The 72,089-nt window shown below is 43.1% G+C and overlaps 1 protein-coding gene across 2 annotated transcripts; it reads right to left on the minus strand.

Annotated features, from left to right (window-relative positions):
- Positions 1–8,473: 8,473 nt before the first annotated feature.
- On the minus strand, positions 8,474–29,929 carry tspo (translocator protein). 2 transcript variants are annotated; one of them, XM_068057658.1, is made up of 5 exons: positions 29,830–29,889; positions 23,772–23,900; positions 13,156–13,378; positions 12,023–12,161; positions 8,474–8,812 (listed from the first exon to the last, which is right to left on the minus strand). In XM_068057658.1, exons 3-5 carry the CDS (start codon positions 13,335–13,337, stop codon positions 8,639–8,641), a joined length of 495 nt encoding a protein of 164 aa, XP_067913759.1. In that variant the 5' UTR covers positions 13,338–13,378; positions 23,772–23,900; positions 29,830–29,889; the 3' UTR covers positions 8,474–8,638. The 2 variants fall into 2 exon arrangements, with proteins under 2 accessions (XP_067913759.1, XP_067913758.1); XM_068057657.1 differs by lacking the exon at positions 23,772–23,900 and having other exon boundaries at positions 29,830–29,929.
- Positions 29,930–72,089: the final 42,160 nt, after the last annotated feature.

The raw sequence follows: 72,089 nt of genomic DNA on the forward strand, positions 1-72,089 counted from the left end.
TTTTATTTGTGGATGTGTAAAGTGATTCTGTTTCATTACAATGTGCATGTTGTTGCATAAACACAGACGTGTGTTTCAATTCTTTGATGGCAAAGAGGGAAGTGGGCAAGTGACGCAATGGTCGATGAACTTGAACACTGCAACCACTGGGGAAATGTGATTGGCAAAAGATGAAGGCGTTATGGCAGCTGCCAGGATAGAATGCACACTCATGAATAAAGCCCTGGTTATTGTCATAGACCAGCTGAACGTTTAGGTAGTGAAATCCCTTCCTATTGAGGAATATCACTGGCTGTTCACTCGATGCCTTGATGGCCACATGGATGCAGTCAATGATGCCCTGCAGGAATCCAGCAATGGAGGAGGGTCCCACTGTCCTCTGTGCCTGCGAGGTCCCATCTGTTTGGAAGTCTATGTACTCCCCTACTGCCGCAAACAAGGTAACCTTATGCAATGGTGTGCTGCAACTTCAGAAATACCACAAAGTCTGTTGCCGATCCTTGGAAAAAGCCAGAGGTGAAGAAGTTCAAAGCCACAGTGATTTTCATGGCTACTGGCAGAGTATGGCCACCAGTCCTACGAACTCTGAGGTCTTCCTCAACGAGGGCAGAAATGTCAGAAACCATCTGCCTAGATAGCTGCAGTCTCCTGCGGCACTGATTCTCTGGCATATCGAGGTAGCTTCTTCTTTCCTGGTACACTCTATGCTGAGGTCATCATCTTCATTGCCTTCCTGCCCCTCATTCCTCTCCTCTGCACTCCTCATACTCAGTGGTCTGCATCTGCTGTTGAGGTTGGTGATCTTCATTGCTACTCGACCCTATCTCCGAGTAGCTTAACCCAATGTCCAGCGTTGCCTTGCTTGCATCAGCTGCACTGGAACTGCTTCTTGGACCCCACCCCCCCTTATGGCCCTGTGATACCTGCAGGCTCATGACTGCCACCAAACTGTCACAGTACTCAGGGACGAGTTGCTCAGATAACTTTGCTCACCCGATGGCACCTGTGTGCTAATGGATGAGTGCCTCTCAGCCTTCCACCCTTTTATGAACCCACGACTGGCTCCCTGCTGCGTTATCACCTCCTCCTATTAGTTGTGATTGAGATCCAGCGTGGTTCCAGTGCCTCACTTTAAAAATTACAGATTGGTCCTTAACAAGCAGAAGACTAGCTCGTTAACATCCTTAGTTGCTCATTCGGCATATTCGGGAGTGTTGCCGGGTCCCGTGTCCTGACCTCGGTTGCAATTTGGAATCGCGTCAAGAAGCCGACACGATGCTGGGTCTTTGAAAATCTGGCCCTCCATTTAGCCCAGTTATTCAGACTGTCCTGATTCAGGTCTACTGCAGTGTCCTGGTCTGGCTTCCTAAGGATTTTCTTCGAATTTTGAAGCTTGGGAAAACTAAAAATCAGATAACATTGATGCTTGTAATTACTCTGCTGAGAAAGAACCATAGAAAATGTACAGCACAGAAAGAGGCCATTCAGCCCATCGTGTCTGCGCGGGCTAAAAAAACTAGCCGCCCAATCTAATCTCACCTTCCAGCACCTGGTCCGTAGCCTTGCCAATTACAGCACTTCAGGTGTAGATCCAGGTATCTTTTAAATGAGTTGAGGGTATCTGCCTCCATCACTGATCCGGGCAATGAATTCCAGACACCCCACTATCCTCTGGGTAAAAAAGTTTTTCCTCATGTCCCCTCTAATTCTTCTACCAATCAAACTTAAATCTGTGCCCCCTGGTAATTGACCTCTCTGCTAGGGGAAACAGGTCCTTCCTATCTACTCTATCTAGGCCCCTCATAATTTTGTACACCTCAATTAAATCATCCTTCAGCCTCCTCGGTTCTAAGGAAAACAACCCTAGCCAATCCAATCTTTTCTCATAGCTGAAACTTTCAAGCCCTGGCAACGTTCTTGTAAATCCGCTCTGTACTCTCTCCAGAGCAATCATGTCCTTTCTGTAATGTTTAGTTTAGAGATACAGCACTGAAACAGGCCCTTCGGCCCACCAAGTCTGTGCTGACCATCAACCACCCATTTATACTAATCCTACACTAATTCCATATTCCTACCACATTCCCCTACCACCTACCTATACTAGGGGCAATTTATAATGGCCAATTAACCTATCAACCAGCAAGTCTTTGGAATGTGGGAGGAAACCAGAGCACCCGGAGGAAACCCACGCAGACACAGGGAGAACTTGCAAACTCCACACAGGCAGTACCCAGAATTGAACCCAGGTCGCTGGAGCTGTGAGGCTGCGGTGCGAACCACTGCGCCACTGTGCCGCCATGTGGTGACCAGAACTGTACGCAATATTCCAGCTCTGGCCTAACCAGTGTTTTATACAGTTCCAGCCTTACATCCCTGCTTTTGTATTCCAATACTCGGCCAATAAAGGAAAACATTCCATATGCCTTCTTCACCACTCTATCTACCTGTCCTGCCGCCTTCAGGGACCTGTGGACATGCACTGCAAGGTCTCTCACTTCTTCTGCCCCTCTCAGTATCCTTCCGTTTATTGTGTATTTCCTTGCTTTGTTTGCTCTCCCCAGTTGTGATCAGATTAATAATGCAGGGTAACACTATGAGGATTGTCTGCTGCTGGAATGCACAAAGACCATGGGGTAGAAACTCGTCTTTGGCGACAGTGCAAATGGGTGGTATCGAGAGGATGTCTGTTATTTACCCCGCCCAATATTCAGTTCCTTTGACTTCAAAGAAGCTGAATATTGGATGAGGCATAGAACAGACAGCCCATGTGATACCTTGCCGTTTGTGCTACCTCCAAAGGCAAATTTCTACATCCACGCATGCTTTCATTCATCGATCAGCATTGTTAAGCACCTCTGGTGGTACTTCTCCAGTGCTTTGAGGTAGAGCACGGCTACCAGACCCAAACCCAACGGGACCCGACGACATGTGTTGGGTTCGGGTCGGATCGGGTCGGGTCGCACTTCCGGGTCCGGCATTAGGGCTCGGGTCGGGTCGGGCCGGGTTGGACACACTCTATCACCACCTCCGCTAAGTGGCTCCAATGTTAATGTACTTCTTGGACTAGAAAGGTTGCTTAGTTACAGTTTTTAAAAACTTGTGCAGATAAGTAACAAAGTGAAAAACGGAAGGTAGGTTAACTGATGGTCAGGTCGGGTCGCATTGGGCGCAGGAAAAAATGAAAGGACTTGGGTCAGGTCGGGCTCGGGTTGGGTTTCATTTGCAGAACAAAATCGACCTTTACTTTGAGGTGCCTGCTGTAGGTTGCCCAAGTCTCTGAAGCATATAGGAGCGCAGGGATCACTGCTGCCCAGTAAACCGTGTTCTTAGTCTCAGGTTTGAGATCCTGATCCTCAAAGACAGCCAAAGGCTGAGCTGGCACAAGGGAGGTGATGATGATCCTCATCGTCTATGTCTGCCTTTGCTGAGAGGAGCCTTCCATGATAGGGAAAATAGTCCACATTTCCCAGGATCTTACCACTGATCTTGATTGATGGGGGGGAGGTGCTATGAATAGTCTGGTTCAGCCTGTACAATGGCCTGAAATGGCTAGCAATTCTGGCGGAGGCCAAAAATGATGGCTTTGGTCGTCCTACTGTTAAGCTGGAGGACATTGTGAATGTGGGGCAAGCTTCTGACCATAGAGGCAATGAAGGGGACAAGAGAGTTGGTGGAGAGGTTGAAATGGGTATTATCACTCTACATGTTGAAACTAGTCCTATGTCTGCAATGATGTCACCAAATTGCCAGCAGTAGTTGAGGAAGAGATGAGGTCAAGGATAGATTTTTGGGGAACTGTGGAAATAGTGTAAGGGCAAAAACAGCAAGATAAGTAAGGGAAGAACTAAACAGGGGCAGTCCCACCAAGCTGGATAATGAAGGAGAAGCATTGGCGAGGATAGCGGGTAAGGTCATGTCAAACGTTGGAGAGAGGTTGAGGAGGGATAATGCAGTCACAGTCACAGAGCATGTCATTCTTGACTTTGGTTAGTGCTGTCTCGGTGTTATGGGAGTGGCAGAAACCTGATCAGAGAGGAATGAAACCAAATCAAATAAAAATTGATTTTTCTTGGGCCGTGAAGTTGATTGATGTTAGACAGGACGTTATCGGTACTGTGTAACGAGAGATTTTTTTTGCACAAGGCTTTTTCCTGCAAATAGATGGTCTTGAAGTAAAATCATTGCAACAGATAACAAAGATTGCATTGAAATACCGGGGTAACTTTTTCATTCAAGGCTTCTATGGTGGATGAGGGAATCGAGCTCAGGCATCAGTGCAGTCCTCCTGATTCTCTGTGTCCAATTCTCCTCTCTTACTTGACTGTGGTTTTATGCCAAGGATAATTTCCTTCAGCCGCATCTGCTGTTTTGAGATAAGGAGTATGTTCCTTGGTGTAAATACATTAACTGACTTTATTTTAACAACCCTATCTCTGCACTTGTGTAATTGCCATGGTTTAGAAATAGAGAGGGCAGAGACACCAAGATTACGACACTGCCGTGTTGGTTGCTACAGACTGTTAACCAATTTGTGTGCAGGTTGGAGAGCTTGATTAGCTGTTTTCTGTTTGGTTATGCATGCATTTTGGAGGTCTCTTTGTTATGGTGCCAAAAACGGAATGTAGCCCATACCATTCATATCAGAATATTTGAGTAATGTGAGAAGTGAAATTAATAAATTGATAAGTGTATAATAGATGGAAAACTCTTACCAAATGCTCTGGGTTAAAAATTTATCTGCCCTGTTTTATGGGCACAGGGGTTAAATACACAACTTTCCCGTACTGGTTCTGTTGGAGGAGAGCGGCCCCCATTTTACCTGATGGTAGTGTGGGACCCTCGGTGCTGGCATCCTCTTTGCACTGCCTATTGCCTCTGTGCTCAGCAGGGGACCAATCAGTATTGTGCTAAGAGCATGTGGTGCAGTCAGCCTGCTCTTCTTAAAGGTAGTCTGTCCCTCTTAAAGGGAAGCTGCACTGATCTGTAGCTGGAACTTAAAAAAATGGACAATGGAACACCACAGCAGAAAGAGGGTTCCAGGGTGGATGGCACTAGAGTCATTATTAGTAGAGGTGGTCAAGCGGAGAGATACCATGGGTCCACGGAAGGGGGGGCAGGAGAGCCTCAAGGATCACCCTCAGTAGGGAGTGGGAGTAGGTGGCCAGGGAGGTCAACTCCCAAAGTATGGACCCAAGGACCTGGCAGCAATGCCATAAGAAGTCTAATGACCTCACGTGGGTGGTCAAGGTCAGTGAATGCATCTTCACATGATATCTCCTACCTACCACACCACCAGCCTCTCATGCTACTCAATGCAGCACACCCCCACCACTCACCCAGCAGCACTCTCTGGCACACCTAACATCCAGCTTCTCCACCTCACCCTCACACACCTACCAATGGTCCTAGCCTCACACCAACCTCTTGCTGCCTCCATATACTTCCAGCTATTCAGCTATGGAAGGCACATCACCTAAACATGGTATTAGACAACCACTGACATTCTGCCTCTGCCTTGCACACAACAGAAGGGGGCACAGCAGAACCAGCAGGGGACAAGGACGCCTGCATTTCCTGAGCCCTACGAGATGGTTCTCAGTATCATGAAGCCAGCTGCAGTGGAGCCGATAGTTTCAGTGTCGCTGAGAACATTGAGGACGACAGAATGTTCCAGCCTTATGACCCTTCTCAACTTTCAGCTCCTGCTTACCAGCATTGCACCGTCTGAATTGAGCAAGCTGTTGATGGCGTGACCATGGCCCTCTTGCTTCTCACCTCACCCCCTTCTCCCACACTGATTTTCCCCTCCTGATTTGCTGGTTTCAGACACTCAGGATATGCTGCTTCCCCAGCCATAGAAGCCCAAGGAGGAAGGGAGAGAGCAACAGTACAGCACTGATGAAGAGGCCCCATCACTTAATCTGATGCTTGTAGCCACCAGCACAGACTCTGGCACTGCACGTACCTTGGAGGCCAGTATAGAATTGGGATCAGCACCTAGTGAGCCACTGGGCACGAGTGGGATGCAGCCAGGGCAGTGGTTGGCCACTTACTGGACGGCAAGGTTGCAGACGACTTCTGCTATAGGGTTACTCAGTTGAGGGTCTTGATGGTGCAGCTTACTGGAAAGAGCTGATGGGCATGCACATCGAGATGCTGGGTGCATTGACTGGCTTGCCCTACAGTCTCCAGTCACTGTCAAGGACCATGGAGGATCCGGCTCCAATTTGGCAGAGGGCATTGTGCAGAGCTTGCTCTCTCCACAGCCTCTGCTCCATCTCCCTGTCATGCTGCAGATCCAGAGCACTGCCACTGCTGCCCCCATACTTGTTGTGGACAAGTCACCTACTCCTCTGCCCTCCTTGTGAGGATACAGGAACACACAACATTTTAAAAATACTCCAGAGTACTTCCAGGCACTTTACAATAGCAGAAGCTCTTAAAAATTACTTTACTTGCAGTGTGGGTACTTGGCCCTATAAGGAATGCTAATACAGGGCCCAATTTGCAGCTTAATGCTTGCTATTTGCAGAGTATTGCACAGATGTGTTGCACAGACCTGTGTGGTCCAAATTTGGTATCCTAGCATCATATCAGCCTGTTAGGCTGTGTGACGTCAGATAGCGTCATTTTACAACCCTCCAGTGCATGTTGGGGTGCCCTCACATGCCCCAGCAAAACAGGGCTAAGGAGATGAATTTCTAGTCAGCCATGGCTCAGAGGCATTAAACCAAAACCCCATCTGCCGACTCAGGTGGATGTAAATGATCCTATGGCAATATTCTGAAGAGTAGGCAAACTCTCCTGATGTCCTGGACAACATTTATCCCTCAATCACCAATACTAAAATATTATCTGATGAGTATTACATTGCTGTATGTGGGAGTTTGCTGTGCGCAAATTGGCTGTCATGTTTGCTACATTACAACAGTGACTACACTTCAAGAAAGTTCTTCATTGACTATAAAGTCCTTTGGGACGTCCTGAGGTTATGAAAGGCAGTATATAAGTTCAAGTCTTTTTTTACGGTCAAGTTAATCTGCAAGCACAAAATTCAGCTCCTGTGCCTGTAGGAAAATCAGGTTCTCATGTACCTTCATTTTGTGTTTAAGGAGTGCAATGATTTTATCTCCAGTACAAAATAAAAGAAACCTTTTTACTGACGAGTTTAAAAAAAATCAACATCTATTTATCTGACTTCTGCATGCAGTAGTATTGTACGATATACCTATACATTGTTACCAAGTCCTCTTTATTTTTGGAATGAATTTATCTGTGAAGCTAATCAGCAATAATGTCAAGGAAATAAAAGGAACATGAGTATTATATTTAGGTAGTGGTGGAATTACAGACATGTATTGAGTTGGGGCATGTTCATGAAAGACTGACACATACTAGTCCAAATCAAATTTGGGAAGGAGTACACCATTAAATCGGCATGAAGCCAGCAGACAGCAACACTCAAAATCCAGGTGTATGCGAATGTATTCAATCATTCACTCGAGAATTAAATTGGCACAATCTTTTGAACACATGGATTGCTTCGCCATCATATTGAGGTCTAACAGTTGTGATGGAGTCCTCGTGTGCAGAGTACAGGTGGGGGCCTGTATGACAAATGTCATCATGCTAATAGGACTGCAAAAGGACTTGAGATCCATCCTTGTTGCATCTGATAGTTAACGTGTAACCTTTAAGATATGCATATCAACCATGATTTGACTGTTAGGTCTTAACTTATAATATGTTCCGAAGAAGGGTCACTGATCTGAAACGTTAACTCTGCTTCTCTCTCCACAGATGCTGCCAGACCTGCTGAGTATTTCCAGCATTTCTTGTTTTTATTTCAGATTTCCAGCATCCGCAGTATTTTGCTTTTATTTTAGGTCTTAATTTATGTTGGATTTGGTTTGAGTGTTAAAGTAAAATTTATAAAAGTGAAATTTTGACTTTTTGTTTTTTGTTTCCTAAATTAGGATCAATTGGTGGATTCGATTCTTTTGGTTTGTTGGTGGTATCCACAGTGATCATAACAGTACAAAGGGAAGCAGTAACTTTCTACTGAATTGAAGGTTGCCCTACATTAATAAACATCAAATGAATAGTTAAATACAACTAGAATATCTAAAGCTTCCCCCTGATAGTTAGATCAAAGTCGGAGCCTCAGCTCTTCCAACATTACTGTCCAGGCATCAATATCACTCATCCCTCTCACTGATCATCTGCCAACGTTGCTTGTTCAAACAATTACTGCATTCCTGTTGCAGTTTTGGGGGGTGTGGGGACTGGTCTGATTGATGTAAGATAACAGTAAAAGGAATAAAAGATTATATAGGCAGTTAGTAGAGGCAAAATCATTAGGGATGCTCAGGAAACTGCAGTGAGAGTGTTAGAATATTAGAGCGACAAGCTTCACATGGGCCATGTGGCTTTTTCTTACATGCGCACACATACTAACCTGGGAAAAAATACATTTGTTTTAAATCTGTATTTTATTAATAAGCAATAACAAGTAAAATAAAACAAGTACAGCAAGACATTTCACCACCCACCCACCCAACCTCCTCGAGCTCTCCTTTATAAAGATGTCAGGTTGCGTTGAAAGGATGGTGGGTATTCCATCCATTGGAGCTCTTTCTTACTCCTCTTTCTTATCTGGGTTGTGCCTCCAGATACAATAGTTAAGATATGAGGCAAGAGTCAGCCAAGCAAGGTACGGCACCATAAGTAGTGTGGCCATCTTGTTGATAGGGTACCAGGATACCATCGTAGCTACCACAGTGCCATATAGAGAGAGAATATTGACCAAAGCCTAAGAAATCAAAGAAGAAAGAGTAAGATGATGGACTCAGACAATTACAATCAAACATTTACTTTATGAAACTCCTGTAACCTGATCACAACGCACTGGGCCAGGCAAAGTCCAGCACTCACACCAGAAAGGCTTGGACATTGGACACTAATGCTTTCTGATATCCAGATTTGATCCCAACTTCTTCCAGTCCAATATCTTCCCTTGTATTTGATGACAGTGCATCCACCCAACAACTGTTAAGGATCAATGAAAACAAGATAATTTACCAAACCCTTGCTCACTGATTCAGAATGTCAACACTGATGTAGCTGGGACAAAGATCTGACCTACCCCCGACTGAGCAAACCTGGGTCAGGAAAGAAAACAAATCCACCGCTGAATGAAAGTGAATCCACACACTTGTAGAAGTGGAAGATTAAAACCCTTGACAGAAACTAGACCCTTCATGAGACTCTAATGCCACTAATCACTAGATCATGAGATAAACTAGCAGAAACCTGTGACTATGATTTGGACAAACCTTGTTGCCTTATCCACAGGTCTGGTAATAAGTGGCAGCATTTAGCCAGAGATCCCAGAGCTTCAAAAACATCATCCAAATCAGTGAACATTACATTAGAATTTAAAAAAAATCAAAACCAGAACTTGAGCAGGATTTAATTTCCATTCTCTGGTTTGATGTAAAATATAACCAGCAGAGGCAGGAGAAAACATGGAATATTAATTGTTAAAATTAAATAATGTAAAATAGAGTGGATGAGGGAATAAGGAAGCAAGAGGACAAACAGGAAGGATTGCTTTTGTATTTTTAAGTTTTAAAAACCTCTAAAATAGTCCGTTTACAAAATGGAAATCAGGATTATATTAAAGTCAAGCGATTCAGGAGAAAGACTTAACCCTCTCAGGGACAGTTGTTATTCTGTCATGGCTCTCAGTACCAGATTTCTTTTGAAGTGTTGCCAAGTACCATAGCATTTTTACTGAAAACTTCAAATCCATCTGCTGCCGTCCACAGAAAAGATTTGGAAACATTAATTATTTTTAAATGTTGGGTTTTTACAGCAAAATGTATTCATACAAGTTTATTTTTAAGATTGAGTAACTGGTGGTTAAGATATGAATGAACTAACTTTGATGTAGTTTCCCCAAAGACTCTAAATAATAAGCAATTTGTTAGCAATCAATTAATACTACACACCCATTGCAATGGGAAGCGCCTGGCCTCTGAACGCTGGAGCGACTGTCTTTCAGACAATATTTAAGACAAAATGCTAGACTTGTAACATTCAAAAGTGTTATGTGTATTTGAATCCTGTAACTCATTTTGGAAGATTGCAGGTCTAAACTCCACACCAGGCTGACATTCCGATGCAGTATTGAGACAGTGCTCCATTATCAGATGGATATCCTGTCCTTATGATTCCCATGGCACAAGTGAATGAAATTCTGCCACTGTCTTGGCCAATATTCCTCCTCCTACTAATAGCGTCACAAGTAGGTAAACTGGTCAATCATTTCACTGTCATTTTGCCGTGTGCAAAACAGTTTGTCACATTAGCCTACATACACTAAATTTCAGAGTAATTCATTCTATGTGAAGCATCTTAACATGTTTCTGAGAGACATGATAAGGCACTATATAAATGGAGGAAACATTACAGCTGTAACTGTAAACAGAACTCTGGTTAGGGCTTTAGTTCTGAGCACCGCACCTTGGGAAGGACATACTTGGCCTTGATGGGGGAGCAGTGCAGATTAACCGCAATACCAAGGCAAGGTTAAATTCTGACGACAGGTTGCATAGACAGGCTTGTATTCCCTATGGAAGATTAAGGGATGATCTAATTGAGGTGTTTAAGATGATTAAAGCATTTTACAGGATAAATAGGGAGAGAGAAACTATTTCCTCTGGTGGGGGATTCCAGAATAAGGGGCATAACCTTAAAATTAGAGCTAAGCATTTAGGGGTGTTGTCAGAAGGCACTTCTTCACACAAATATGGATCTCTTGCCCCAGAAAGCTGCTGAAGCTAGAGATCAATCGAAATTTTCAAAACTAAGATTAATTGATTTTGCTAGGCAAGGGTATTAAGGGTTACAAAACCAAGATGGAATTAGAATTAGAATTAGAATATTACAGCGCAGTACAGGCCCTTCGGCCCTCGATGTTGCGCCGATCATCTGACCTACACTATTCCATTTACATCCATATGTCTATCCAATGACCACTTAAATGCCCTTAAAGTTGGCGAGTCTACTACTGTTGCAGGCAGGGCGTTCCACGCCCCTACTACTCTCTGCGTAAAGAAACTACCTCTGACATCTGTCCTATATCTTTCACCCCTCAACTTAAAGCTATGTCCCCTCGTGTTTGCCATCCTCATCCGAGGAAAAAGACTGGAGTTCAGATACAGGTCAGCCACCTACAAGGCACAAGTCAGGACTGCGATGGAATACTCTTCACTTGCCTAGATAAGCACAATTCCAACAGCACTCAAGAATCTTTAACACTATCCAGGACAAAGCAGCCTGCTTGATTGACACCCCATCCACCACCGATGCAACGTGGCTGAAACGTGTACCATCTACAAGATGCACTGCAGCAACCCATCAAGGCTTCTTCAACATAACCTCCTAAACGCATGACCTTAATAACCTAGAAGGACAAGGGCAGCAGGCGCCTGGGAGCATCACCACCTGCAAGTCACACATCATCCTGACTTGAAAATATAATCACTGTTCCTTCATTTGTCACTGTATCAAAATCCTGGAAACTCCTACCCAACAGTGCTGCGGGAGTACTTTCACTACAAAGAATGCAGTGGTTCAAGAAGCTGGTCCACCACCACTTTCTCAAGGGCAATTAGGGATGGGCAATAAATGCTGGCCTTGCCAGAGATGCTCACATCCCATGAATGAATAAATAAAAAGAGCTCCAGGGACTTGCCAAAAAATCAAAAAGCAGCATATCTGCTGAGGGCTGTATTTGATGGGGACAATGGCCACCAGAGACCCTTGGGTCACCTTGCAGCACTACTGGACTAGAAGCTGGTTGCAGTGTAGCAGTGACAATGGAATGGGAATAGGTCATCTGTCAGAGGATAATGTGCAGCATAGGGGACCTAAAAATAAAGTAAGGGAAGAATACAATATAATTCTATAGAAGAAAAATAATGGGAGCAATCTAAAGGAAGGCATTAATGCTTACCAATTTTAATCTGTGCGCCCCAAAGAATATTGGAGTCCATGTCCAATTCAAAATCAACTGAGTCCCATACAGACCAAGTGGGACAAGTGCTTCACTTGTGAAACCGCCTAGGTCTCTCCACACCAGATAGGAGGCATAACTGCGAAAACACAAACAATTTATCAGCATGATGCAGAGGCACTTCAGTGAAAAAGCAACATATTTCAGAGATCAATGCGCTGATTAACCCTTCCATTTAAGGACCTGCAGCTAGAATTTCATTTAAAACTATTAGTGTGTTTATAACAGTAAAATTAAGCAATCCTGCTTTCCTAATGCAGCTCCTTGCTTGGAGCTTGGGAGTGCTGAATTTACCCTACACAGTGATAATTGCTTTCATTGTACCATAATTACTTTTACAAGCTGCACTTTTTAAAACTCAACATCAGTCTGAGTAAGGGCTAGTGGCTTGTATGTGAATTAATAATAATTCACCACTAATCCCTGTCCCCCCCCCCCCCTTCCCCCACACCCCGTGGAAAGGTCCAGGATCCTCAACTGGCACTTGTCCTTAGCACAATCCCACACAAACTCCTCACACATCCCCCTTGTTATGACCCCAGCTCAGCTCATCTCTCTCTTCTGCCTCATTCAAAGTTTTCTCTGCCCTATTATGATCTCACATGGTCTGCTCCCCACCATGACCCCACGTTCTCTTTCCCATCCCCGTCCCCATATCTGCCAGTTCAGATTTTGGGTTGACCAACATTGGCAATATGGGAATTATACATTCAGTGTTGCAACCATAGCTGTGATATCCGATATTAAATAAACACAATGATACGATGGTGTAAATGAGACTCCAGGATCAGCTACAGTAAATCTGAAGCATATCATATACGTCCCATTTAGATCACTTGCCTCTGTCACTCGGCACTGTACTGGTAAGATTAAAACTGTGCTACACTGAACAGTGTCAGTTTACCAACGTTACCCCACAGAGTGATAGGACACAGGCTCCCGTGTCCTAAGATCATGTCACTGAAACCACAGAGATTTCAAAGCAGAGTCTCAATAACTCCTATGCCAATGTTGTGCAGAATGTTTCACATGGCCTTCCTCATTATAATGGATTTTAACAGAACCGTACTCACCCCATTCCTGTGTATAAAGTGGTCCACACTACAGGGAACATCTTATTTGGTGGCCGCCACGATGGTTTCTTCAGGTTTTCGAACCATGTAGGCACTTGTGACCTTGTCAAGTACCAGCCCAAGAATCCTCCAACATGGGGCAATGTGGCAAATCCAGCAATCTGAGCCCACACAGGTGCCATGCTCTCCAAAATCACCAAAGACAACAAATGTTTCCTGTTTCCTAAGAAAAGGTAATGACTATAAAAGTAAATTTGAATGGTGTGTTTCACTGCACTTCTCAACATAATTACTGAATTCTACTAACACACCTAATTCAAGGGAAGTAACAAATGGCAACGGCTAATGTGGTTTATCATGCAGGACCCCACCTGCCAAGAATGAGGCATATTAATTTTGCCACATGGACATTAAATTTCAAATTGTTGTTGGGAAGAAGAAAAGGCCTGATACAAGGGGTTGCCAGGCCCCTGGCTGGAAAGACATTTTTACATATTAGCAGACAGTGTTGGAACAAAGGAGCTATCCCCTGCTCCAATACAATAAACAGAACAGACCTGGTCAAACCAGTCGGTCACATGACCACCCTGCTGGCCAACTTGAGGAATTTTAAATTGTAGAGACAGTGTTTGAACTGGTAGATTGAAAAGACCTCCTCTCCTCCTGTCTTCTCCCATCTCTTTCTCACAGAACTCCAAAAACTGACTGACGACACGTGAACCCCAAAAGAGAAAAGTCTGCTACAGTGAACAAGGTTTAAGAAGAATACTGGTCCCCAACAAAAAGCAAGAACTACCTACAATCAAGGACTATACAGTGAGCTCGAAGAACCGTAACAGAAACTCTTCAGATATTGCCTCAAACTTCGCCACTTTATTTCTTCTGCTCTTTTCTGTCTCTATTTGCATGTGTGTATCGCATATGCATGCTAGCATGGGCGAGTCGTGTATCTGTAGGTGTCAACCAAATTAGAATTTAAGTGTAAGTTTAATAAAATTGCACCTTTCTTCTTTAAAGCTAAGAAAGCCGGTTTGTGCTTGTTTCTTTGCCTTGTAATTGGAAAGCCGTGAACAAGGATTCACTAAGGGGGAGCTAAAAACACAGTGTATTGAAAAATAAAACCTTGTTACGTTAAGACCAGGTGAAGACTGAAAGGGATCCCTAGACCTCTTTCTCATCTGGTTGTAACAGGTTGCATTCAATATTGGAATTAGGGTTGTCCAACTTTTTCACATGAGGGGCCACATTACAATTTTTGTCTTACATAGGGGGCCAGTGTGACCATTTTGGAAAGTTAAAGGCATTAAAATTTTATTTTACTATTTATCAAAACAACAACAATGTGCATTTTTGTGAAGAAATTTTAAATGAGAAGATAAATTTATGTTGAGATGCCTGGCATTGTTTTGCTTGCACAAATACTCAATGTTTGCCTGCACACTTGTTGTAGTGATGTGGAGTATCCGAAGAGATGTTGTTATGACCAAGGTGGGAGGAGTGCAGGAGTCTTTTCTACTTCCACTTCTCCAAAGGTCACAACATAAATTTAAATATTTACTCAGTTACCGATATGGTCAATCATAAGCTGTACTCTTTATCACAGAATAAAATACACCAACAAGGTTCCTTTAATAAGCAAAATTATCAGTTTATTATACAACAAGACATAACCAGCAATGAAGCAAAGCATTAATACACAGAGTGATATATGAAACTTCCCTTTTACCTTAGACACACACACACACACACACACACACATACAGGTTAACTGAAAAAATAGAGGAGATTTTCTCCTTACAGCTCTGCTACAAAAAAAGACAAAAAGGAATACTTTGGCCAAACACTTGCTAATTCTTGAAGAAAAAAAGAAAAGATATGGAAAGATGTCAGTTGTCCTTTTTTGGTTTGGGGTCCCAACTACACATTGACAGCTGTCACTGGGATCTTTTTTGAATAGTTTTTTTTCAGGCGACTGATCAGAAGATCAGTTTGGCAGACTTTCCAGGAGAAATGTGGCAAAGGAGTTTCTGGCAGGCCTTTCACGAGGAATGCAGCATCAATTTCTCTATTCCATACACTCGCTTCCAAGAGCTTCTCAAAAAGAATGAAAAGCTGGCAGGCTTTTCAAAGAATTGGAAAAGGCTGAGCTGGAGCTTTGCCCTTGGAAGGTTGATTTAAAACTCCTTTCAAAATACTCCACAACCCCACTGGCCGTCCAAAGCAAAACCAAAATAATATCTCAAAAGTCAAGCCTTCTGACCCCTATAAATCTTGACCTGTAACTTCTCTGTAAACATCTCCCCAAAGACAAACCCCCCCCCCCCCCCCTGCTGGGTATTAACAGGTGACTTCCAGTAAATGTTGTTTTCAAACAACACCTCTCAGTGCCCTTTCAATGGCCCCAGTGAAAAAACATCCATAGAATCCTTTTCAGTTTTCCCAAATAAAACAATGTCGATAATTCTAAAATAGTTGAGTCCTCAATTCTTAACAAAAATATAGAAGCACCGTCATAACACCTCTATCCTTGGAGGAATGAAACACCATTTTCAAATGCATTTTATTACGAAGAGTGGGGAAAATATTTTAAAACTCATTTTCACACTCATACTCATTCACTCTTTACCTGTGGCTATTACAGTTCTGCTTTGTACCATCTTTGCACTGAGATAACACAAAGCAAAGTTAAATCCTAGACAAAGCATCTGCAATCACATTATTTTTTCCTGCAATGTGGATTATTTTTAAGTGATAAGGTTGCAATAGTAAACTCCATCAGAATAGTCTGGCATTCTGTTTTTTGAATTTTTTCACAAAGGATAGATGGCTATGATCAGTACATACCAGTGTCTCTCTAGTCGTGGCAGGCATAGACCTCAAAATGCTTAAGACCTAGTAATAAACCCAGGGTTTCTTTTTCTACTGTTAAATATCTCTTTTGGTGTCTATTTAGCTTTTTGGAAAAATATCCCACTGGATTTTCTACGCCCGATTTATCGTTTTGTAATAGAACTGCACTGATCCCCCCAGGTCATGAGCAGGGCTTAGTAAAGTTTGGAGCAGCCAACACTGGTTCATTAATCAAAATAGCTATCAACCTCTCAAAAGATCGCTTGGGACTCCCCTGACCACTTGACCTTTTTTAATAGCAAATCTGTCAGTGGAGCAGCTATAGTACTAAACTTTAGTACAAACATGCAGTACAGTGGCGCAGTGGTTAGCACCGCAGCCTCATAGCTGCAGCGACCCGGGTTCAATTCTGGGTACTGCCTGTGTGGAGTTTGCAAGTTCTCCCTGTGTCTGCGTGGGTTTCCTCCGGGTGCTCCGGTTTCCTCCCACAGCCAAAAAGACTTGCAGGTTGATAGGTAAATTGCCCATTATAAATTGCCACCAGTATAGGTAGGTGGTAGGGGAATATAGGGACAGGTGGGGATGTGGTAGGAATATGGGATTAGTGTAGGATTAGTATAATATTTTCCACTTTATATTTCTTCTGCTGTTTTCTGTCTCTATTTGCATGTGTGTGCATGCTAGCATGGGCGAGTCGTGTATCCATTGGCTTTAACCGATTTAGAGTTTAAGTTTAATAAATTTCAACTTTTCTTCTTTAAACCTAAGAAAGCCTGTTTGTGCTGGTTCCTTTGCCTGATAATTGGTAAGAATTGAACAAGGATTCACCAAGGGGAAGCTAAAAACACGGTGTGTTTAAAAATAAAACCCTGTTACGGTAAGACCAGGTGAAGGCTGAAAGCGAATCCTAGACTTCTTTCTCACCTGGTCGTAACACAGCACATCAAGATAAACCACACAGTTAGGAACACTGGCTACCACTTGGTTCATTAGTCTCTGAAAAGTGGCTGGCATTTTTTTAGCCCAAATGGCGTCATTTGGCATTGGAAAAGACCATCTGGTGTGACAAAGGTTGATATTTATTTAGCCTGAGGCATTAAGGAACCTGCCTGTATCCCTTTAACAAATCTATTTTTGTAAGAAACGTGGCACTGCCCATTCTGTCAATACAGTCTTCCAAGCAAGGAATTGGTTCGGAGTCTGCCTTTGTTACTGCATTAACCTTTCTGTAGTCTATGCAGAATCTAGTTGAACTATCAGGATTAGGCTAAACACCACTGGGGAACTCCAGCTGCTTTGACTGGGTTCAATTAGGAGGTTTTCCAGAATGGTCTACACTGAGTGTGAAGAAGGGAGTTTGGTAAGTGAGCGGAATTTAAGGGTTCATCTCTCAAGACTACTTTTTGTCTTGTTTACATTGAGCAATAATCGAAATTCCTGTTTCAGTTAGGAGGTAAGTTAGATTTCTTGCAGTTTTAAACACGAGTATATCAACATTCTGAGAGTAGCTGTAGCTAGTTAATTAGGTGCTAGCTTAAACTGGTTTCTGAGCTCTAGCAGAGCTGACACAGCATTGTATAAGATTAAAATAAAAGGCCTATAAAGTTGCCAGAAATAGTAGCAAATCTGAGGATTGGGAGGATTTTAGAATACAACAAAGGAGGTTGAAGAAACTGTTAAAGAAAGGGAGAATAGAATATGAATGTAAAGAGTCATAGAGAGATACAGGACTGAAACAGGCCCTTCGGCCCACCGAGTCTGTGCCGACCATCAACCACCCATTTATATAAATCCTACATTAATCCCATATTCCCCACCACAGCCCCTCCTACATTAATCCCATATTCCCTACCATTCTCCTACCTACACTAGGGGCAATTTACAATGGCCAATTTACCTATCAACCTGCAAGTCTTTGGTGGTGGGAGGAAACCGGAGCACCCGGCGGAAACCCATGCGGTCACAGGGAGAACTTGCAAACTCCCCACAGGCAATACCCAGAACCGAACCCGGGTCGCTGGGGCTGAGAGGCTGCGGTGCTAACCACTGCGCCACCCAAAAAATGTTAAAAAACGGATTGTATAAACATGTATAGGTGTGTAAAAAGGAAATGTTTGGCCAAGACAAATGTGGGTCCATTGCAGGCAGTCAGGAAAATTTATAAAGTGGAATAGAGAAATGGCAGATAAGCTAAATGATTACATTGTGCCTGTCTTCACTGAGGAAGATACAAGAAATCTCCCAGAATTAGAGATCTAAGGGATTAGGCAGAATGAGGAATTGATGGAAATTCGTATTAGTAAGAAGGTTGTATTGGAGAAATTAATGGGGCTGAAGGTTGATAAGTCCCCAGGACCTGATATTCTACATCTCAGAAAGTTGAAAAAGAGGTAGCTATGGAGATAGTGGATGCATTGGTGATCATCTTCCAAAATTCTATAGATTCTGGAACGGTTCTTACAGATTGGAAGGTAGCAAATGCCACCCCACTATTTAAGAAGGGAGGGAGAGAGAAAACAGGGAATTACAGACCTGTTAGCCTTACATCAGTCATTGGGAAAATGCTAGAATCTATTCGAAAGGATGTGATAAATGGACACTTGGATAATAATGATCTGATAGTCAACATGGGTTTTTTGAGGATGTTACTAACAGAATTGATAAAGGGGAGTCGGTGGACGTGGTATACTTGGGTTTTCAGAAGACGTTTGATAAAATGCCCCACAGGAGGTTGGTTAGCAAAATTAAAGCATATGGAATAGGAGGTAATATACTGGCATAGATTAAGGATTGGTTCACAGGCAGAAAGCAGAGAGTAGGAATAAATGGGACATTCTCGCGCTGGCAGGCTGTGACGTGTGGGGTACTGCAGGGATCAGCCTGAGCCCCAGCTGTTCACAATATATATCAATGATTTGGATGTGGGGACCAAATGTAATGACACAAAACTAGGTGGGAATGTGTTATGTGAGGAAGATGCAAAGCGGCTTCAAGGGGATTTGGACAGACTTAGTGAGTGGGCAAGAAAGTGGCAGATGGAATATAATGTGGAAAAATGTGAGGTTATCTACTTTGGTAGAAGGAACAGATATGCAGAGTATTCCTTAAATGGTAAGAGATTAGAATGTGTAGATGTACAAAGAGACCTGGGTGTCCTGGTCAATATGTCACTGAAAGCTAACATGCAGGTGCTGCAAGCAATTAAGGAGGCTAATGCTATGTTAGCCTTTATCGCAAGAGGATTTGATTACAGGAGTAGTGATGTCTTGCTTCAGAGCCTTGGTTAGACCGCACCTGGAGTACTGTATGCTGTTTTGGTCCCCTTACCTTAGGAGGGATATTATTGCCATAGAGGGAGTGAACAAAGAACAAAGAACAGTACAGCACAGGAATAGGCCATTCAGCCCTCCAAGCCTGCGCAGATCTCGATGCCTGCCTAAACTAAAACCTTCTGCACTTCCGGGGACCGTATCCCTCTATTCCCATCCTATTTACGTATTTGTCAAGATGCCTCTTAAACGTCATTATCGTACCTGCTTCCACCACCTCCCCCAGCAGCAAGTTCCAGGCACTCACCACCCTCTGTGTAAAGAACTTGCCTCGCACATCCCCTCTAAACTTTGCCCCTCTCACCTTAAACCTATGTCCCCTAATAACTGACTCTTCCACCCTGGGAAAAAGCTTCTGACTATCCACTCTGTCCATGCTGCTCATAAGTTTGTAAACCTCTATCATGTCGCCCCTCCACCTCCGTCGTTCCAGTGAAAACAATCCAAGTTTATCCAACCTCTCCTCATGGCTAATGCCCTCCAGACCAGGCAACATCCTGGTAAACCTCTTCTGTACCCTCTCCAACGCCTCCACGTCCTTCTGGTAGTGTGGCGACCAGAGTTGCACGCAATATTCTAAGTGTGGCCTAACTAAAGTTATGTACAGCTGCAACATGACTTGCCAATTTGTATACTCTATGCCCCGACCGATGAAGGTAAGCATGCCGTATGCCTTCTTGACTACTTTATCCACCTGCGTTGCCACTTTTAGTGACCTGTGGACCTGTACGCCCAGATCTCTCTGCCTGTCAATACTCCGAAGAATTCTGCCATTTACTGTATACGTCCCATGTGCATTAGATCTTCCAAAATGCATTACCTCACATTTGTCCAGATTAAACTCCATCTGCCATTTCTCCGCCCAAGTCCCCAACCGATCTATATCCTGCTGTATCCTCTGACAATCCTCATCACTATCCGCAACTCCACCAACCTTTGTGTCGTCCGCAAACTTACTAATCAGACCAGCTACATTTTCCTCCAAATCATTTATATATACTGCAAACAGCAAAGGTCCCAGCACTGATCCCTGCGGAACACCACTAGTCACAGCCCTCCATTCAGAAAAGCACCCTTCCACTGATACCCTCTGTCTTCTATGACCGAGCCAGTTCTGTATCCATCTTGCCAGCTCACCTCTGATCCCGTGTGACTTCACCTTTTGTACCAGTCTGCCATGCGGGACCTTGTCAAAGGCTTTACTGAAGTCCATATAGATAACATCCACTGCCCTTCCTTCATCAATCATCTTCGTCACTTCCTCAAAAAACTCAATCAAGTTAGAGAGACACGACCTCCCCTTCACAAAACCATGCTGTCTCTCGCTAATAAGTTCGTTTGTTTCCAAATGGGAGTAAATCCTGTCCCGAAGAATCCTCTCTAATAATTTCCCTACCACTGATGTAAGGCTCACCGGCCTATAATTTCCTGGATTATCCTTGCTACCCTTCTTAAACAAAGGAACAATATTGGCTATTCTCCAGTCCTCTGGGACCTCACCTGTAGCCAATGAGGATGCAAAGATTTCTGTCAAGGCCCCAGCAATTTCTTCCCTTACCTCCCTCAGTATTCTGGGGTAGATCCCATCAGGCCCTGGGGACTTATCTACCTTAATGCTTTGCAAGACGCCCAACACCTCCTCCTTTTTGATAACGACATGACCGAGATTATCTACACTCCCTTCCCTAGGCTCATCATCCACCAAGTCCTTCTCTTTGGTGAATACTGATGCAAAGTACTCATTTAGTACCTCGCCCATTTCCTCTGGCTCCACACATAGATTCCCTTCTCTGTCCTTGAGTGGGCCAACCCATTCCCTGGTTATCCTCTTGCTCTTTATATACGTATAAAAAGCCTTGGGATTCTCCTTAATCCTATTTGCCAATGACTTTTCATGACCCCTTTTAGCCCTCCTGACTCCTTGCTTAAGTTCCTTCCTACTGTCTTTATATTCCTCAAGGGCTTCGTCTGTTCCTGGCCTTCCAGCCCTTATGAATGCTTACTTTTTCCTTTTGACTAGGTTCACAATATCCCGCATTATCCAAGGTTCCCTAAACTTGCCAAACTTATCCTTCTTCCTCAGAGGAACATGCTGGTCCTGGATTGTAATCAACTGACGTTTGAAAGACTCCCACGTCAGATGTTGATTTACCCTCAAACAGCCGCCCCCAATCTAAATTCTTCAGTTCCTGCCTGATATTGTTATAATTAGCCTTCCCCCAATTTAGCACCTTCACCCGAGCACTACTCTTATCCTTATCCACAAGTACCTTAAAACTTATGGAATTATGGTCACTGTTCCCGAAATGCTCCCCTACTGAAACTTCGACCACCTGGCCGGGCTCATTCCCCAATACCAGGTCCAGTACGGCCCCATCACTAGTTGGACTATCTACATATTGTTTCAAGAGGCCCTCCTGGCTGCTCCTTACAAATTCTGCCCCATCCAAGCCCCTAGCACTAAGTGAATCCCAGTCAATATAGGGGAAGTTAAAATCACCCACCACTACAATCCTGTTACCTTTACATCTTTCCAAAATCTGTCGACATATCTGCTCCTCTACCTCCCGCTGGCTGTTGGGAGGCCTGTAGTAAACCCCCAACATCGTGACTGCACCCTTCCTATTCCTGAGCTCCACCCATATTGCCTCGCTGCATGACCCCTCCGAGGTGTCCTCCTGCAGTACAGCTGTGATATTCTCCTTAACCAGTAATGCAACTCCCCCACCCCTTTTACATCCCCCTCTATCCCGCCTGAAGCTTCTAAACCCTGGAACATTTAGCTGCCAATCCTGTCCTTCCCTCAACCAAGTCTCTGTAATAACAACATCATAGTTCCAAGTACTAATCCAAGCTCTAAGTTCATCTGCCTTACCTGTTATACTTCTCGCATTGAAACAAATGCACTTCAGACCACCAGTCTCGCTGTGCTCAGTAACATCTCCCTGCCTGCTCTTCCTCTTAGTCTTACTGGCCTTATTTACTAGTTCCCCCTCATTTATTTCACTTGCTGTCCTACTGCTCTGGTTCCCACCCCCCCTGCCACACTAGTTTAAACCCTCCCGAGTGACACTAGCAAACCTCACAGCCAGGATATTTGTGCCCCTCCAGTTTAGATGCAACCCGTCCTTCTTGTACAGGTCCCACCTGTCCCTGAAGAGATCCCAATGATCCAGATTTCTGAAACCCTCCCTTCTACACCAGCTGTTCAGCCACGTGTTTAGCTGTACGATCTTCCTATTTCTAGCCTCACTGGCACGTGGCACAGGGAGTAATCCCGAGATTACAATCCTAGAGGTCCTGTCTTTTAACTTTCTACCTAACTCCCTAAACTCCCCCTGCAGGACCTCGTCACTCTTCCTGCCTATGTCGTTGGTACCGATGTGCACCTCAACCTCTGGCTGTTCACCCTCCCCCTTCAGAATGCCCGCTGTCCGTTCAGAGACATCCTTGACCCTGGCACCAGGGAGGCAACATACCATCCTGAAGTCTCTTTCATGTCCACAGAAGTGCCTATCTGTGCCCCTGACTATAGAGTCCCCTATAACTATTGCTCTTCTGCGCTTTGTCCCTCCCTGAACAACAGTGCCAGCCATGGTGCCACTGCTCTGGCTGCTGCTGTTGTTTTCCCCTGATAGGCCATCCCCCCCAGTATCCAAAACGGTATACTTGTTAGAGAGGGGGATAGCCAGAGGGGATTCCTGCACTGACTGCCTGCCCCTTCTAGCGGTCACCCATCTATCTGCCTGCACCTTGGGTGTAACCACTTCTCTAAAACTCCTGTCTATGACACTTTCTGCCACTTGCATGCTCCTAAGTGCATCCTGTTGCCGCTCCAACCGATCCATGTGGTCTGTGAGGAGCTGCAATTGGGTACACTTCCTGCAGATGTAGTCGTCCGGAGCGTTGGAAGCGTCACAGACCTCCCACATCTCACAGGTGAAGCACTTTACCCCTCTGACTGACATTTCTAGCACTAATTAATAAATTAATTTAAAATAAATACTTATTAAATCCTTACTAAATTATGTTACAATTAACTATATGGTCCCTAGTGCTAGATTTCTACTATAAATATTAAATGCTAACTAAATACAGTAATCTCCTCCCTTTGGTTTAGTTACTCTACTGATTAATTAGTTAATTAGGGTTTTAATCAATTTTTATCAATGCTTTATTTTCAAATTCAGTACAAATTCCCTACCAGCCAAACAGGTCACAGCTTTCCTGTGACGTCACTTTTTCAGTTTTTTTTTAACCAGAGGTACGTTTTTTATATTTACCGGTCCGGAACTCCGCCCTCTGAGTCTTCTCCGTGGATGAAGGCCGCGAATCCCCGAGGTACATTTTTTATACTTACAGGTCCGGAACTCCGCCCTCCGAGTCTTCCCCCTGGATGAAGGCCGCGAATCCCCGAGTTAAGTTTTTTATACTTACAGGTCTCGAACTCCGCCCTGCGAGTCTTCTCCGTGGATCCGTGGAGTGCAACGAAGGTTCACCAGACTTATTCCCAGGATGGCGGGACTGTCCTGTGAAGCGAGACTGAGGAAACTGGGCCTGTATTCTCTAGAGTTTCGAAGAATGAGAGGTGATCTCATTGAAATCTACAAAATACTTAAAGGGATAGACAGGGTAGATGCAGCTAAGATGTTTCCCCTGGTTGGGGAGTCTAGAACCAGGGGACACAATTTCAAAATAAGGGGGAAGCCACTTAGGACAAAGATGAGGAGACATTTCTTTACTCAGAAGGTCATGAATCTTTGGAATTCTCTACCCCAGAGTAAAGGCCTGCTATCTGACCCGTACCCGATGGGCCCGACGACATGTCGGGTTTGGGTTGGGTCGGGCCGATCTTCTGGGTCCGGCTTTCAGGCTCGGGTCGGGTCGGGCCAGGCCAGGTCCAGGTCAGGCCAGGTCGGACACATACAGCAGGAATTTCAGGCAAGTGTTAAAAGTAAAAAACTTAACTGAGCTGGGAGTCCGGGACGTCAAAGAAGGAAATTCTGAGTCTGCGCAGTGAGTGAGTGAGCGTCACTATGACATCATCATGCTCATGCTGCAGCTTCCTGAAGATTAGGAGTCGCAAGGTAAGTAAAGGGAACATTCCAGTGGTCGGGTTGGGTCGGGTGCGGGAAAAATTAGAAGGATTCGGGCCGGTTCGGGCTCAGGTCCGACGTGGTCCTGCTGGGTTCGGGTCGGTTTTTTTTCCCTAACCTGAGCAGGCCTTTACCCCAGAGGGCTGTGGAAGCTCAGTCATTGAGTATGTTTAAAGCAGAGATTGACAGATTTCTAAATACCAATGACATAAGAGGATATGAGGAAAGTGTGGGAAAAAGGCATTGGAATGGATGATCGGTCATGATTGTACTGAATGGCGGGGCAGGCTCAATGGGCTGAATGGCCTACTCCTGCTCCTATGTTCCTGAATATTGGATTTCTGCTTTTACTTGCGCCTGTTTCTCTGAACTTAAGCGATAAGGAAACTTTATATAGGAAAGGATTCCCCTACATGCACATCATGTATGGCTAAGGTTGTACATCCTGGTTTGTCCCTACAGACTCTTTTAAATGCTGTGAGTAGCCTTGTTCGGTCTTCTCATTGTTCTTCATCTAAATACGAAAGCATTGTGTCCAATCTCCCTAACAATTCAGTATTAGCTAACCAGATGGTAGGAGGTTCAATTTGAGAATTGTCTAGGCCTCCTTCTGCCTCATCTTCACTATCCCTTTCATCCACTGTCCCTACTATCTGACACCTCCTCCTGGCGATGATATTGTTTCAACATATTGATATGCCATAGCCGATTCTTTTTCCGGCAATCTGGGGTGTCAATCAAATAATTTATTTTACCAATTCTTTTGATCACTTTATATGGACCACTGAACTGTGCTTTCACCCTGTAAAAGCAGTAAAACCTCATCCCCTGGTTGAAATGTTCGGGTCTTGGCATGCTTATCTACCCATTTCTTCATGGTTGTTTGGGAAGCTTTAAGGTGTTCCTGAGCCACTTTGCAGGCTCTCATGAGCCATTCCTGGAACACGGATACATAATCTAACACAAAGGATTCGTCCCTCTATTCTAAAAACCTTTCTTTAATTAATTTTAGAGAGCCTCTTATCTCATGTCCATAAAGTAATTCAAAAGGACTAAAACCGGTAAACTCATTAGGTGAATCCCTAGTGGCAAACAAAAGAAATTCTAGCCCTTTATCCCAATCATGGGGATATTCATGACAGTATGTCCTGATCATTGCTTTGAGGGTCTGATGGTACCTTTCTAAAGCCCCTTGTGTCTCTGGGTGATATGCTGAAGACTTTAACTGTGTTATACCCAAATTACCCATAACTTCCTGAAACATTTTAGACATAAAATTGGAACTTTGATCCAACTGAATCTTGATTGGTAATCCATATCTAGTGAAGAACTAGGTTAACTTCTCTACCACTACCTTAGCAGAAATTGTTCTCAAGGGAATGGCCTCTGGGAATTGAGTAGCCATATCCATGATACTGAGTATATATTGATGTTCCGCTTTTGTTCTCGATAAAGGTCATACACAGTCTACCAATGCCCTACTAAATGGTTCCCCAAAAACTAGTATGGGAATTTGAGGTGCCAATTTTATGGCAGGTTGCAGTTTTCCCACAATCTGGCACATATGGCACATGTTATAAAACTGCACCACGTCCTTGGAAAGACCTGGCCAGTAAAAATGTTGATTTATACTTGATTTAGTCTTCCAGATCCCCACATGTCCCACTATAGGAATTTCACGGGCTATCCTTAATATTGCCAGGGTAGGGCAGTACCTCTAACTGGTGAACAACCATCTATTCTTCACCCTCAGGTTGTGAGGAGGTCGCCACTTCCTCATCAGAATCTCATTTTTAATATCATAGCCTTTTGGAAGTCCCTTTGCCTCAGCTTCTGTTAAAGCCGATTGTGCCATTTTATTTAACTCTGACTGGCTTGCTGAGTCTCAATCAGAGAAGATTTATTGAACATTTCCTTCGGATTATCCAATATCCAAAGAAAATTTCAGATATTTGACTATCTGACTGCGGTGCCAATTTTACCTCTGACAAAGGAACTTGTTTAGCCATTGTTTGGGTCATTACACATGAAGGAAAAATTCCTGGAGAACCTTTTCCTGCAACTGCTCTGTCTCTTTGACTTCACTCAGTTTTTCCGTGAATACTGGAGAAACTACTACCTTCGCTCTGGCCAAATCATTCCCCAGGAGTAGGTCAATTCCGTCTACAGGCAAAGTATGGACAACTCCTACAGTTACCGTTCCAGACATCAGGTCACACTCTAGGTGCACCTGATACAAAGGTATGGGTAGATACTCCCCACCAATACCATTCACTAAAACCCTGGCATTCAGTGCATCTCTGGAGGAAAAGCTATGCCTTTCCCCAGAAAAAGAGTTTAGGTGGCTCCTGTATCCCTATAGGTTTACCTGCCTCACTTGAGGGATAAAGAGTTACCTTTCCTATTGACAAGAAAACCCTATAGCTCTCAGGTATCTTATTCATGTCACCGCACTCACAGCAGTTTTTGCACTTGGCCGTCCAGTTGCAGTCAGAGCTACAGCCTGATCTGTCGTACTCTCGGTCAGGGCCCCTTTCTCTGCATTGGCCTGGCGTACCCCAATAAGTCCCACGTGTTTACCCCACAACTTCGAGCATTCTACACGAATGTGTCCCACCTTGTGACAATCGTAACACTTAGGCTTGCGGACCTCACTTCTACCCCCAGCATCTTCCTTTCTGGCCTGATAAGGAGATTCCAGGGCATTCCCAACTGTCCCTTCTTGTCCCTGGCTACTTGCCTTCCTTTCACCCTCCCACCTTCTATCCTTCTCAGGTTTGTGGGGGTGACAGACAAAGGCTTTGGGCTTGTAAACAAGCTCGTAATCATCAGTGATTTCTGCTGCCTGTCTGGCTGTTGAAACTTTCTGATTCTCTACATGGGTTCTTACTGACGGAGGGAGGGATATTTTTAAATCTTCCAGGAGAATTATTTCCCTAAGGTTTTCATACGTGGCCTCTACCTTTAGTGCCCGCATCCAACGATCAAAATTAATTTGCTTTACCCTCTTAAATTCTATACAAGACTTCCCAGGCTGTCTCCAGAGGTTCCAAAGTTTCTGCCTGGATGCTTCAGGGACCAACTCATAAGCAGCAAGAATAGCCTTTTTTGCCATCTCATAATCTGCAGAAGCCTCCTCAGAAAGCATGGCATGAACTTCATGAGCTCTGCCCATCAACCTGCTCTGCATAAGCCGTGTCCAGCTTTTCTTCGGCCACTTCATCTGTCTGTCTATATTTTCAAAAGAAATGAAAATGCCTCTATGTCCCTTTCCTCAAATTTCGGGAGGGCTTGTACAAATTTAAATACCTCTCCACGGGGTCCTGGGCTGGAGACAGGTCTTTCCCCATCTGACTTTTCATCGGGGTCAAGGGCATCCTTTTTCTTCTCTAGTTCCAACCTTCCAATCTGTTATTCCCTTTCTCTCTCCCTTTCCTCTTTTCTCTTGTCCTTTGTCTCTCCTGCCACTCTGCTTGCTCCCTTTGAAATGCTCTCTCTTTTGCCCTTTCTTCAAGTTCAAGCTGCTTCATCTGCAACTGAATTTTAGCTAATTTAACCACACTACCATCTGATTTGCCTTCTTCTTCTTGCAATTGCAAATGGTGTGCTAGTGGGGTTGGTTAGCTCAGTTGGCTGGATGACTGGAGTGTGGTGCAGAATAATGCCAATAGTGCAGGTGCAATCGGCTGCTATTGTTCTTGGGGCTTGCCTTCTCATCTTGCCCCCATAGTGATATGGTGGCATAAGCTATGATTAGCAACACTTAGAAAACAAGGACGCAACATAGAGAGAGAGAGTATATCCTGCCATAGGTTTAAATGGAACAGTTTATTTAAAGTAATATTTTGCACACAACACAAAGATATCCAATCGGCCCAGGTAGAACCTAGTCTTAGCTGTGCAATAAATAAGGTAAAAGGTATGGTCTCCTTGTACCTTGCTCTAGAGAATAATTAAAACTAAGAAAGATCTTGCACTTACATAGCACCTTTCACATCCTCAGGACATAGCAAAGCCCTTCACTGCCTCTGAGGTACTTTTGAATTGTTGTCACTGTTGTAATGTAGGGAAACACAGCAGCCAATTTGTGCAAAGCAAGCTCCCACAAATAGTATGAGATAATTATCAGATAATCTTGTTCAGCAATGTTGGTTAAGGGATAAATATTTTCCAGGAGAACTCTACTGCTCTTCTTCAAATAGTATCATGAGATCGTCTACATTCAACTGAGAGCAGAAGAGGCCCAAGTTTAATATCTCAACTGAAAGATAACACCTCCAGCAACACCGCCTCGGTACTGCGCTGAAGTGTTTGCCGAGATTTTTGTCCTCAAGTTTCTAGAATGGGACTTGCACCTATAACGTTAGAGATCAGAGGACAGAGTGCTATCACTGAACCCATTCTAAGTCTCCCCTATCAAAGCCTGCCATAATCTTAAAGACCTCTACCAGCTCAACCTCAGTCCTTTTGTTTTCTAAAAAGAGAAAGTAGAGCCCCAGCCTGTTCAATCTTTCCTGATAAGTATAACCTCTGAGTTCTTACACCAAAGCAGGCCATTCTACCCAACTGGTCCATGTTGGTGTCTTCCACAAGGACATAAATCCATGTATCAAAAAAACAAAATGTTGCAGATGCTGTGAATTCTGAAAAAGCAGAGGAAACGCTGGGAACATTCAGCAGGTCAGACAGCCTCAGTGGGTGAAGAACAAACCCATACAGATAGGACCCTTTTCTTCATCTGATGCCTGCTCTTCAGGGTTACACAAGTGTGCGATACGGCACTGTCCAGGGGTGGAGTTTCCTCGGGCAGTATCCATGGGAATTTCTCAATCCGATCGGTGTTAAGTTTAGCCTCAGCTCCCTGTCCGTTTATATAAGGCGGCCTTTAATGACCTTGATGAGTGAATCACTCCCAAGTTCAGCAGCCAGTGCTGTCATTGTGAAGTGGCGGACTGCCTGGAGTACTGTGTCTTCCCTCCCCACACACGATCCTAAATCCATAATATGTTACAACATATTGTAATGTTATTATAACTTGTGTGCAATACAATTAACGCTGACACTATGGTCTGGAGAGCGGTATGGGCACCAGGAGTTGGGAATTCCGGACTATAACTCTCTGTTTGGAAACGCGTGGATTTAACTCAGTGAGGAGAGCTGGAATTCCCACTGAGAGTGTTGGTGGGGAGCGGTAATGAAAGGGCTCAGCACCCAGTATATGGGGGGAATCCCTCTCTGTATAACCCCCTCCAGCTCACAGACTGTCCGTCCTCTCAATGTCATTCAGCAATGAACTGACCCCAGGCTCCCAAAGTAGCAGCTCAATGTTCGGCGCTGCTAACTGCACAGTTTTAACTCCTGCATATATTAGAGTTCCCACACCGAACTGGCTTTCTTACCTCCAATGAAGGCTTGAGTTTTGCCGCGTGCAGCCGACAAAGGAAACACTAAACCAGGAATAAGACGGCAAAGGATTTCCGGTAAATAGCCAATATTTCTCAGGCGGAGTCGCCGCCCACTGAGTTCCGATCAGCTGCTGATTTAACACGGCCGGAGCTGGGGGTCTGCTCAGTGACTTGGAACTGGGAGTGTGTCTATCAGACACCAACAACTCAGTCCTTGAGGTGCTAACGAACGATTTCGGGGTGAACATGTTATTAAAATACATTTATCAATTTGCTACACACCTTAGCAGAAAGGTCAGTGATGAGGGGGCATAGATTTAAAGTGATTGGTAGAAAAATTAGAGGGGAGATGAGGAAAATCTTTTTCACCCAGAGGGTGGCTATGGTCTGGAACTCACTTCCTGAAAGGGTAGTTGAGGCAGAGACCCTCAACTCATTCAAAGGGAGTTTGGATATGCACCTCAAGTTGCTGTAAACTGCAGGGCTACAGACCAAATGCTGGAAGGTGGGATTAGAATAGGTGGATTGTTTTTCAGCCGGCACAGACACGATGGGCCAAGTGGCCTCTTTCTGTGCCTTAAACTTTCTATGATTCTACATTGACCAGAGCTCCAGTGGACACATCTCCAAACCCACTCACATAACCAACAGATGAAGGGTCATTTATGCTTGCTGGGACCTTGCTATTGGCCAATAGGCGACCGCATCTGCCTTCATAACTGTGACTACTGTTCAATAAGTTGGTTGTTGAGCTTTTCAATGTCCTGAGGTGGTGAGGTTCTGTACAATGACAAGCTCATTATTCCATCTGTCCAATTGGCAGCTCTTTAATTTGCTTCACTGGTGTTGCTGTCATCCAGTTCAGGGATGACCGTGTTCTCAAGCTGAGCCATGAAGAGGGAGCCTTCAGACAAGAAGTTGATACCAATATGTAAATAAAACATATTCATTTGCTGTGTATAGATATCAATCAGCTAAACATAAAATGCAAATTTTATTAGCTGTTTCCTCCAGACGTTTTAACATGATACAACTTCTCAATAAATTTGCATATTTCAATTAAAATAGGAAGGTTAATTATATGAGGTTTCACAGCTGGGGCCTCTCACACAGGCAGTGCATTGCGGAAAATCACAAGGCTGGCCATCATTTTCTATCCTCTGAAATTAATAGACGGAAAGTCACAGGCAGTCACGGTGACATGACGTTTCTCAAAAATTGCCTAGCCAATATTTATCCCTCAGTCAATATCACAAAAACAGATTATCTGGTCATTAAGCCATTGCTGTTTGTGGGAGCTTACTGTGCACAAATTGACTGCCAAGTTAAAGCACCCTGACCAGATGAGATGCGTCCAAGGATACTGAGGGAAATGAGAATGGAAATTGTGGAGACACAGGCCATAATTTTTCAGTCTTCCTTCGACTCAGGGGTGGGGTCAGAAGACTGGAGAATTGCAAATGTAATACCCTTGTTCAAAAAAGGATGTAAAGATAAGTTCAGCAACTACAAGCGGCATTTGATACAGTGCCACACAACAGACTTGTGTGCAAACTTATAGCTAATGGAATAAAAGGGATGGTAGCAACATGGATACGAAATTGGCTGAGTGACAGGAAACAGAGAGCAGTGGTTAATGGATTTTTTCAGGCTGGAGGAAGGTTTGTAGTAGAGTTTGCCAGAGGTCAGTGTTGGGACCCTTGCTCTTCCTGATATATATTAATGACCTAGTCCTTAGTGTATTGGGCACAATTTCAAAATTGTGGATGATACAAAACTTGGAAGCATTGTGAACTGTGAGGAGGATAGTGTAGGACTTCAAAAGGACCTAGACAAGTTGCTGGAATGGGTGGACAAGTTGCAGATGAATTTCAATGTGGAGAAATGTGAAGTGATTCATTTTGGCAGGAAGAACATGGAGTGACAATATAAAATAAAGGGGTACAATTTTAAAGGGGGTGCAGGAGCAAAGGAACCTGGGGGTATATTTGCATAAGTCATTGAAGGTGGTAGGACAGGTTGAGAGTGCAGTTCATAAAGCATACAGTACCCTAGACTTTATTAATAGGGGCATAGAGTACAAGAGCAAGGAGGTTATGTTGAACTTGTATAAGACACTAGTTCGGCCTCAGCTGCAGTATTGCAACCAGTTCTGGGCACAACACATTAGGGAAGATGTGAAGGCATCGGAGAGAGTGCAGAAAAGATTCACGAGAATAGTTCCAGGGAGGAGGAACTCCAGTTATGAAGACAGATTGGAGAAGAAGGGACTGTTTTCCTTGGAGGAGAGAAGGTTGAGAGGAGATTTGGTAGAAGTATTCAAAATCATGAGGGGTCTGGACAGAGTGGATAGAGAGAAACTGTTCCCACTTGTGAAAGGATCGAGAACGAAAAGGCACAGATTTAAAATGATTGGTAAAATAAGCAAAAGTAACATGTGGAAAAACATTTTCACGCAGCGAGTGTTTAAGATCTGGAATGCACTGTCTGAGAGTGTGGTGAAGGCAAGTTCAATTGAGGCTTTCAAAAGGGAATTAGATTGTTGTCTGAAGAGGAAGAATGTGCAGGATTACGAAGAGAAGACAGGGGAATGGCATTGGGTGAATTGCTCATTCGGAGAATCAGTGTGGACACAATGGGCCAAATGGCCTCCTTCTGCACTGTAACAATTCTGTGATTCTGTGATGTTTCCTACGTGACAACTGTGAGTACACTTCAAAAGTACTTCATTAGCTGTAAAGCACTTTGAGACATCCGGTAGTTGTGAAAGGCGCTGTATAAATATTTTTCTTTCTAATTGTCTTAATGGGAACATACTCATCTCCAAGTCACAAGGTCCTGTTCGCATCCCACACCAGCATTTGAGCACATAATCCAAATATGGCACTTTCAGTGCCGTACCAAGGGAGTGCTGCATTGTTAGAGGAGTCATCCTTCAAATAAAATGTTAAATCGAGGCTCATCTGTCTGTTCTAATGCACATAAAAGATCTAATGGCTCTATTCAAGTACAAGTACAGATGTTCACCTAGTATCCTTGTCTACCATCAACACTGCTAAAAACAGATCAACTAGTCTTCATCCCATTAATGTTTATGAGATCACAAATTGGAGACCACATAAATAACAGTAGCTTCCTCAACCAGAAGTAATTCATTGGGTGTGAACTTCATTCGAATTCCCTCCACGTGTGATAAGGTGCTGTTTAAATGGCCATTGTTCCTTTATTTATATTATACATTGCTTGGCTGAAATGCATAAGCATAATTCTGCCTTTATACTGTAGGTCAGTGACATAGAGTTATAGAGTCATTACAGCACAGAAGAAGGTCATTCGGCCCATAACATCCATGCTGGCTCTCCGCAGAACAATCCAATTAGTCCTATTCCTCCCAGTCCCTATCCATATCCATAGTTCTGCAAGTGCCCATCCAATTTCCTTTTGAAATCATTCATCATACCCACTTCCAGCACCCTCATAGGCAGCGAGTTCTAGGTCATTACCACTAAAATTAAAAAAGTTCTTCCTCACATCCCCCTGCATCTTTTGACCAAAACCATAGATCTGTGTCCCCTAGTCTTTGTACCATCAATTAATGGGAAAGTGCTTTGTCAAACACTTTCTTAAAATTCATATAGACAACATCTATTGCATTCCCTTCATCAACCTCCTCTGTTACTTCATCAAAAAATTCAATTATATTAGCCAAGCATGATCTGCCTTTTACAAATCCGTGCTGACCATCCTTAATTTAACTCAAACCTCTCCAAGTGCTGTTGATTATTTTCCTCTGATTATTGCTTCTAAAACCTTACCCACCACTGATGTTAAACTGACCAGCCTGGAGTTACGAGGGATGTCCTTACACCCTTTCTTGAATAAAGTCATCACATTTGCCATTCTCCAATCCTCTGGTACCTCCCCGTATTTAGGGAAGATTGGAAAATTATGGAAAGCTGTTCTTCTATCTCCACTCCAACTTCCTTTAGCAACCTGGGATGTAAGCCATCCAGACCAGGGTGACTTATCCACTTTAAGCACAGCCGGCCTTTCAAATACATCCTGCCTATCAGTTTTCACTCCACCCATTACCTCTACCATCTCCACTTCTATTGTTATTTGGTTAACATCCACCTCCTTAGTAAACACCGATACAAAATACTCATTAAGTATTCTAGCTTTGCCCTGCGCCTCTAAGCATATATCACTTCCTTTGTCCCTAATAGGCCTCAACCCTCTTACTACCTGCTTACTATTTACATGCTGGTAGAACATTTTTGGGTTCCCTTTTATGTTAACAGCCATTCTATTCTCATATTCTCTCTTTGCAGTCTCATTTTCCTCTTCACTTCCCCTCTCAACTTATTGTATTTGGTCTAAATCTTGCTTGAAGAATTCACCTGAAATGCATCATACACCCACATTTTCTTGTTTCATCATATTCTCTATCTCCCTCGTCATCCAAGGAGCCCTGAGTCTGGTTCCCCTGCCTTTTGCCCTTATTGGAACGTACCTAGCCTGTACCTGAAACATCTCCTCCTTGAAGGTCATCCATTATTCTGTAACAGTTTTTCCTGTTAGTCTTTGGTTCCATTTTACCCTGGCTAGATCCCTTCTCATCCCATTGAAGTTAGCCCTCATCCAATTGTTATGACCAGGTGAGAAAGGTGTCTAGGGGTCTGTTACTATCTTCACCTGGTCTTATTGTAACAGGGTTTAATTTTAAACACACGGTGTTTTGTGCTCCCCCTTTGTGAATCCTTGTTCGCAACTTTCCAATTGTAAGGCAAAGAAATGAGCACAAACAGGCTTTCTTTGGTTTAAAGAAGAAAGATTAAATCTTAAACTTAAACGCTAATATGGTTCACACCTACGGATATATGATGCGCCCATGCTAGCATGCACACGCGGTATACACATGCAGATAGGAACAGAAAAGTGAAGAGGAAAATATAATAGAGAGGGATTTGAGGCAATATCTTGTTACAGTGCTTTGAGCTCACTGTAGTCCTTTTGTAAGTAGTCTTGCTTTTTGTTGGGGTCCTGTAGTCTTCTTAAAACCTTGTTCACGTCGGAAACTTTTCTCTCTTTGAGATTCACGTGTTTTCCCAAGATTCTGTTCCATGGGAAGGAGATGGAAGCAGACAGACAGGAGAGGCTGTAATTCTTGCTTCAGTTCCAGGAGAGATCTTAACTCCACGAGCACATGGCTTTGACTGAGTTCAAATCCTTTGTTGGAAGTTCAAATTCAAAAAAAATCCCAGCCAGCAGCTAGTCATGGAACTAGAACTGGTTTGACCACTTTTTCTGTGCATTGGGGAAGCAACGACTGGGTCCTTTTTGTTCCAACTCTGCTAGTTACTATACAAAAATGTCTTTCCAGTCAGGGGCTTGCATGTTCATGGGGTGAAATAATGGGTGCCTCAGTCTTGGTAGGTGGGAGGTTTGCCTTACACAATTTAGAAGTTCAACTTTAGATTGTTCATTGCTGTTCTCCATTACTAACCTAAGCCTTATGATACAATGATCACTCTTACCCAAGTGCTCCCACACAGACACTTGGTCCACCTCATTCCCCAGCACCATATCCAGCAATGCCTCCTTCCTAGTTGGGCTGAGAACATAATGGTTAAGGAAGTTCTCCTGAACACATTTCAGAAATTCCTCCCCCTCCTTACCCTTTACTCTAACATTATCCCAATCGATATTTGGGTAATTAATGTCCCCCAATATCACCACTCTATAGCTCTTGCACATCTCTGTGATTTCCCTGCAGCTTTGCTCCTCTATCTCTCTCTCACTCTTTGGAGACCTACAGAAGACCCCCAGTAGCGTTAGTATACCCTTTTTGCTTCCAACTCCAACCAAATGGATTCTCTCCTTGCCCCTCAAGGACATCATTTCTTTCCAACGTTACAATTTCTTCTCTAATCAGTACTGCCAACTCACCTCCCTTTTTCCCTTAAAATAAAAGCAAAATATTGCAGATGTTGGAAATCTGAAATGAAAACAGCAAGTGCTGGAAATACTCAGCAGGTCTGGCAGCATCTGTGGAGACCTTTCATCAGAATCAGTATCAGCTGCTTTAAGGCCTGCATTTTGACTCTTTGCTGTTCCCTCCTGTACAGTCCCTTGCCCATTGGTGCCATGGTCTGGACTGCAGTCCTTCAAAGTGTCGTCACTCTGAGCGGTCTCTAAAACTGACATTGGCACACACCCTGAAGACTCCTGTACCTCCTACTTCTTTCTACTCTTCTGGCTGGCCACCTATCTATTATCCTGAACTCTTACTGCCTGTGGGGTGACCACTTCTTGGAATGTACGATCCAAGAAACTCTCAGCCTCCCTGATGCTTTGCAGTGACTCCAGCTGCCCCTCAAGCTCGGAAATCCTGAGCTCAAGCAGCTGGACACACTTCCTACACACATGAAGTGTCCTGAAGTTCCCACATGGTGCAGGAAATGCAAGGAACAGGTCTTAGCTGCCCATCCATGATCTAAAATAATCTCTATTCACTCTTTTAGAATCTAGTTGTATAAACTGTTAATTTTAATTAATGCCTCTAGACCTGCTCTTAATACTAATTCATTTACTGTTATACTTACCCCAATTGAAATTTTATTAATTATTTTAACTAGCTAAGCTGTTAATTTAATACAGTATTTTATAGTTCCCAGTCCTAATTTAAGCCACTGCCCCAGTTTAGAGAAAATAAACTTAAAACTCACCAACCAATCACCTGCCTGCTGTCCTGTAACTTCACTCCTTGCATTTTTGGAACACAGTGTGGAAGTTTCATCGCTGCTGCTGCCTCCAATCAGGTCCACTCCTCCTCGGCTCTGATTTCATCCTGCACAATGGGGGCATAGATCAGTTTGGAAATCCCAAAGGACTTGGCCTAGTAATGATGGATGTCAGCTGAAATGTAAAAGCATTCACTGTAAAGCCTCACCAATAAAGCTTTGTTAAACTTTAGTACCATGCTATACCTCCACTCACATCTACATTATTAATAGCTGGAGTTCTTTACAGTCATATCCTAACTCACATCAAGTCTTGTTCATTTATCACCCCTGTGGAAGTTGACCTACAATTGGCTCCTAGTCCAGCAATGCCTCGATTTTAAAATTCTCATCCTTGTTTTCAAATCCCTTCTTATCTCTGTAACCTGCTTCAGCCCTACAGTCCTCCAAGATCTCTGCACACCTCCAATTCTGGCCTCTTGCATATCCTTGATTTTCATCGTTTTACCATTGACAGCCATGCCTTCAGCCTGCTAGCTCAGGTCTGGAATTCCCTCGCTAAACTTCTCTGCTTCTCTACCTTCCTCTCCTCTTTTAAGACATTTCTTAAAACCTACCTCTTAGACCAAGCTTTTGATCACCTCTCCCAATATCTGCTTATGTGTTCTGTGTCAAATTTCATTTGATAAGGTTTTTGGGAAATATCTTGAGACATTTTACTGTATGAAATATGCTATATAAATGCAAGCTGTTGTTAAGACAGGCAATGGGTCCCCAGTTAACAGAGGTTCAGGAATAGAATCCATTCCCAACAGCATTATTATGCAAGGAAGTTATAGGAACAGGACACCCTATGTGCACCGTTGTGAGGAAACATCTATCACTGCAGTATAAAAATGGCATGAGAATGCAGTATAAGATGTAAACACAAATGAGCTATGTCTTTCAAGGTCAGGAAGAAGAAACATAATTACATGAGTATTAAATCTATCCTGCAAGGGTAGAACAAATGATGATGATGGCTAGTCCTTCACAGACAAAGATCAAGGGAAGATTCCGCTCAATGGGTGCTGGTGTCTAAATAGTCCAATTCTAGATCTGCAGGCACTTGTGCATTTGGAGCAAAGGAACTCTTGACCTGGGGGACCCTGGGCAGAAGCAGCTTCCTTCCGTTTTCTACTTTTCTCTCCGACAGCTTTGTGTCTTAAGGACTCAAATCTGTGCGTAACATTCCTGATTTTTGACCACCTGTCAGCAGCTTCCTGCTCCCATGTCTGTCGTTCGATGTCAGCCAAGGAGAGCTATTTCTTCAACTGGTCCTTGAAATGTTTTTGCGGAGCATCTTGATTCCACTTCCTGAGGCACAGTTCTCCATACAGCACTGCTTTTGGCATTCTGGCATCCTCCATGCGTGACACATGCCCTGTCCAGCACAGCTGTCATTGTCGGAGAATGCTCTGAATGCTGGGTAAATTCGCTCTTCTAAGAATTTCAATATTTGTAATGTAGTCCTGCCATTTGATATTCATGATGGAGCACAAGCAGTGCTGATGGAAGCATTCAAGTAGCTTAATTTATTTACTGTACAGGACCCAAGATTCTGAGCCATGCAAGAGGGTAGTGATAACAGCTGTGCACACCTGGATTTTCATGGAAATGTGCAAGGTGCAATTTTTCCAGACTCGTTTTACATTATCTAACATGATAAATTTTTTAAAATAGCATAGTGTTGCATATTTATATAAAATTAAACAAATATATTTTGCAAAGTTATAACCAGATATGTTACTATTTAATCACATTCAAAAATTTATAACTTGATTACATAATATGCAAATAAGCGTTGTATTCTTCCGATTAAATATAGTGATGTATTATTTAAAAATATTAGACTGCAATATTTGAAATTTCAATATTAAACAATTGTAGAAAATTATATTACTAAAATGTATTTATAATTTTTTTTTATTCATTCATGGGATGTGGGGGTCGCTGGCCAGGCCAGCATTTATTGCCCATCCCTAATTGTCCTTGGGAAGGTGGTGGTGAGCTGCCTTCTTGAACTGCTGCAGTCCATTTGGGGTAGGTATACCCACAGTGCTGTTAGGAAGGGAGTTCCAGGATTTTGACCCAGCAACAGTGGAGGAACGGCGATATAGTTCCAAGTTAGGATGGTGTGTGACTTGGAGGGGAACTTGCAAGTGGTGGTGTTCCCATGCATTTGCTGCCCTTGTCCTTCTAGTTGGTAGAGGACGCGTGTTTCGAAGGTGCTGTCTAAGGAGCCTTAGTGCATTGCTGCAGTGCATCTTGTAGAAGGTACACACTGCTGCCACTGTGCATTTGTGGTGGTGAAGGGAGTGAATGTTTGTTGACGGGGTGCCAATCAAGCGGGCTGCTTTGTTCTGGATGGTGTCGAGCTTCTTGAGTGTTGTTGGAGCTGCACCCATCCAGGCAAGTGGAGAGTATTCCATCACATTGCTGACTTGTGCCTTGTCGATGGTGGACAGGCTTTGGGGAGTCAGGAGGTGAGTTACTCGCCGCAGGATTCCTAGCCTCTGACCTGCTCTTGTAGCCATGGTATTTATATGGCTACTCCAGTTCAGTTTCTGGTCAATGGTAGCCCCTAGGATGTTGATAGTGGGGGATTCAGTGATGATAATGCCGTTGAGTGTCAAGGGGAGATGGTTAGATTCTCTCTTGTTGGAGATGGTCATTGCCTGGCACTTGTGTGGCGCAAATGTTACTTGCCACTTATCAGCCCAAGCCTGGATATTGTCCAGGTCTTGCTGCATTTCTACACAGACTGCTTCAGTACTGAGGTGTCACGAATGGTGCTGAACATTGTGCAATCATCAGCGAACATCCCCACTTATGACCTTATGATTGAAGGAAGATCATTGATGAAGCAGCTGAAGATGGTTGGGCCTAGGACACTACCCTGAGGATCTCCTGCAGTGATGTCCTGGAGCTCAGATGATTGACCTCCAACAACCACAACCATCTTCCTTGTGCTAGGTATGACTCCAACCAGCGGAGGGTTTCCCCCTGATTCCCATTGACCTCAGTTTTGCTAGGGCTCCTTGATGCCATACTCGGTCAAATGCTGCCTTGATGTCAAGGGCAGTCACTCTCACCTCACCTCTTGAGTTCAGCTCTTTTGTCCATGTTTGAACCAAGGCTGTAATGAGGTCAGGAGCTGAGTGGCCCTGGCGGAACCCAAACTGAACGTCACTGAGCAGGTTATTGCTGAGCAAGTGCCGCTTGATGGCACTGTTGATGATACCTTCCATCACTTTACTGATGATTGAGAGTAGGCTGATGGGGCGGTAATTGGCCGGGTTGAACTTGTCCTGCTTTTTGTGTACAGGACATACCTGGGCAATTTTCCACATTGCAGGGTAGATGCCAGTGTTGTAGCTGTACTGGAACAGCTTGGCTAGGGGCGCGGCAAGTTCTGGAGCACAGGTCTTCAGTACTATTGCTGGAATATTGTCAGGACCCATAGCCTTTGCAGTATCCGGTGCCTTCAGTCGTTTCTTGATATCACGCAGAGTGAATCGAATTGGCTGAAGTCTGGCATCTGTGATGCTGGGGACTTCAGGAGGAGGCCGAGATGGATCATCAACTCGGCATTTCTGGCTGAGGATTGTTGCAAATGCTTCAGCCTTATCTTTTGCACTGATGTGCTGGGCTCCCCCATCATTGAGGATGGGGATATTTGTGGAGCCACCTCCTCCAGTTAGTTGTTTAATTGTCCACCACCATTCACGGCTGGATGTGGCAGGACTGCAAAGCTTAGATCTGATCCGTTGGTTATGGGATCGCTTAGCTCTGTCTATCACATGCTGCTTACGCAGTATGGCACGCAGACGGTCCTGTGTTGTAGCTTCACCAGGTTGACACCTCATTTTGAGGTATGCCTGGTGCTGCTCCTGGCATGCCCTCCTGCACTCTTCATTGAACCAGGCTTGGTCTCCTGGCTTGATGGTAAGGGTAGAGTGGGGGATATGCCGGGCCATGAGGTTACAGATTGTGGTTGAGTACAATTCTGATGCTGCTGATGGCCCACAGCGCCTCATGGATGCCCAGTTTTGCATTGCTAGATCTGTTCGAAATCTATCCCATTTAGCACGGTGGTAGTGCCACACAACACGATGGAGGGTATCCTCAGTGTGAAGGCGGGACTTCGTCTCCGCAAGGGCTGTGCGGTGGTCACTCCTACCAATACTATCATGGACAGATGCATCTGCAGCAGGCAGATTGGTGAGGACGAGGTCAAGTATGTTTTCCCCTCTTGGTTCCCTCACCACCTGCCGCAGACCCAGTCTAGCAGATATGTCCTTTAGGACTCAGTCAGCTCGGTCAGTAGTGATGCTACAGAGCCACTCTTGGTGAAGGACATTGAAGTCCCCCACCAAGAGTACATTTTGTGCCCTCGCCATCTTCAGTGTTTCCTCCAAGTGCTGTTCAACATGGAGGAGTACTGACTCATCAGCTGAGGGAGGGTGGTAGGTGGTAATCAGCAGGAGATTTCCTTGTCCATGTTTTGACCTGATGCCAAGAGACTTCATGGGGTCCAGAGTCGATGTTGAGGACTCCCAGGGGAACTCCCTCCCTACTGTATACCACTGTGCCACCACCTCTGGTGGGTCTGTCCTGCTGGTGGGACAGGACATACCCGGGGATGGTGATGGCAGTGTCTGGGACATTGTCTGTCAGGTATGATTCCGTGGGGATGACTGTGTCAGGCTATTACTTGACTAGTCTGTGGGACAGCTCTCCCAACTTTGGCACAAGCCCCCAGATGTTAGTAAGGAGGACTTTGCAGGGTCGACAGGGTTGGGTTTGCCCTTGTCATTTCCGGTGCCTCGGTCCGTCTGGTTTCATTCCTTTTTATTAACTTCGTAGCAGTTAGATACAACTGAGAGGCTTGCTAGGCCATTTCAGAGGGCATGTAAGAGTCAACCACATTGCTGTGGGTATGGAGTCACATGTAGGCCAGACCAGGTAAGGACAGCAGATTTCCTTCCTTAAAAGACATTCGTGAACGAGATGGGTTTTTACAACAATCGACAGTGGTTTCATGGCCATCATTAGACTAGCTTTTAATTCCAGATTTATTAATTGAATTCAAATTCCACCTTCTGCTGTGGTGGGATTTGAACCCATGTCCCCAGAGCAATACCCTGGGTCTGTGGGTTAGTAGTCCAGTGACAATACCACTATGCCACCACCTCCCCACAATTTCTCATGATTGAATCCTCATGAAGGCGTAAATTCCTACATTGAGCAATCATAAGTAATAGATATGTGATACTTTCAGTTTTCTATTTTCTTGGGTGGAAGTGGTATGCAATCCACTTTAAGGATGTAAGAATAGTATCACCAGGTGGAGTGGTTTGAGAATGAGCCTGTGTTCTCCAATGACATAGTCTGTGGGGATGTGAACAATCCGCCCTGCCTTACAGGCGTGATGTTATATTTTCCATTACAAAGAATGGGACTATCATAAAACTGCTCGCAGGCTATTTAACTGTGGGGCTCCACAGCTCAGCCTGATCCTGTTCCACTCAACCTCTGCACTCACCCTGCGTTGCTGGATAGTAACCAGAATCAGGAATTCTTGTTCATTTTACCCTCCGCCAGGCCAAGGGATCTGAGGACAGTTGATGGGAACTTAATTGGTCCCCCAGCTGAATCAACAAACTCAACACAAACCAGGAATTGAACATCGGACTTTCAGGGTTGTATGGCTCAGTGTCACACTATGTGGTACATCTATCCATGAAACCTTTGGCGAATCGTTATTTTATTTGAAGTCAGTGCGATATTACAGCTTTAACTAAGCATCACCTGAAAATGCTCCCAGAACTTGTTCCCAAAGTGACATTAAGCGTCTCTTCCACTTTTAAACACTAGGTGGCAGTACCAACCCATTAGCAGGGCGACCACAATACTTGCCAAACATTGCATAACATTTAAATAGAATTTCCTCCCTCTTTCACATCCCTGTCAAACCATTTGAAACAGGTTTTAGTCTATTCACCATTTAATTGTTACCTGTTGATGACTGCAATTGTAATTTTATTAATGGCTTTAAAATTCTCATCCTTGTTTTCAAATCTCTCCATGTCTTTGCTGCTCCCTATGGCTGTAATCTCCATCCCGACAACGCTCCAAAGATCTCGTTCCTTTCAGTCTAGCTTCTTACGGATCCATGATTTTCATCAATCGCAGCCTTCTCCTTCAGCTTCCTCGGCCGTAGGTTCTGGAATTCCCTCCCTAAACCTCTCCAACTCGCTACCTCTCTCTTATTCCTTAAGCCGCCCTTAAAATCTACCCCTTTGACCAAGCTTTTGATCCTCTCTCCTAATATCACCTTATGTGGCTCGAGGTCAAATTTTGTTTGATAACGGGGCATTTTGATATGTTAGAGATGGTAATATATGTATGTATGTGCTGTTGTAGATAGTATAAGTGTTTTGTTGCACTAAAACCTTGTGAAATTTTCTTACAGGAACTTTAAGTACTTTTTTAAAAAATGACTGCACTGTCAATCTGTTTCTTTAATCTATTAGAGAACGATGTTCCCTAATTTTCAGTAACTTCCTGGCTCTTCATAGAGCTTACAAGGTTCATAAAATGATACATGAGCTTTGAATTTAAAATTTATATTGATTAATTAGGAATTAATTGATACCATTCATTCACACTAATTAGGTCTCACCAGGGGTCAGCAACGTGTCCATACACAGACTCCAGTGTCCGTAGTAAAACATTTTGGGGTCTGTGACTGGTAATTTCAGGGATGAGAAATTTCCCATTAGTTTCTTCTTCCAGACCAGTCCAACTTTTTAAAAAAAAATCACAGCCGTCAGTTTCACATTTGCTGGGAGCAACAACAGCAGCAACCTCAGGACAAGTTTGGGGTTTTCTGGCGGGTTCCAGTTTTTATTTAAAAAGCCCGCCGAAAACCCTGAGCTTGTCCTGAGTTTGGAAGCCACTGTCCCATCTCCCAGCACCTGTGAAATTGATGGCTGTGAATTTTTTTTAAAACTGACCAATCACAAAGCAGCTCTGGGAAGAGTTCCCGCTCTTTGCAACTGTCAGAGAGAGAGAGGGGGGGCAGAGAAAGGGACAGGGGGAGAGATGGAGAGGGGGGAGAGAGAAGGCAGAGAGAAAGAGAAAGGGAAGACAGGGAGGGACTGAGAGAGGGACATAAAGAGAGAGGGGAGAGAGAGAGGTGGACAGAGAGAGGGGACTGAGAGAGAGCGAGGGGTAGAGAGAGGGGGGGAGAGGCGGGGACAGGGAGAGAGAGGGGGACACAAAGAGGGACAGAGTGAGAGAGTGGGGAAAGAGATGGGGAAACAGAGAGAGAGAGAGAGGGGCAGAAAGAGAGAGGGGGGACAGAGAGAGAGAGGGGGGACAGAGTGAGAGGGGTGGAGTCAGAGACAGAGAGAGACAGAGACAGAGAGAGAGGAACAGAGAGAGAGAGGGGGTAAAGAGAGTGGGGCTGAGAGAGAGGGACAGAGAGAGGGGTGGAGAGAGAGGGGTGGAGAGAGACGGGAGAGAGAGACAGGGGAGAGAGAGAGACAGGGGACATGGATGAATACAGAGGGAGGAGAGGGGGGGAGAGATGGACACAAGGGGAGAGAGGGGTGAGAGATGGACACAGAGGGGATAGGGATTGACATGGAGAGGGAGAGAGAGAGAGTGAGAGGGGAGAGAAAGAGATCAAGATCACTCCTGACAGATGGACATCTATCCGGATTCTCCGCATCATTACATCAAGTGTGCAGGCAGACATTGACTACTTGTGCAAGCAAAAAAAGTGCCAGGTACTCACTAAATAGGGAGAAATATGTTTTAAATTGGATTGTGTTTTGATGGCATTAGGTTGGCTATACACTTTATATACAGATTAATTGCCCCCATGTCAACGGTTGAGTCAATAATTTTGTCAAATGTCCGTGGTGCTACATGTTGGTGCCCATCCCTGGGCCTCACGGTTACAGCCTCTAAGTTTCTTTAAGGTAGGACCTACAGATCACGCATGCAAAATGGGGACTGCTTGCCTGGGATTCTAATTTGGGTACGTCACTGGGCAAAGTAGTTTCAGTTTACCATGCACCTGACCTGTGCATGGACCCCATATCTGACCTAGGAGTGCTTGTTACTGAAACTGAGCTGTCCAAAATGATAGATGTCCCATTCCCCACCAGTAATTTCCCTCTTTAAGCAGAAAATAAATCACAAAATATTTGTAAGTTTATAAATTACACAAATAGAAAGAAGACATAGAAAAAGAGTTTAAAGAGATTTTTTTTTTAGATTTTTTTTTAGATTTAGAGATACAGCACTGAAACAGGCCTTTCGGCCCACCGAGTCTGTGCCGACCATTAACCACCCATTTATACTAATCCTGCACTAATCCCATATTCCTACCACATCCTCACCTGTCCTCTATATTCCCCTACCACCTACCTATACTAGTGGCAACTTATAATGGCCAATTCACCTATCAACCTAAGGAGACTAAGGAAAGGACTTGCAAATAGTGCATTCCACAACCTCAGGACATCCCAAAGCGCTTCAAAGCCAATGAAGTACTGTTGAAGTGTAGTCACTGTTGTATTTATAGGAAAATACAGCATCCAATTTGCACACAGCATAACTCCACAGAAGGTAATAAAATAAATCAATGGCGACATTGGTTGAGGGTTGAATATTGGCCAGGACACTGGGGAAGGCTAACCAGTTCTTCTTCAAATAACGCCATGGGATCTTTTATGTCCACCTCTGAGGCAAACACCTCATCGGAAAGACAGCACCTCCAACAATGCCGCACTCCCTCAGCCATTCAAATGGATCATGGCTGATCTCTATCTTAACTCCATTTACCCACTTTGATTCCGTAATGTTTATTATCCTTGACTAACAAAAATCTATCAATATTGTTACGACCGACCACTCCTGTCAAAACTCCCCAATCAAAATATACGATTCTGATTGTGGTGGGACCAACGCACTGTTAATTCACTCCCATCGCTCCACGGCTAACTTATCATTTAAAACTTTCCAAATTAAAGAAAGAGCCAGCCAAATTGTACCATCTATTAACCCCCCAAATGAGGCTAACCAAACCAGGTGTCTTTAAATCCATAAATTAACTGTTTAATTAGAAGAACTAAATTCTTAAATACTATGAAGATATAAACAACATTTAAAATAGAAAAAATTAGAGTCCTTGCAAATTTACAGTCCAATGTTGCTTGAAGTCCTCACATGATGTTACTCGAAGTCCTAACAGAATGTTGCTTTCCTTCTCCAGCGAATTTCAACGATTAATGACTTGCAAACACTTTCAACAGAATCAATCTGACTTTACAGTTTTTGAGGGATAAAAGATTGTCACAGTCTAACTTCCCTTTCTTCAATTTAAATTACCAGAGATCACTGTTTTGGCTTGATGTTTTTAGAATTTTGAGAGATAATAATTAAACAGTCTACATTCCTATTCCTTTAGTCTAAGTGGCTCAGAGCTCTTTTTCCAAGTGCTGCCACCACAGCTGTCTCTGTGTCTTGTCAGTCTGTTCCGTTAGAACAAACTGTCTTCCACTAATAAGCCATGTTCAAAACTGAATTGTAACAAATGTATCGCATCAGGCTCACTCCCAGTGGCTATATCTATGGTTATGAGAATGCACCCTTTGAATCGCAGTCTCCAAATGGCTGTTTCTAAGGCAACGAAAATGCACCTTCCTATAACTCCTAAGGCTCGCTGGCTCTTAAAGCAATACTGATCCCTTGCAAGCCTTAAAGGTAAACTGCATATTCCCGAAAAATACTACAGGACCATGACAATATCAGTTTTGGAATTTTCAATTGATCTACCCTCAACAGCTTTTTAGGGGCAGAGAGTTCCAGATTTCCACTAACTCTTATGTGAAAAAAGTGTTTCCTAACATCACCCCTGAATGACCTAGCTCTAATTTTAAGATTTTGCCCCCTCTTTCTGGACTCCTCCACCAGAGGAAATAGTTTCTTTCCAAACAACCCATAAATTCTTTTAATCATCTTAAACACCCCAATTAGATCACCCCAGGCCCAGGTGAAATGTTAAAGGAAACAAGAGAAGAAATATTGGAGGTTTTGACCATCATTTTCCAATCCTCGTTGTCCTTGGTGCTGGAGGACTGGAGGACAGCTAATGTTGTACCTTTGTTTAAAAAGGGAGAAAGGGATGGATCAAGTCTATATGGATTTCAGTAAGGCGTTTGATAAAGTTCCCCACGGTAGGCTATTGCAGAAAATACAGAAGTATGGGATTGAAGGTGAATTAGTGCTTTGGATCAGAAATTGGCTAGCTGAAAGAAGACAGAGGGTGGTGGTTGATGGTAAATGTTCATCCTGGAGTATAGTTTCTAGTGGTGTACCGCAAGGATCTGTTTTGGGGCCACTGCTGTTTGTCATTTTTATAAATGACCTGGATGAGGGTGTAGAAGGGTGGGTTAGTAAATTTGCTGATGACACGAAGGTCGGTGGAGTTGTGGATAGTGCCGAAGGATGTTGTAGGTTACAGAGGGACATAGATAGGCTGCAGAGCTGGGCTGAGAGATGGCAAATGGAGTTTAATGCGGAAAAGTGTGAGGTGATTCACTTCGGAAGGAGTAACAGGAATGCGGAGTACTGGGCTAATGGGAAGATTCTTGGTAGTGTAGATGAGCAGAGAGATCTTGGTGTCCAGGTACATAAATCCCTGAAAGTTGCCACCCAGGTTAATAGAGCTGTTAAGAAGGCATATGGTGTGTTAGCTTTTATTAGTAGGGGGATCGAGTTTAGGAGCCACGAGGTCATGCTGTAGCTGTACAGAACCCTGGTGCGGCCGCACCTGGAGTATTGCGTGCAGTTCTGGTCACCGCATTATAGGAAGGATGCGGAAGCTTTGGAAAAGGTGCAGAGGAGATTTACTAGGATGTTGCCTGGTATGGAGGGAAGGTCTTACGAGGAAAGGCTGAGGGACTTGAGGTTGTTTTCGTTAGAGAGAAGGAGGAGAAGAGGTGACTTAATAGAAACATATAAGACAATCAGAGGGTTGGACAGGGTGGATAGTGAGAGCCTTTTTCCTCGGATGGTGATGGCAAACGTGAGGGGACATAGCTTTAAGTTGAGGGGTGATAGATATAGGACAGATGTCAGAGGTAGTTTCTTTACACAGAGAGTAGTAGGGGCGTGGAACGCCCTGCCTGCAACAGTAGTCGACTCGCCAACTTTAAGGGCATTTAAGTGGTCATTGGATAGACATATGGATGAAAATGGAATAGTGGAGGTCAGATGGTTTCACAGGTCGGCGCAACATAGAGGGCTGAAGGGCCTGTACTGCGCTGTAATGTTCTATGTTCTATGTTCTATAAGTAAGTACAGGCCGAAAGTCTAACCTCGGTGGTAGGAAAATATTGAAAAAAATTCTGAGGGCCAGGATAAATCTTCATTTAAAAAGAAAATTAATCAAAAACAGTCAGCAGGGATTTATTAAGGGAAGATTATTTATTGTTTATTTATTATTTATTGTGGAGGCTAGGTCACTAAATGTATTTAAGGAGGAGGTAGATTTTTGAAATCTTGGGGAGTCGAGAGTTATGCCGAGCAGGCCCAAAAGAGGAGTTGAGGCTTGGGACAGATCAGCCATGATCTTAATGAATGGCGGGACAGGCTTGAGGGGCTAAACGGCCTACTCCTGCTCCTAGTTCTTATGTTCTTTTTTAAGATTGCGTCTGACTAAGATGGTTGAATATTTTGAGGAGGTCACTGAGGGTTGTGCATTTGATGTAGTCTATATGGATTTTAGCAAGGCTTTTATAAGGTCCCACATGGCAGACTGGCCATGAAAGTAAAAGCCTATGGGATCCAAGGCAAAGTGGCAAGTTGGATCCAAAATTGGCTCAGAGGCAGGAAGCAAATGGTAAAGGCCCATGGGTGTTTCTGTGACTGGAAGGCTGTTTCCAGTGGGCTTCCACAGGGCTCAGTACTGGGTCCCTTGTTTTCTGTGGTATGTATCAATGATTTGGACTTGAATGTAGGAGGTATGCTTCGGAAGTTTGCAAATGACAGAAAAATTAGTTGTGTGGTTGAAAATGAAGAGGAAAGCTGTAGACTGCAGAAAGATATCAATGGACTACTCAGGTGGGCGGAACAGTCGCGATTGGAGTTCAGTCTGGAGAAGTGTGAGGTAATCTTTTTGGGGAAGGCTAACAAGGCAAGGGAATACACAGTAAATGGTAAGATACTGTGAAGTGTAGAGGAACAGAGGGACCTTGGAGTGCATGTCCACAGATCCCTAAAGGTGGCTGGACAGGTAGATAAGGTGGTCAAGAAGGCATATGGGATACTTGCCTTTATTAGCCAAGGCATAGAATATAAGAGCTGGGAGGTTATTCTGGAACTGTGTAAAAAAAAAGTTGGGCCTCAGTTGGAGTACTGTGTGCAGTTCTTGCCACCACACTATAGGAAAGAAGTGATTGCACTAGAGAGGGTACAGAGAAGATTTATGAGGATGTTGCCTGGAATGGAGAATTTTAGTTTTGAGGAAAAATTAGATAAGCTAGAGTTGTTTTCTTTGGCACAGTGGAGGCTGAGGGGAGACCTAATTGACGTGTATAAAATTATGATGTGGTGAGGAAGGTCCTATTCCCCTTGGTTGAGAGGTCTATATCAGGGGGCATTGATTTAGAGTAAGAGGTAGGAGGTTTAGAGGGGATTTGAGACAAAACATTTTTACCCAGAGGGTGATGGGCATCAGGAACTCACTGGTAAAGGCAGAAACGTTCATAGTATTTACGAAGTACTTGGATATGCACTTGAAGTGAAGTAACCTACAAAGCTACAGACCAAGAGCTGGAAAGTGGGATTAAGCTGGATAGCTTCATGTGGGGAGGCGAGGACACGATAGACTGAATGGCCTCCTTCTTTGCTGTAAATTTCTATGATTCTATGATTCTTAATCATCTATACTTAAGGGAATACAAGCCTAATCTATGCAAGCTGCCCTCATCATTTAACCCTTACAGCCTTTTTAGTCTCCATGAGACTTCGCCATATGAGAAGTTGGAAGTCTCAACACAACATAAATTAGGCCCAGTCAACCAGCTAAACTTGACAGAAGCTGGCTGTTTTAATAGAGGGATCACACTCTCCAGGTGAAAATCTTGGCAAAAACAATTTGAACTGAAGGGTGCAGGAAAAAGTATAACTACTCGGGCACACAGCAAGATACCCCACTCCAGCAAATTCTGGGCTATTATGTTCTGCAAAAGTATTTGGTGATTTTAATCTGTAGCCTTACATATGTAATTTTGAACCCCATTCCCAACCAAATATTTACCCAATACCGTTTTTGAGGGAATTGTCAACCTCAGCTGATTTTACTGGCAAGGTATTGCCCAGATCCAGCATCCTGTGGAAAACAATCTATGGCACAGTGCACGTCAGATGCCCGGGACAGGGAATATTTGTCTAATAATTTCTTCCCCTTATCCATTCAGTTATCCCTATTTATTCTGAAGATAGATATTAATTTGTGTTGCCACGTGTTGACTGTTGTCCATTAAATATATTGTAATCTACTGGAGCAATTCCAAAAGAACTCTTGATTAGAAGTCAGGGATTGCACTGAAGTAAGTTGACTATACTGCAACTCGAATATTGCTACATTTTAAATCAGAAAATGCTTGATATCTTATTCATTTATAGTCTTTAAATATAGGTTTAACATCAACTTTTATAATATTGAAACATTTACAGTTATTGCAACTAGATTCCACATGAGCAAATTAGCTGTACTTTGTGCTCATCAGTGCAATAAACCTATCGCACAGCATCATAAACTCCTCTGTATATTAGGGCCAAAGGTTGCCAACTGAAACACTATGGGCCAATAATGTGCTCTTCAGCACCTGTTGTACAACAATAGTTTGGTTGCCAGCACTCCATATTATAGGATGCTGAGGCCTACAGAGCCCTCTGCACAGTGCCTCTGAGCCAGCACATATATTCCATGCTTAGCTTATTAAGGCCCTCCCCCCATTTATTCTTGATATATCTTGTTTTTCCTTTCCTTTCTTCAGCACATAGACCTCTTGCTGAGGTACAATTCCATAAGTACCAGTTGCCCTCAGTACCTGGTGAACATTATTTCCATGTGAGCCTTGATGGTGAATATAGACAGATTATATACCTGCTAGGGGCACCCTTGTTGAGTCTGCTCCTTTCCCCACCCGATGCCACACACAAATGGTTCTGGCAGGGGTCACTGGTTAGCAATCAAGAAAGGGAACCTCAGATAGTTTTCTCCTTATTAACCCTGAGGCACTGAGGCTAATTTTGGTAATTAACAGGCTGCTCTGACTGACATCAACTAACACAGCTCTGACTGACCTTGAGTTGAGAAAGATTGACCTTGCTGTGTACAAATTAGCCACCACGTTTCCTACACTCCAGTGGTGGCAACCCTTCAAAAGTACTTCATTGGCAGTTAAACACTTTGAGACATCCTGAGGTTGTGTAAAGTGCTATGGAAAAGCAAGTCCTTTCTTTTCTTTTGGATCTTACTGTTCAGTGCAGTTCAGCTATTCACTGCATAAACTTGTTGAGTTTTCCATTGTCCCAAGAGTGCATACTTCATGGAATAAATATTTTTTTTAAAATGAGGAATTGAAAACCAATGTTGTGACAGTGTAGTGACTGTACGAGGGAGATTCAAGTTAATGAAGATGGTTTAGGACATGTAGGGGGAACCTGGCATTGCATGGCATCTAAACATGCCCAGGATGAGAGTGCTTGATATCTCTTGTGGGTTTTACGTGCAAAGCCTGTATTGTATACGACTGATAATACAAAGTTGTTCCTTGCATGGAAAAATTGATTACTTAATAACTTAAATTAAGTAATGTAAATAATAGCAAAAATTAGTGCAAAAATGGTCATGTAATTTGAATTAGTGACTTTTATTAAGGGGTTTAGAATGTAATTCTCAGCTGTATCCGAGTTTGACACACAGCTAAGAAGGTTATAATCAATGCCAGACTTTGGATTTGAAGGTTAACTACTTCTGAAAGGAAATAGTGGCAAATGTTTGCACTGTGTGTTCATCATTCAGCACAGAAAGATTATTCTCTGCATCACCCACTGACTATGCAAAAAAAGTCTCACTTTTTAACAGATCTAAATAATTCTTTATAAATTAATGGGTCTGCCAGCGAATAAAAATAAAGTGGAGTAGTCGTGTCCTCATTCTTCTTAGGACTGTGTTGTGTTTCAATTCTAAATTTTGAAGAACAACTGGAATTGTTTAAACTCTTACATCGACTTAAATAGAAATTCCAAGTCAGAAACAGCCCATCTGTCCATGTCGGAGTTTATGTCTTACACCCGTACTCATCTCAACCTCATGTGCTTGGCCAGTGGTTCCTGATCAATAATGGAATGGATCTTTATTCCGTTAATGATCTGCCCTTTGTCTCAGTATATGTGGGATAGATATATAAGCACCGATAGTTAATTAATAAAGCATGCTACATTTCATCATCTGACAAGATTTTATTGAATACGTCCATGAACAGCTTTTAGATCAGGAAGGTTCCTAATAATGTGACCACACCTGTTCAACCAACTAATCTCTGCTGTTAAGGCAGAGTTGTACCAGGCAGGATGACAGAGATTGTGCTGATCTGAAGCACTGGGAGGGTTTCTCTGAATATAAAGAAAGATCAACCAACTGTTCAGCATATCTGTCAGGAGTCAAATGAGCGAAGATGCAAAACAAGATAATACTTGTGAGTCATCCTGTCACATTGTAATGAATCATAATAACCCTCTCACAGGCATTACCCTGGAGAATGCTGCAGTATGAAACATCAAACTGCTCTTTGGTATTTTGCTGGGATGTGAACTGTGAAGTATCTTATCACAGGGGTTCTCAACCTTTTGCTTCCGTATTATAAAAATTCCACAGAACCCTGTAAACACAGCACAAGTATTTTTTCTGTATAAAAATTAGTTGTACAATTATAAAAACAATTGCTTGACCTTATATATTTTATATTTGGTAATTTAATGTCTCTGTAATTTGGAGGGTTTCAAAGATTCACTGGACAGTATTTGTTCACAAATTACACCCTGCAGTTGAGGCATATCTCCACTTCCAGTACAAATAAGTAACTGTCTTTATATTTCCTTAATTTTGCAGGATTAATGGCAGATTTACATTTTTTATTCACACCTCTGCCTTCCTCATTGTTTTCAGCCCTTATGGTTGAACCTGATGAAGGAAGTTCTGTATCATCACTCTGTGGGTTTTGTCAGCTTGAAGCTGATCAAATTAAAAATGTATCCCTATCTGGTATTTACTGTGTGCGTTTGCAAAGATTTTTCCTGCTCTTTGTAATTTATCTTGCTCCCTTAGGTAAAGAGAGAACATATTACGTAACCTGAGAACACGTTAATTTCTACGCTTTCAGCATGTATTGAACATGTACCAACTAGGGATGGGAATAAATGCCATCCTTGACCACCTCCCTAGAATTGAAATATAGATTAAAAATATCCCAGCCCTCACCCGAATGGTGAGTAAAGCATGATACCACCATCCTCCCATGGGCGAACATATCATCTGATACCCCACAAGATAGGCAAAGTATCAGATATCCCAGGTGGGTGAACAAAGAATTGGATACACCGATTCCTTCTGTTCTTGTAGATGTAGATTGTCTTGATGTTTTCCAGTATGTGTACAGTTGCAGTAATTTGCTTCTTACCTCCCTATAAAGTGAATGCTTTGATAAGTCACATTGGGAACCTGCACCACATTAATTCCCAGTTCTAGGAATGCACTGTGCGATGAGTTGTCGGACTCAAACTGCTATCTCATGAGATATTGGAGAGGCTACCCTGCAGATGACTAAATAGTAACCTGAGTACAGCTGGATTCTGGACAAGGGAAGGTAGAGCCTGTAGCAGAGGTCGGATCTGGGTGTGTATGTTGGAGGGGAAGGGCCAGGGTACAACTACTTGAGTACTTTGCATCTTTACCAAGCAAGAAGATGTTGCCAAAGTCATAGTGAAAGAGGAGGTAGTTGAGATACTGGATGGGTCAAAAATTAATAAACAGGAGGTACTAGAAAGTCTGGCTGTACTTAAAGTTGATAAGTAATGGGGACTGAATGGGATGCATCCAAGTATACTGAGGGAAGTAAGGGTGGAAATTGTAGAGGCACTGGTCATAATCTTCCAAACTTCCTTAGATACAGGGGTGGTGTCAGAGGACTGGAGAATTTCAAATGTTGCAAAAAATTTCAAAAAAGGGTGTAAGGATAAACTCAGTCAGCTTAACCTCAGTGGTAGGAAAAATTTTAGAAGCAATAATCCAGGAAAAAATTAACTGTCATTTGGACAAATGTGGATTAATTAAGGAAAGCCAGCACAGATTTGTTTAGGGAAATTTTGTTTAACTAACTTGACTGAGTTCTTTAATGAGGTAACAGAGAGGATTGATGAGGGTTATCTGGTTGATGTGGTGTATATGGACTTCCAAAAGGCATTTGATAAGGTGCCACATAACAGGCTTGTCAGCAAAGTTGAAGCCCATGGAATAAAAGGGACGGTGGCAGCATGGATACAAAGTTGGCTGAGTGACAGGAAACAGAGAGTAGTGAACAGTTGCTTTTCGGACTGGAGGAAGGAATACAGTGGGGTTCCCCAGGGGGCTGTACTAGGACCACTGCTTTTCCTGATCTATATTAATGACTTAGAGTTGGGTGTAAAAGTGCACAATTTCAAATTGCAGATGGCACAAAATTTGGGCGTATAGTGAACTGAGAGGAGGATCGGTGGAATGGATGAATACTTGGTGGATGAAATTTAATGTAGTGAAGTGTGAAGTGATACATTTTGGTAGGAAGAACGAGGAAAGGCAATACAAAATAAAGGGTACAATTCTAAAGGGGATTCAGGAACAGAGGGACCCGGGAGTATATGTGCTCAAATTGTTAAAGAAGGCAGGGCAGTTGAGAAAGTGGTTAAAAAGGCATACGGGATCCAGGGCTTTATAAATAAAGGCATAAAGTACAAAAGGATGATGGACCTTTATAAACCAATGGTTCAGCCTCAACTGTAGTATTGCGTCCAATTCTGGACACCACACTTAGGGAAGGATGGGAAGGCTTTAGAGAGGGTTCAGAAAAGATTTACATAGATCATTCCAGGGATGAGGGACATCAGTTATGTGGATAGAATGGAGTGGCTGGGGTTCTCCTTGGAGAAGAGAAGGTTGAGAGGAGATTTGATAGAGGTTTTCAAAATCATGAGGGGACTAGACAGAGTAGATAGAGAGAAGTTGTTCTCATTGGTGGAAGGGTTGTGAACCAGAGGACACCAATTTAAGATTTATTTTAGTCTTTCATGGGATGTGGCGTCACAGGCAAGGCCAGTATTTGATGCCCATCTCTAGTTGCCCTTGGGAAAGTGGAGGTGGGCCACCTTCTTGACCCACTGTAGTTTATATGGTGCGGGTACACCCACAGCGTTGTTAGGGAGACAATTCCAGGTTTTTGATCCAGCGACAGTGAGGGAACAACAATATATTTCCAAGTCAGAATGGTGTGTAGCTTGGAGGGGAACTTGCAGATGGTGGTGTTCCCAAGCATTTGCTGCCCTCGTCCTTCTAGTCCCGGGTTCGGAAGGTGCTGTCGAAGGAGGCTTGGTGAGTTGCTGCAGTGCATCTTGTATATGGTACACACTGCTGCCACTGTCCACCTGTGTTGGAGGGAGTGAATGTTTAAGGTGGTGGATGGGGTGCCGATCAAGCGGGCTGCTTTGCCCTGAAAAAGAATTAAAGGCGACGTGAGGAAAAACCTTTTTAAGATGTAAGTGGTTAGGATCCGGAATGCACTTCCTGAGAGTGTGGGAGAGGCAGATTCAAACGGGGCATTCAGAAGGGAATTGGATAAACACCTGAAGGGGAAAAATTTGCAGGGCTACAGGGAAAGGGCGAAGGAGTGGAATTAGCTAAACTGCTCTTGCAGAGAGCCAGCATAGGCTCGATGAGTTGATTGGCTTCCTTTTATGCTGTAACCATTCTATGATTCTATGAATCTAGCAGATGCATGGAATGAAGTCACGACATCAGTTTCCACAAAGGACGTCTGTGAACACATTCCTGTTACGGCAAATGTAAGACCGCAGATCACTTACAGGAGCAACCTGAATTACTGTACTCTAGAGAATATCTAAGGCAAGACCCTGCATTTGTAACATCCCTCATTCTAACAGCAACACACAGTGCTGGTGAGCGTTCTGCTGGTTGTCCAGTCAGGGTCACTCTACCTGTTACAGCATTGATTTGCAAGGCATTGGTTTGCAGCGGAGTAGAACGACTAGTGCTCCCAGTGATGAGTTTCCTAGGCTGGTTGGTCAATCACTGGTTCCACACTTCTGTCGACAGGCGTGTCATCTTGAAGTCACCTGAAGCCAAAAGACAACCCAGCATTTCACCCTAAGTAAGCTTCAAGGAGGAGAGTCGCTCATTAGTTATTCCAGACCTACTGGCAAAAATACAGGAATAATTCACTGGAGAAAATAAGTCTAAGTGGAGACATGACACAGGCCTTTAATATAATGAACGGTCTATATGTCATTAAAGTAAACAAGCTACTTAACTCAGCAATGTGTAAAGCATTAGTTGACAGAAGTACAATATTCACAATCTCTGAGCAAGGCTAGAGATCAGAGAAAATTTTTTTTGATATAGGTCAATGGATTTGTGGAACAGACTCAGTGTAAATAGTTGATTTGAGGTCAGTTGGCACCTTTTAAAAAATATCTGGGTTGATATTCATTGAGAAGTCAGATTGAGGGTTGGAATAATATGAATAGCACTGATTTATTTGAAGAACAAGAGTTGAGGAGGAAGGACTTTAATGTTCTTTAAGGCAAGGATCAAGGTGAGGGAGCGTGTATGAGTTCATGGTAAATAAATAAACATGGATTCTTGATGAAATGGGTTGGTTTGGTTGAATGGACATCCTTGCTCCAGACTCTTATGAATAGTTTGCTTCACACAATGTCTAATCTATTACACCATAAACCAAGCTTCGTGTCACTACAGAACTACAGAAAACCCTTGGATTTGTAGCTGCAAGTCAAATGTGCTTTGTGTAAATTCCAATTTTGGTTGCACTATTCTGTTGGATAAAAGCCAAACCCCTGGTCTAACTGTTATGTCACCTGGTTCTACAGTGCATATGGTAAAGAGTCAATGATACCGTTTATGGCTTTGTTTTTCTTCCAATCAGAGTAACAGTTCTGACTGCTTCAATCTGAAGAAACTGTCAAAGCCTTCACTGTGCTCCAGTGGGGACAGACAATGGTTATGACAGATGTTCTCCTGCAAGGTGTGACATCACATTTTAATATATGCATTTGTAATGCAGTTTTGCTGTGGATCTTATCAAAATTATATTTATACAAGAACATTTTCCATTTTAATATTGTTGACGAACAGCACTTGAGAAACCTTGAGCAGAATCCAATCATATTGCTATAGTGATTGGTTTACTGTTATAACCCTCAGCAATACCTCATGACTGATATCACATCAACAAAGTAGAAACAGGCAATTCTAGGAACATACAGCAGGCTCGCCAGCAACTGATCAGAGAAAAGACAGATGAACCTTTTGGTTAGAGATTCTTTGGTTTGACGAAATGTTCTCCAATATTAGACCACCTGAATAGGAGTTGGTGGTAAAGCTTATCCTATTTGCTATTATTCTGCTATTTGCTATCATCATTTACTATTATATTTTCTACTATCATTATCATTTGCTATTATTATCCTGCTGTTGTTGACATGCATGAAGTGTTCAAGAGTATCAGGCTATATATTAAACTGCACTGACAGGGGATTGCATGGTATAACTCCAAGAAATGCATTCTAGAATGCTTGTTAATATCAATAACTTTTCTTTTCTAATTTTCACTCCATTTCTCCCCCTCCTTTTATGGCACTGGAGTAGAAATTCATTCTCGTTGCCCCTGTTTTACAATCATAAAACAAGAACAAAAAAAGCACCAATTTTGGGGTGCAATGTCCACCCTACTGTTTTTTTTTCATCTACTTCCAATGGCTCCAGAAGTCCTCCCGTACCTCAGGCCATTCTAAATATATGGGACAGGGCTGCATAATTTTGGGGTCTTCTCCCAGTGTGGAGCCTCGTTATTCAGGAGTGTAGGATGGAGGTGGGTTCATAACACTGTAGGGTTGATTCTCCAATCCATACTCTGACAAGGTACCACACCAGAAGGGTCTGCTGAAGTGGAGGATCACAAGCACACTGGACCCCATTGTCCTCCAGCATCTACACAAGTGAACTCTCCAGCACAAGTCATTGCAGCCATCAGGAACCACAGACCTGGCTAATTTTACTGCCTCCCAATTCCAGTGGCATTGGTGCCAATTCCAGTGTCCCAGTTGATTCAGGAATGAGCCAGAATCAAACTAGGGACCTTCTGATCTGCATGTCTTAATGCTACACTGAGTGGGGTCTTTGCCTACAAGGCCATTACAGAGCTAATAACTTTTGCTTAATAACTGCAAAGAATTAACAGCTAGTCAGTCTCCACTTGTAGTAGTCAAGTGGTCACCTACTATTGGGGAGGTTGCTATTACTGTTCACGAGCTACAAAGCCAAACAACAAAGATGATTCTGGCTTACAGCAAATGAATGATGAGAAAAGTTAAGGGAAATGGGGCCTGTTTTGTTCGGAAAATGGAAGGCTTTGAATTGACCAAAATGAAGGTTTCAAGATTATGAAGGAAATTGCTAAAGTTGATCCATGGAAATTGCCCACTGCAGTGAACGGATTAATGGCCAGGCAACACAGGCTAAGAATGAGGAAATTAAGAGTATAACTAGAAATCAGGAAGAAGGAATCTTTCCACTTTTAAATGTGGTGGACTAGTGAAACACATTTCTAGAGAAGCTCCCATAATATAAACCTTTAAGACCTAGTGTTATTCTGGTGCACTGTAGCCCCTGCAAGACCAATATATCTTTCCAAAGGTTTGATGCCCAAAACAGGTTGGAGTTGGCCAGTTGGGATCTGACCAAGACGCTGAACAACTGAACCATAATTTTCTCCTCTTGTATTCCAACCCAGTTAACATACAGGCAACTTTCCATTAGCCTTTTTGATTATATTTTGTGTCTGTGCACTAGCTTTGAGTGATTTGGGTACATGAACAACTAAATCTTATTGCTCCTCCATAGCTCTTAGTCTCTCGCCATTAAGAAAATATTCCAATTTATCCTTTTTGGATCCAAAGTGGATGATCTCACATTTTCTCACATGGATTCCATCCATCATAATTTTGCCCACTCACTTTTATGTTCCTTTGTGACTCTAAGCTCCCACCTACACATCTTGCAAACTTGGATATAAAACTCAATATTCTTTCATGCAAGTCATTAATATGGTGAAAAGCTGAGGCCCTCGTGCAGATCCCTGAGGAACATATTCCACTTCGATGATACCTATTGCAGAACATTCCATTTAACCTTACTTCCTTTCTCCTACGTCCCTAGCAATAACCAATTCATGTCACAAGGTTATCTCTAATTCTGTAGGCTTTCAGTTTTGCTAATAATCTCTTGGACAGAACATTATCAACATTATCAAATGTTTTCTGGAAGTATACTTATAAACATTCATAAACACTCCCCTATCCAGCATGTTAGTGACCTCAAAAAGTTCAACTAGGTTAGTCAGACATGGCGACACATCATAAGTCTATGCTATCACTCTTTGATCAACTCATATTTGGCCAAGTGCTCAGTTGCATTGTTCCTGATGACAGATTCCAGTAACTTCCCCACAACTGGCACTAAGCAGACAGGTTAATTTCCTGTTTTTAAAGACGATGATTCACTTCAATATCTTTCAGGGTTTTTTCCTGTTTACGTCTGTCAATTTTTACAAATGAACACCCGTAGATCTGTGGCATTAATCATGGTCAGTCAGATGATATATGGTTTTTAAAAAACAGGATTGTTGTTCCCCATGTATTACTTTAAGGTGGAGCTCCGTCTCTTAATAGTCACAAAGTCTTAATTGTTGTGAAGCAAATACCACCTCAGGCCAATTAGTTTAATTATTGATTAGTCAGGAAACTTGTCAGATCTGAATGTGCTTTTAAAATTTAGGCTGCAGGGCAACGAGTTACTTACTTTTTGTTTTCTAATTTAAGATTGTTTTTCATCTGAAATGAAGTGTGACATCTGCAGTGTGGTATGTGGTGCTTAGAATGTGACAGGCAGGCTAGAATTTTATATATACCAGTGGAGCTGAGGAGATGTTAGTCATAGTGAGTCAGAGGATACTGTATGGCGTTTATGAATTATTGACATAGTCCCTTGCATGCGGTAACAATGTTAGCTCGAAACTCCTTCCTGCCGTGATTGAGTTTCTGTTTCCAGCCCTACAACCCTTTGAGATCTCTGTGCTCCTCCTATTCTGACTTCTTCTGCATCCTGATTTTATTCAATGCACAATTGGCAAATGTACTTCAGCTGTCTAGGCCCTAAGCTTTATAATCTATCCTAAGATCTCATTACGTGACTTGGTGTCAATTTTTGTCTGATAATGCTCCTGTGACTTGGGACGCTTTACTACATTAAAGATGTAATAGAAATGCAAGTCGTTGTCAATCATGGCTGTGTGTTCTCTCTCTTTCAGGTGCAATAGTATTAGGAAGGAGAGAGCAAGTGTCCTTAGTACTGGTTTGGGATCTGTTCAATGGTCCTGAGCTCTCCCATACTAAAGCTCTCATCAGCCTGGTTGTGTACTGCTGCTCTATTTGTGGCACCTTTTTTCAGAAACAATGCATCCTGGTTTTCAAGCATTGCACCAGGAACATGGCTCAAACATTAGTGTACACTAGTGACACTCACCTACTCAGCACAAAGAGGTTCTCTGACATCAACTCAAGGGACACGATATAAATCAAAACCCAGGTCACATGGGATGGCCTTAAAAGAAGTTAAAAATTGTACAAAAATTATATTTAAGTTTCTCAGACCCTCCAATTTTTTTCTACACTACTCGTAAATAACATGGAGCAGAGCGTTTTTGGTAAGCTTCACATTTTGCTGATGATGCTGAGCTTTATAGTGAAGTAATTGATCATCTTGGCTAAGAGCCAAGTCAGTGCACAGGCCAAGAAATGGATGGATTTAATAGAGTGGTGCCTCCTGAAGTTAATTAACTAATTTATTTTTATTTTTTTATTTAGAGATACAGCACTGAAACAGGCCCTTCGGCCCATCGAGTCTGTGCCGACCATCAACCACCCATTTATACTAATCCTACACTAATTCCATATTCCTACCACATCCCCACCTGTCCCTATATTTCCCTACCACCTATCTATACTAGGGACAATTTATAATGGCCAATTTACCTATCAACCTGCAAGTCTTTGGCATGTGGGAGGAAACCGGAGCACCCGGAGGAAACCCACGCAGACACAGGGAGAACTTGCAAACTCCACACAGGCAGTACCCAGAATTGAACCCGGGTCGCTGGAGCTGTGAGGCTGCAGTGCTAACCACTGCGCCACTGTGCCACCCATTAAGTAAATATTTTCTAGGACATTTCTAGAAAATTATTATTCATATTTGTGTGAGTAGAAAATGTGTTCCCCGAAGATACAGCAGCCTGTGAAAAATCCTAAAATTTCAGAGCGCGAGATCACGAGAGACTTAATTTTACTGAGAAATTGTATCTCTCGTGATAAAATCGCGAGTTGGCCTGTTTGGTTGACTGAAATGGCTCGCAATTAGCAGCACTTTCCTCTGTACCAAATCTTCCCTACCTGTTTATATTTTTCAACAACTACTCTACCCTAAAAGCCTGGTGGTGGTGTAACTCTTATCACCAAGTCACACCTTAGCCTTTCCCCCTACTCCTCTGGCACCTTCTCCTCCTTCAAGCACCTCACTGCATTCCATCTCACTTGCCTTTCCTTTAAAATTCGGTTGTCTTTTCTCCCTAGATCTCCTCCCTATAAGTCCTTACCCATAACCATGGCCAGCCCCTCAACCTCATTATCTCCTATGGCCTCTCCACTCTCATGGTCTTGATTACATAAGTCTATCTTTGCCACCTTCCTTGTGTCCCTTACAATGACATCTCCTGACCATCTTTCAACCCCACTTCTTCATGAGTCTATTCATGAAGAAAAATATCTCACCTGAGTGCAGCTGTTTAATCAACCACTGGTTGGCATGTGACTTGCTCCCCCATTTTACTGAGATGGGTTGCTCAATGCCCCAAAATGACAGCAAATAACAGCAAACCACAAAGCCATCCCTTGGTGATTATTCTGAAAGGAGCTTTGCTGGCAGCTGCCTTACTGGATGCTTTAACAGGTTTGTAGCATGTTTGTACACTAACACAAGCACTGATGTGAAAACATCATTCCTGCCACAGCATTTATTTTTAGCTTAAGTTTAAACATAAGAAATACAACATAAGTAATGCTCCAAAAATAAATTGAGGTTTATATTACCATACCATTTTGAAATTTGGTAGCTGTGAGTGCTATTGTCAAAAATGACAAGAAATGTGAACCACAGCCTGACCTGATGTAAGGAGAGAGATCAGAAGATGGTATTTTCATCTTGAAGAAGGGGAAATAGACACATGGTATTTTCATCCCAGCAATCAATTGCAAACCTGAATTGACAGAAAGTCAGAAGCAGTATACTTAACTGATGAATAGAGCATGAGCTGTTGTGGAGGAGAGGTAACAAAATATCCTTAAGATGCTACTTCAATTCAATGTTCCGTCTGCAGACATCCACAGCTGTTACATAAGTTTCTTTATAGCCACTCCAGGCGCTGCTTCACAAACCACTGACCACCTCCAAGCGCTTACACATTGTCTCTCGAGCCAAGGAGGCCAAAGAAGAGCATGAGCTGTTGGGGAGGAGAGGTAACAAAATATCCTTAAGATGCCACTTCAATTGTATGTCTTCAAACTACATCAGTATTCTACATCAGTATTCTACTTTGCAGTAACAGGCATGTAACAGCCTGTTGCAATGTTGCAATGTTTCATTCTTTTACAAGTTCTTTATGTGACTTCTATCACATCACTCTTGCCTGACCTTAACAGGAGCAAATGAAATTTAATGCAGACAAGTATGACGTATTGTGCTTTGGATGGCAAAATGGCTGACAGAGATACGCAAATGATGTTGAAAGAGACCTATGTCTTAGAAGACTGAACACTCAATTTGCCCAACCAATGCCGCACACTAATCAATAATGCCAATAGAATGTTAAACTACATAGGGCTGAAATTTATCAGCCCCTCGACACCATGGGTTGCGGGGCGGGGGCTGGTAAAATTCAGCAGGGAGAGGCCTGGCTCGACGCCCGATATCAAGAAGGGCCCGTCGCATATTACCGGCGGTGGGGGGGGACCTCAGTGCGACCCCCCCCCTGCTCCTTGGCGGCGGGACCTTCATCTAAATATTTAAATCAACCTAAATTATATATAAATGAACTTACCTGCAGGCGGCGGCCATATGGAGTTCTGAGATGAGAACCTGGTGGGGAGGGGAGAGGAATAAAATTTTCAGGGCGGGTGCAGGGGGGCGGCGGAGAGCAGGGAAAACACTTTTTATTGGATGTGGGGATGGTGGGAAGGGGTTGAAGGGAAAAAGTTAGAAGGTTGGGGGGGAAAGTTCGGGTAGGGAATAAGACAAGTTTGCAAATAGGCAAATGACCATTGGGAGGGGGTTGGGAAAGGGCCCCTATCTCCTAATTATTTATTAAAACCATATTAAGTGCAATACATCTTTAAAAATTTAAATCTGTGTTAAGGGCTTAAAACCCTTTAACAATGGCGCCGGACGCTATTGCCGGGGATGCGGCGGCCGCCCCCTCTATGTCATCAGGGGCGGCCGCTCCGCTCCTATTTAAATCAACCCCCGCGCGTAATATCCATGTCGGAAGGCCGCCCAGTTCAAAGCGCATTGCCGCGCGAAATAAAATCCAGCCCATTGTCAAAACAGTAGAACACAAGTCAGAGGAAGTTGTGATCAAATCTGGTCAAGCCACATTGTCCCCCGTTTTAGTCACTCAGACACAAGTGAGACACTCCAGCTCAAGAAGCTGTGCAGAGAAAAGCCATGATTCCTAGTGGGGATCTATAAGAAACACTAGAGCAACAGCTTCATGGAACAATATGTTGTGGAACCAACTAGGGATAAAACTATTTTAGATCTAGCATTGTGCAATGGGGCAGGTTCAATTAGTAATCTCATAATAAAAAGATTAAAAGAAAAAAAAGATTATAATATAACTGAATTCCATAATAAGTTTGAAAGTGACATATTTGAGTCCCAAACAAGAGTCTTAAATTTAAACAAGGCCAATTACATAGTTATAAGGGGAGAGCTGGCTAAGGTTGATTGGGTAAACAGACTAAAAGGAATGGCAGTAAGCCAACAGTAGGAAACATTTAAATAAACAATTCAAAATGTTCGACAAAAATACATTCCATTAAAAGACGAAAAATCAGTGAGCAAGATCCATCCTTGTCTTACTAAGGAAGTTAAGGATAGTATTATATTAAAAGAAGAGACTTGCAAAGAATAATAGTAAGCCTGAGGATTGGGAGTGTTTTGGAAACTGCAAAGGGTGACCAAAATGTTGATAAAAAGGGAAATAATAGAATATGAAAGTAAACTAGCCAGGAATATAAAAACAGAATGTAAGAGCTTTTACAAGTATATAAAAAGGAGAGTAGCTAAAGTCAATGTTGGTGCTTTAGAGGCACAGGCAGGAGAAATTATCACAGGAAATGAGAAAATAGCACAGAGACATTGTACAAATATTTTGTATCGGACTTCACTGTAGCAGACACAAATTACATACCAGAAATAGAGGGTAACCAAGGGATTAGTAAGAGTGAGGAAATTAAGTTAATATCAGCAGAGGAAAAATATTGGAGAAACTTAGACTAAAAGTCAACAAATTCCCAGAACATGATGGCCTACATCCTAGGATTCTAAAAGAAGTTGCTACAGAGGTACTGGATGCACCGATTCTGATTTTTCAAATTTCCCTAAATTCTATAACGGTCCCATTGGATTGGAAGTTAGCAAATGTAACACCTCTATTCAAGAAAGGAGGGAGAAAGAAAACAGGAAACTACAGACCAGTTAGTCTGACATCAGTTGTCGGGAAAATGCTGGAATCTATTATTAAGGAAGTCTTAAGCATGTGCTTCGAAAATCATAGCATGATCAGACAATGTCAACAAGGTTTTATGAAAGGGAAGTCGTGTATGACAAATTTATTTGAGTTTTTTGAGGCTGTAACTAGTAGGATAGATAAATGACGGAGATAAGGAGGAATTTCTTCTCTCAGAGGGTCATTAATCTTTGGAATTCTCTTCCCCAGAGAGCAGTGGAGATTGGGTCATGGGGGGCAGGCAGGAAAATGGAGTTAAGGCCAGTATCAGATCAGCCATGATCTTATTAAATGGCGCAGCAGGACGAGGGGACGAATGGCCTACTCCTGCTCCTATTTCTTATGTTCTTATGTAAAGGGGAACAAGTAAATGTAGTATACTTGGATTTCCAAAAGACACTTGATAAGGTGCCACACAAAAGGTTAATATGCAAGTTAAGGGCTCATGGAGTTGGGGGTAATATATTAGCATGGACAGAGGATTTGTTAATGGTCAGGAAGCAGAGAGTATGGATACACAGGGCATTTTCAAATTGGCAGGCTGTGACTAGTGGAGTGTCACAAGATTCAGTGCTGGGGCCTCAGCTATTTCCAATCTATATTAATGACTCAGATGAACAGACTGAGAGTAATGTATCTACGTTTGCTGACAGTACAAAGTTAGGTGGAAATGTAAGCTATGAGGAGGACACAAAAAGGCTGCAAAGAGAAAAAAACAGGTTAGGTGAGTGGGTAACAAGGTGGCAGATGGAATAGAATGTGGAAAAGTGTGAGGTTATTCATGTTGATAGTCAAGAAACAAAATATTTTTTAAAAGGCATGAAAATTTTAAATGTTGGTGTTCAAAGAGACTTGGGTGTTCTCATAAAAGGAGCTCAAAGTTAGCATGCAGGTACAGCAAGCAATTACGAAGGCATGTTGGCCTTTATGGAAAGGGGACTGAAGAACAAGAATAACAAAGTCTTGCTACAATTATATAGGGCTTTGGTGAGACCACGCCTATGTGAAGTTTTGGTCTCCATATCTAAGAAAGGTTATACTTGCCTTGGAGTACAGAGAAGGTTCACTAGATTAGTTCCTGGGATGAGAGGATTGTCCTATGATGAAAGGCTGACTAAATTAGGCCAATACTCATTAGTGTTTAGAAGAATGAGAGGTGATCTCATTGAAACATGTAAGATTCTGAAGGGGCTTGACAGGGTAGACGCTGAGAGGTTGTTTCCCCTGACTGGGGAATCTAGAACATGGGGGAGCACAGCCTCAGGATAAGGGGTCAATCATTTAGAACTGAGATGAGGGGAAATTTCTTCACTCAGCGATTTGTGAATCTTCGGACTTGTCTACCCCAGAGGGTTGCGGATGCACAATTGTTGAATGTATTCAAGGCTGGGATAACCATATTTTTGATCTCTTAGGGAATCAAGGGATATGGGGAGTGGGCAGGAAAGTGGAATTGAGGTAGAAGATCAGCCATGATCGTATTGAATGGTGGAGCAGACTCGAGGGGCTGAATGGTCTACTCCTGCTCCTATTTCTTATATTCTTATGTTCCAATGAGACTAAAACTTTTCAGCCATAAATGGAGGTCAGAGAAGTGATCTTATAAAAGTATATAAGGTAAGGGAATGGAAAAGTTTACCCTAGAAAACTGCTTTAAACTAAATCCCAAGAGTAGGACCAGGGGACAGTTAGTTAAAGGAAAATTTAGAAAAGATATCAAACATTTCTTCTTCTCACAGAGAATGGACTCGTGGATAGAATAGTGAAGGTGTGAACCCTGGAATCATTTAAGAACTAACTGGGTGCTGCAATGAAGTTTTTCTGGATGAATGAATAGCCGTAATTACTTTATGATCAGATATCACTGTGTTTCTCCCCACCTTTCCAGACTTAAAACCATTAATTTCCTTCTGGGATGGGATTCCGTGGGCATTGTATGCCCTCTGATACCTCACCCAAGCCACTATTATTCAAGTTAGGCTCTAAGACCATGCAGAGAGAAAAACTTTCTAACTCCCCTGCAAGGGGACCTCAAAGTGGAGGTGTCCTCTAGTTATCCTTGCCGCCTCAGCAGCGGCCACCTCTCTCGCTGGCGCGGCCAAGGCAGAGAGCTGCTGGCCTTCTGAGTGGACTAGCAGTGTGGAGAGCCAGCCTGCTGTCCTTAATTGGATGGCATGCCTGGTGGCAGCCAATTAAGAGGCTGCCACTGGGGAAGATTGCCAACACGGTCCTGCTGCCTGCCCATACTGTCTTGGGACTCAGATTTGGTCCCGACAACAGGAATTAACACCTGGTGGTAAAATTCCGGCCAGTACATCTGATTTTGATGTAATTTGTTTTCCGTTTTTGCATGCAGAAACCAGATTTGCATTTGGAACCCTTGTAATTTTATTTCTAAACAGTTCCCATTATCTCAAGCTTGACTTCTTTATTCTATGTTACCAAGAGAATGAAATTTCAGATCAGGAGGTGACTGAGATAATCGTGCCCATGCATTCATACCAGCATATAAGTAACCCACCTTGTCTAGGATTCCTACATTATACTTCTGTTCCTACAGCTCAGTGTATCGCAATGCAGCACATCTGGACAAGCCTTGTTGGTATAATGTCGATGAACTCTTTATCTCAGTTGTGCTGCTGTCGAAATGTCCAGGAAATGGTGGTTGTTTTCATTGGAAAAGAGATCTCATACCGTACACACATTTGAATAATTTTTTTCACTTTGTGCACCCAACTGGAAGCTTTGCTCATTGCCAGTGACTATTTGCAAATCACAGCCAGTCTGCAATTTTATATCTGTAAGTGAACTGCAGGTGTGCAGTTTCCCACTGAGCATGCCCACTGAATAGAAATGCACAACTGGGAGTGTCAGGGTGGCAGTAGCAGAGGCTTGGAAGTATGTCAGTTGCCTACCTATTCATTCATGATGACACACAGGGCAGGGACACCAAGAAAAAGGAAGGAGAGAAAAAGACCTGATAAATAAATATCATTCTGTTCCCGATCAAATCTGGAGTTGAGCAAGGCTGTCCTCTCTCCTCTGACTTGTTCATGTGTTATATCAAACCTTTTGCCAAGTCCATCAGGAAGGATACAGGCATAAGAGGCATAACCTGCAGGGCTACAGACCAAATGCTGGAAGGTGGGATTAGACTGGGAGGCTCGTTTTCTGGCTGACGCAGACACGATGGGCCAAATGGTGTCTTCCTGTGCCATAAACTTTCTATGATTCTAAAAATTAATGCACAACCTTAGGCTGCATGTTTATAGTCTGAGCAGTATTTCTATGCGGAGAACAGTGTCCTTAACCTATGCTGAAAAGTTTGAGTTGAAGACATTCGAGCTAGTTTCTGTTAGACAAAGGTATTAAGGGTTACAAAGCCAAGGCATGTAGATGGAGTTAAAATATAGATCAGTCATTGCTAAAATTGTTTTCTCTTTCATGCCCAACGCTAATTTTCCTCCCAACAACTCTTAAATCTTTTAAGTAAGTCTGCCCATCTTCCTGGCTGCATCTTTGCTCTGTTGAAACAAAAACTCATCGCTTCTCTTGTACTCAGCACCTCAAAACTGTGGAACTCCTTAGCTCCCTCAATCTCCTTTCCTCCCACAATGTGTAGATTAAAAAAAAACTAAGCTCTTTATTACCTTACCACAAGCTGATTTTTCTCTGAGAAAAAGTTATTTGGTCCATCAGGACATGTCCACCACTTTTTAACCTGTATTGTAGCCTTTGGCACTTCATTCAGGTTTCTAAATTTTGGAAAAGGAGGCGGCACAGTGGCGCAGTGGTTAGCACCGCAGCCTCACAGTTCTAGGGACCCGGGTTCGATTCTAGGTACTGCCTGTGCGGAGTTTGCAAGTTCTCCTTGTGTTTGCGTGGGTTTTCGCCAGGTGCTCCGGTTTCCTCCCACAGCCAAAGACTTGCAGGTGATAGGTAAATTGGCCATTATAAATTGTCCCTAGTGTAGGTAGGGAATATGGGATTACTGTAGGGTTAGTATAAATGGGTGGTTGTTGGTTGGCACAGACTCGGTGGGCCGAAGGTCCTGTTTCAGTGCTGTATCTCTAAATAATAAAAAAAATAATAATAAAACAGAGAAAGGTGTTGCCCATCCCTAATTGCCCCTGAGAAGGTAGGCCAAAGAGAAATGGCTGGTCAGTGAGTGCAGTCTATGTCATGCTGCAGTGCATGCCTATAAAACATGCTAGCTGCTAATACATCAATCCACATAATTAAACTCTTTATTTATGGTTATGAATGAAATAAATATTTAGGTTCGATACCGAGGATATCCCAAGTTACTATTTGGCATATTACTTTGTTACAGAAGCTATAGAATACTGAATGTGTTCTCAGTATCCACCCACTAACCTCAAACAGTGCATCAGGCCTGAATCTTAACACATTCTTTTAACAGCTGCTATCAGCCAAAGCAGTTAAAGATAGACAGACAGGAAAACAATTCTTTCAGGAAGGAAACGTACCCACCTTACCTGGACTGGCCTATATATAATTCCCGTCCCACATCAATTTGTTGACTCGTAACTAGGAATGGGCAATAAATGCTGACCTTGTTAGTATCACCCGTGCCTGAAGAATTAACTTTTTAAAAAGTCTAAAGACGAAGAACAAGGAAGCTGAGTCAAGAGTAGCAGGAGCTAATGTTCAGTCACGTCATTGACAAAAAAATTGATTTAATTGTTTTCTTACCCTTATACTGGTTGGCTATAAACATTTAAAAGTTGAGATGTAATGGTGAATCTATATAAAACCTTAGTAAGACCACATTTGAATTACTATGTACCATTCTGAACTCCACAATATAGGAAGGATGTTGAGGTAACAGAGATTCACTAGATACAAATACACAAGGATTGACAAACTATGATCTCTTTTCATTAGAAGAGAAGTGGTTAAGGGGGATTTGACAGAAGTATTTAAGATTAAAGTGATGAGAGAGTAGTTTGAAACAAATTGTTTGCAGTAATTTAGGGGTTCAGGATAGGATATAGATGTAAGATTAAATTTAGATGATCTAGGATAGACAGATAGAGTTTTCATGCTGTAATTTCTATATAATTCCCTTTTCTCTTTACAACAACTTCTATATGATTTATTGATTCTGGGGATATAAGTGCCACTAGCAAAGCCAGGAGATATTGCCTTCCCACCCAACCCCTCTAGTTGCTCTTGAGAAGGTGATGGTGAATCTTCTTCTTGCATCACTGTAGTCTGTGTGATGGTCAAGGTACTCACTTAGTGCTGTTACGTAGGGAGTTAGCAGCTTGACACAATTGAGGGGCTTACTTGGTCATTTCAGGGAAGAGGTTAAGAGTCAACCACATTGTTGTGGGACTGGAGTCACACATTGGCCAGACCAGGTAAGGATGACTGGTTTCCTTCCCTAAAGGGCATTCGTGAACACGTTGGGTTTTTACGACAACCTGATAGCTTCACGAAAAAGCTTATTTTAAAATAAATTTGATTCACAAACTGCCATGAAGTTGTGGGATTTGAGCTGTTGTTCTTCAGATTACTTGTACAGTACATAACCAATACCCTACAATACCCTATTGCAAAACATCTTTTCAAATTATTGGAGTAGCGTCAAGAATTATTAATTTGCTTTTTCAAACTTTTATATCAATTTGTACAATTTATAATAAGTAGCATCACAATAGAATTGTAGAATTGCTTTGATTGAAAAGGTTTTTTTTATAAAAAACCTTAATCGCGCACCAGAGTAAAACTTTCGACGAAGAGCTTCCGACCACATATCCTCTCCATAACTTTTTCTGAAGCAGCGATAGTGCAAGCGAGGTGTCAGCTGGGAAGGTGAGTTTCAGTTTAAAATAACTTACCTTTTGTTTCAGCGGACACGGGGACTGCTGGGTAAGTAAACTTATATATTCGGGCAGTGGCTAAACCCGAAACACTACACGTGTAGTGTCTCCCACCCATCCTCCTCCTCTAACCAAAAAAAAAAGGCCTCCTGTGTGGAGGGTTTGGTAAGGTAAGGTTTTCCTTTTTGGTTTAATCTCTGTTGTCAATTTAGTGCAGAGGGGATGGAAGCTAGGGCAGTTGCATGCTCCTCTTGCAGGATGTGGGAGGTAAGGGTCACCACTGGTGTCCCTGCTGACTTCGCCTGTGAGAAGTGCACCCAACTCCAGCTCCTTGAAGACCGCGTTAGGGAACTGGAGCTGGAGCTGGAGCTGGATGAACTTCGGATCATTCAGGAGGCTGAGAGGGTGATAGAGAGCAGTTATAGGGAAGTAGTGACACCTAAGTTACAGGATAAAGGTAGCTGGGTGACTGTCAGGGGAGGGAAAGGGAATAGGCGCACAGTGCAGGGATCCCCTGTGGCCATTCCCCTCAATAATAAGTATACCGTTTTGGATACGGTTGGGGGGGACGACCTACCAGGGGAAAGCCACAGTGGCCAGGCCTCTGGCGCTGAGCCTGGCTCAGTGGCTCAGAAGGGAAGGGGGGAGAATAGGAGAGCGATAGTGATAGGAGATTCAATGGTTAGAGGAACAGACAGGAGATTCTGTGGTCGCGAACGAGACTCCCGGATGGTATGTTGCCTCTCGGGTGCCAAGGTCAGGGATGTCTCGGATCGAGTCTACAGGATTCTTAAGGGGGAGGGGTAGCAGCCAGAGGTCGTGGTACATATCGGTACCAATGACATAGCTAGGAAAAGGGATGAGGACCTGAAAAGAGAATATAGGGAGTTAGGTTGGAAGCTGAAAGGCAGGACGAGCAGAGTAGTATTCTCAGGATTGTTACCGGTGCCACGTGCTTGTGAGGCTAGAAACAAGGAGCGAGTGCAGCTGAACACGTGGCTACAGAACTGGTGCAGGAGGAAGGGATTCAGATATGTAGATCATTGGGATACCTTCTGGGGAAGGTGGGACCTGTACAAGAAGGACGGGTTGCATCTGAACTGGAGGGGCACCGATATCCTGGGCGGGAGGTTTGCTAGAGCTCTTCGGGAGGGTTTAAACTAGTTTGGCAGGGGGATGGGAACCGGGGCTATTGATCAGTGGATGGGGTAGCTGTTGAACAGGCAGATACCGAGTGCAGAGAGTCTGTGAGGAAGGTTAGACAGTTGACAGGGCAAAGTTGCAGCCAGTATGATGGGTTGAAGTGTGTCTATTTTAACGCAAGAAGTGTCAGGAATAAGGGTGAT

Source organism: Heterodontus francisci, chromosome 25 (genome assembly GCF_036365525.1).
Source record: "Heterodontus francisci isolate sHetFra1 chromosome 25, sHetFra1.hap1, whole genome shotgun sequence".
Classification (NCBI taxonomy): Eukaryota; Metazoa; Chordata; class Chondrichthyes; order Heterodontiformes; family Heterodontidae; genus Heterodontus; species Heterodontus francisci.

Bases quoted from the DNA above. Each gene is read 5' to 3' on its own strand.
- tspo (XM_068057657.1), bottom strand. From the start codon at position 13,337: ATGGCACCTGTGTGGGCTCAGATTGCTGGATTTGCCACATTGCCCCAT. The intron at 12,162-13,155 runs GTGAGTACGGTT...GTGTTTTCGCAG, and splicing joins ACTTTATACACAGGAATGGG to TTATGCCTCCTATCTGGTGT. The intron at 8,813-12,022 runs GTAAGCATTAAT...TTGATTTCTTAG, and splicing joins GGGCGCACAGATTAAAATTG to GCTTTGGTCAATATTCTCTC.